Source organism: Neomonachus schauinslandi, chromosome 5 (genome assembly GCF_002201575.2).
Source record: "Neomonachus schauinslandi chromosome 5, ASM220157v2, whole genome shotgun sequence".
Classification (NCBI taxonomy): Eukaryota; Metazoa; Chordata; class Mammalia; order Carnivora; family Phocidae; genus Neomonachus; species Neomonachus schauinslandi.
Window position 1 is genome coordinate 83106745 of NC_058407.1, and position 62133 is coordinate 83168877.

The 62133-nt window shown below is 36.3% G+C and overlaps 1 protein-coding gene across 1 annotated transcript; it reads right to left on the reverse strand.

Annotated features, from left to right (window-relative positions):
• Positions 1–3277: 3277 nt before the first annotated feature.
• On the reverse strand, positions 3278–60587 carry ETNK1 (ethanolamine kinase 1). Its single transcript, XM_021690487.2, has 8 exons — positions 60417–60587; positions 43331–43590; positions 27081–27221; positions 23827–23969; positions 14724–14807; positions 12644–12804; positions 5142–5215; positions 3278–4808 (listed from the first exon to the last, which is right to left on the reverse strand). The coding sequence occupies exons 1-8, from the start codon at positions 60570–60572 to the stop codon at positions 4736–4738; spliced, it is 1092 nt and encodes a 363-aa protein (XP_021546162.2). The 5' UTR covers positions 60573–60587; the 3' UTR covers positions 3278–4735.
• Between the last annotated feature and the right edge of the window lie 1546 nt (positions 60588–62133).

Consider the following 62133-nt stretch of genomic DNA (forward strand, 5'->3'; position numbering starts at 1 on the left):
GGGTCTCAACCTATCTCTGAAAATTCCTTTATTAAAGAGTTTTGAAATTTAACTAATGAAACAATTCAAATCAGCCAGCTTCTTCTTACCCTTCACTAACTAGTTGAATACAACATGTAATGTTTTCAATTTTTATAAACATCTTGTGTTTTGTTAAAATGATTAATGGTATTTATACCATTAATGGGTAAGATGTAAACAAAAATATGCCTATATTTAGGGATTAAGAGTATTTTACAGAGCAATTTTTCATAACTAGAAAAGCTGAAAGATTCATAATGAACAGAGATTTTATTTTAACCTGCTGTTTGATAACATCTATAGCATAGTAAGTGCATTAAGTACAGGAGAAAAGAGAAAGCAGGTTTTAGGACAGAAACCTACAAAAAAGTTGAATTTGGGATGCCTGAAACACAAAAGGGTATTTTTCTATAAGCCTGTCATTTTTTCCCAAAGAGTTGAAACCTTCTATTTCAAATTATGATCCAGAAATGAAAGTTGTTTGTTTAAAAACTGTATTCAGAAAAATCTAATTCAAAAAAAAAAGAAAAATCTAATTCATTATGTAAAATACCTTACTAATTTCAGTTTTCAAGTATTCAAGTAATGCAAACCCCAGCATTTTCTTTTATATAAACACATTTATAGACTAAGCTTCAAAGATGGGGGGAAAAAATATCATTTAAAATAACTGATATGCTTTTCTGTCCAAAAACATCAAACCCAAGACATAACACTGTAATCACACAAGTGATATGTAACTGGGAATAAAAGGTGGTTCAATATAACTAACATCTTTAAAAAAAAAAAAAAAGAAAGAAAAGCCAAACAGATTGCTTTAATATGTAACTAAGTTTCCAGTCAAAGGACATTCTAAATCTAATGAACTAAGGAATAAAAATCAGAGCACATCAATTTTGAAATAAAGAGAAAGCTGCTTTACCACATACTTATAATTCATTTCCTTTGTGCATAATAATTACTTGTGTTTGCCTTTTGAGGAAAGTAGTGTAAGTTGCTGCCAATAACAAAACTCTCCTCCTAGCATAAAGCATTGGTAACTTTGTCTATCAACTGAATGACTGATTAATATTAGAAGCTTAAGTCTCTATCACTTTGGAATGCATCTAAAATGCTTATTAAAAGCAATTTAAAGCAGAAAATCAAACTGATAGTATTCTCATTCTTATTATGAAGGAATTAAAAATGATACAGAAATCTTTGTGTAATATAAAAAAGGAAAATCTATATAAAGTGAAGGTTTTTAATTTTTAATTGAGAGTGCTTGGGGGAATTTTTTTCTTTAAATCTGGAAGCTTAGTAACATATTTATAAGCTGAAATAAATATTTGTAGTTCAGCAAAGATGAAAATAGCAGTCATTAAAAGATTACTCATGACTTACGTCTTTTCTCTTACAATCCCCTAATGAACAACTTCATATTTAGAGAAGCCAAATGAGATATGCTTAAGTTGAACCAAGAGCTATTACTATATCTCATATGTATGGGATTTAGATTCACAGAGACATGTAAAATTTCAAGGTTTTTTCTTCTTTGTAGAAAAAAAGTTAACAACCTTGAAAATAGGAAAGGATAATACTTCAGTCTGCAATCATCACATTATGTTTTTAATTTGCTTTAGCTTAGAATCATGACTCAAAGAAAGGAGCTCTAGCAGTGTATTAATTTACTGCTTATAGGAACCTAATCTCACAAAAACTAATGGCCAACTAAAGAATGAAGAGAAGTCATATTAGGCACTGAGAGGCTAAATAAATAAGTACTGACATTAACAAAAACTGATAAACCCTATTTTTCCAGTTCCTCTTGTTATCCCACTGTGCAGCCGGAACTTTTGGCTATTTCCAGTCTAAAACCAAAGAGCTGAATCATTTGCTTACAAAAAAAAAAAAAAAACTACAAAAGAGAATGCAAAACAATACACAATCTCATATGCAAGATACAACTCACACTAATTTACAAATTTTTATTTACACCATTTTATATACATTCCAGGCAGACCTAGTTGAGTTTTGTGCTCATGTTGATCTCAAATGACCATGTGAACAGTATTATTTACTACCACATCTCTCTGATTTCCAGAAAATCAGGTGGTAGCATGGGGTCAAGAGGGAAAAAATATATATATATATATATATATATATATTACTGGTCAGGTAAGATCATACAAGTATGTAAGGAACAAAAGGAAAAAATGTGGAATTTTGCTTGTTAAAGCATCCAGGCCACTATGGTCTATTGACTAACAACAATGAGTATACATGAATGCCACTTCTCTAACAACCATTTTCGCTATTTACAAAATGAACTTACTACCAGCTGAGTTATTAGGTAAGGCATTCAAGTTCCTTAGCTTAACATAAAAAGGCAACAGACTATCTCAGCAAGCCAAAGGACAAATTTTAGAGGGATGTTTTTCCTTTAGAATCCTTTAAATGGTTAATAAAAAGGGAAGCAATTTTGAATCCTCTTAGTCTGCAGCATGATCCCAAAAACGTGTACAGGATGTGGGAGCATCATGACACCCAAAATCTAGCCAGAGTGGGGAAAATATCTTAAATGTCTCATTTTGTTTCCACGTCCACTGCATACTCCTAGGGCTGAAGTGAGAGCCTTTCTTCACCTTTACATTCAGTTCTATATGAACCTCTCTGAGTATCACAGCTAGCAGCTATGCACAATCTACCAGCAAAGGCTCAGTGAATCTCTACTCAAAGTAGTTGGAAGAATATGGAGTAAGGTAGAAAACTGATCTTCTCTCCTCCCATAGTTCTCCAAGATATATACTGTTGCACTTTAAGTAAAGTTACAAAGCAAAAAAAAAAAAAAAAAAAAATCAAGGCTATTACATATTATTCATTGTCCTAAGAAAATGTTCCAACCACAGATGAAAATTCCACCAAAAACAATTCTTCAAGCTCACTCTAACATTATGTAAAAAGCTATTAATTGTTTAATTGGTTCCATTCAGTCAATTAGGTAAAATTCTATTGATCCTAGAGTAATATGGTTTATAAAAACAGAAATGAACATTTGTAACATTGGGGAGGTAGAAAACAAATCTTAGTCTAACACTGTTACAGACACAAGCAGATTTTAAGATTCTATTTATGTAACTAGAATTTACCATTTAAAATGGCCTTTAAGTGTTTCTACTTACTTTATTAGCTTTAAACATCTTGAGATAATCCAAGTATTTTAAAGCACTTATCTGAGAATATAAGTCACTTGGAATAATACATCAAACTCCCCAGAAGATTTCTCAGAGGATATATTTGTAGTTGCATATTCTGAATATGCAGATTCATTAAGTCAACTTTGTACATGGGCACTTATGTGACCAAAGTGCAAAGCTTGTCAGACTAATTTTCTAAGTAAAGTTAACCATGACTGCTCAACTCCACAAAGCAGCAAGCAGTCTTCAAAACATGAAGCCTACTTATTGCAAAGATCTAACTTCCTTCAACTGCCACCCTTTCATTCCCAAACAAAATAAAAAATACACAAACAAAATCAAGAGAAACTAGAACAGAAGCCCCCCTACCATGAATATTTCTGTTTAATTCACATTTTCTTAGATTTTAAGTGTATCAGATCAATGTCCTAAATGTTCCTTATTTCTTTTAACTGCTTTTAATTTATTTCTCTGAACCTACATACATCATGTAATCATTTGCTATCACTCTAAAGACATGGAGCCAAACTAAAACATGAAACGAAGTCTTAAGGAATGAATCTTGAAAGGTAAAAAAGAATCTATCTAAATGCTATTTTCTTGTTCCCAAGTATGATAATCATTCTATCTTTGTTTCAAAAATTAGCATTTGTTCTACTAGCTAAACAGACAAAAACACAGAATATTTCAATAAGTAAAACAAAATTTTTGGTTTAAAAAAATGTGATATTATCAAATTTTAGAAACAAACTAGCAACTTAAATGACCATATTTAGTATGTGAAAACATTATTTAATGCAGACTTTGGTAACATAAAATTGTATATCTATTCCAGGATTATAGGTAAATATTAATATTTATACTGCCAGACTATGTATGGAAAGGAGAATTTAATTTTAAGATATATCCCCACCCCCGAGAAAAACACTTTCCAATATTCAATTCAAAAAGATGTACCACTAAATGTAGACAGTAAATGTAGTTTACCCTCATACACAGATACTTTTCTATGAACACCCTAAGCTATCTATACCAGTATCTGGCATTTCAAGAGTGAATGATTCATATTTCTTATAGTGTATCAAGATAAAAAGGTTACACTGAACACCTAGATTTTTTGCTAAAATTAATATTATTAAAGTAAAACTTTAAAAAAAATTTTCTCTGGAACATTTTCATTGCTTACACTCAACCAACAGATGAAACAGATGAAAGCAGTCACAGACTTATGTTAAATTTATAATAAATAATTCACATATAACAGATTAAATTATCAAAGAAAGGATTAAACTGACATATTTATACCTTTCTGCAGATTTAACAAACTTCTAATCCACCACATACTGATAGCAGTAAGGTATACTTCTTGACATCATTCAGTCTATTTAAAAAATAGATTGGTTGTTTAGAGGCATAATTTGTAAAGCAAGATAACCAAATTAAACAACAGAATTTTAACAAATATTGGCTTTTCAAAATTTCTTAAGAAAAGATACACAAGCATTGTTCAGCTACTTGAGAATAATCAAATCTCTTCTTTACTCAGGCACTTTTAATGCAGTAACTTCAGGCTTCATTTTAAAGTATTGGTTAAAACGAACAATTGCATACCTAGTGAGAAATGAATAACAGAATTAATAAAAAATGAAAAAATCCTTCCTTCATTTTCCACCCACCCTTCTAAACTTTTTTTTTTTTTAAGTTTTAGGATTTTTCAAAGGACCTATTTTTAGTTTATTGCACCACCTACTGGACACTTCCCTAATACAGTACTTAACAGATGATACCAGGATTTCCTTACAGACCAATTATTTAAATGTATGCAACCCTTATAACATTTGACTAAAAATAATAACTACAGTGTACCCTATGGGTTCTACGTGTACATCAAAAGAGAAAAAAAAGGAGGAACAAATGTATGCATTATAGTACAATTAAACTTACCCAAGGAAATCAAAATCAATAGTGGAGTATTTGGCTTGAATCAAAGCCCACAATCCCCAAAAGAAATGAGAAGCCTAAAAAGGAGAGAAGGAAAATCAAGAATTATGATAATATATTTCTCTATAAAACAACTGTCAAATAATAATATTTCCCCTTTTCATCAACTCCATGCAGAACTACTGTCTTGATGCTTTTTTTATATAAAATATTTAAAACACAGGTAATACTAAAGTGTGCAGTTACCTGGATGGCTACAGATCACTTCCGTCCACACCAAAAGAGGTTAGAATATATTATAACTGCTTAAAACATAAGAGCCCAATTCCTGTAACTGCTTTGTGGAGACAGAGTTCGGCATAAGCACTAATAGATGTTGGTTATAATTGCTAACAGGCTTTCCTATAAAATACATAATTACCAAAAGACTTTGTTTTTTGACATAAAAATATAAACAAAAAAGTAAGTCCAAATCTCAAAAACAAAAGATATATTTAAATATGAAAAATGTTCTAGACATAACATCTGAAAACAATTTTTATTGGCCCAACAATTCTGCATAACCAACCACGACATAAAGTAACATGATTTTACTTATGTCAGAGAAAAATGGGTCTTAAGACTTTAAGAGAAAAACAGATGAATGTGTAGGAACTGTAAAATAACTACTTGTGTGTGCTTTACAATCTATTTCCAGTTAAACACAAAAATATTTTAAGATTCTGATAATCATAAAACTTCACTTCCCACGAAGTAGTCTATTCCAACTAGAAATACTACGACTAGAAAAAAAAAAGTCTTAAAGATAAGGGTCTTATTTCAGCTAAATTCCCTATAGTAACAACAAAAGGTATCTAAAAAAATTACTCCACAACTGTGATCTTGGTATTAAAACAACCAAACAACCCAATTTGGTAGGTAAAACAACACGGTGTATGAGAAAGGATTCTTAATTTGAATTGAGAACTGTAAGGGTTCAAGTCCAGGTCCTGTCACTAACTCCTTTTGCAACCTTCAATAAGTCACAAATTTTTAATGTCCAAATCATCACTTAAAAGATGAGAAACTAGGTGCGCTAGGGTGGCTCAGTCTGTTAAGCATCTGCCTTCGGCTCAGGTCGTGATCTCAGGGTCCTGGGATCAAGCCCTGCATCGGGCTCCCTGCTCTGCGGGAAGCCTGCTTCTCCCTTTCCCACTCCCCCTCCTTGTGTTCCCTCTCTCATTGTGTCTCTGTCAAATAAATAAATAAAATCTTTAAAAAAAAAAAAGATGAGAATCTATTAGCCATTCTGTATTCCACACAGGATTGTTTTAAAGATTAATGGAAATTATACATATAAAAAAAAATTTTACCCTCTAAAGATCTCTTTAGAGTATGTTGCTATAAAAATATCTATTTAAAAATTACTACTGCATTTTGTTTTTAACTTCCTCAAAAAATCACTTATCAGAATATATAACTTCCTATCAAATACAGAAAGAATAAACAATGTTGTAAAGAGTAAACACCTAAAGTACATGTACATGAAACCTAATGGTTAACTTAGGGAAAAAAAAAGCTGAGCTCTGGAGTCAAACTGCAAAAATTACTAGCTGTATGGCTTTGAGCAATTTAATTAACCCATCTGTACCTTTGTTTCCCCATCTGTAAATTGAAGATGTGATATTCATCTCTTCCAAAAACACATGTGTGAAACAGAACTTTCTTTATATACTTTAACCAAACCAATATATTGCAACAGATGAAATGCAAAAGTAGATATAAGAATCTAGCTTTTATTAAGCCAGATATTACAGAGATTTGCAAAAGTTTAAATAATGCCATTCTTCTAATTGTTCTTGTTTTGGAAAATAGTTACCTCATTTATTTCAGCGGGGGGAACAAGCAAGAGGGGTAAAGAGAGAGGGCAGAGAGAATCTCAAGTAGATTCCATGCTGAGCACAGAGCCCAATGCAGGGCTCAATCCCACAACCCTGATATCACAACCTGAACCAAAACCAAGAGTCAAATGCTTAACGGACTGTGCCACCCAGGCACCCCTACAAGTTTATTATTTTAAAAAATATTTACTTAATATTTTGAATTTGTTTTAATTTTCAATATGATAAATCTTGACAATTAACCTAAACAAACAAAAGCTCATAGAGGTCTTAAAAAAAAATCTTGAAGGGCGCCTGGGTGGCTCAGTTGGTTAAACGACTGCCTTTGGCTCAGGTCATGATCCTGGAGTCCCTGGATCGAGTCCCGCATGGGGCTCCCTGCTTGGCAGGGAGCCTGCTTCTCCTTCTGACCCTCCCCCCTCTCATGTGCTTTCTGTCTCTCTCATTCTCTGTCTCAGATAAATAAATAAAATCTTTAAAAAAAAAAAAAAAATCTTGAAGTGTAAAGGGGGAATCCTGAAACCAAAAAGTTTGAGATCCACTAGTCTAAATCACCTAGGTATATTTTAAGTGATACAAAAATCATCTGTGGATGCTACTGTAATCTCTTCCTATTAGGCTAATTCTGTAAGTAGGAAAGACTGAAAATGGGAAATTCTACACCTAAAAATAACATCAAACCAGCTCTTCCCTCCACCTCAGGCAGCATTCATTCATATAAATAAATGATTCTACACTAGAGAACAATTATACATAAAACTTTACAAAAATCTCATTTTGGCAGGTAACACCTTTTACAGGGTGAAAAATGAAAAATTTATATGTAAAATTAGAGTCTTAAATGGATGAAAAGGAAATGCAGGAAAGAGTCCATTCATCATCTGTATTCCCCAAAATGGCAAAGAGAATATTTAAGTCCAAATAAAATAATGTAATGTTCTGTGTGATTTACCTATTTCTTTCAGATTTGGAATTTATAGATATGTAAGTCTATCAAAGGGCATTTTAATTTCTAGGCTACTTATCTCTGTTGCAAAGAAAAATTCAAGGCTTTATATGATGAACAAATAACTAAAATGTATCCTTTCTGAAAAACCCCTAAAAACTCTAAGATTTCACTTAGAAATAATCCAAAGTCTGAAAATAATGTGTCTGAAGACTGAACAGCTTTAAAAACCCATTATGTATACTCTAGTTGATTTTATACAAATACCTACTTTTGTTTACCATCTTAATATTAGTTACAGTAAACAATGACACGTGAAGTCTTTTAATATTTACAAGTCTGCTCATGCCCTCAGCAATAAACAAACATTTAACCAGCTATTTTCCAGGGCACCTGGGTGGCTAAGTCAGTTGAGCATCCCACTTGGCTCAGGTCATAATCTCAGGGTCAGGAATGGAGCCCTGCGTCAGTCAGGTTCCATGCTCACTAGTAGTGGAGTCTACCTGGGATTCTCTCCCTCTCCCTCTCCCCTTCTGCCCCTTTCCAAACTGCCTTAAAAAATCCTCTTTTCCCCACTTACCAAATCAGTTTTCAGTTTTATAATGTATATGCTCTCTTCGTGACAAGTGATCAAGGAAGGAAGAGTCCCAAAGGAGGAAACAGTATATATATATGTCCAAGTGGAACAAGAAGAACTTGTCAGAGGATGCAGGGAAAAGGGCAGTCTAAGTAGGAAGAAATAACTATAAAAAAGCATATAGGCTTCAAACATCATGGATTGTGCAGAAAACAAGATGACTCTGCTAGAGCAGAAATGGGAGGTGGAAAATGGGAAATAAGAATGTGAAGAATGTTATCATTTGGATTTCACTCTATAGGTCACAGGAAACCATAAAGTATGAATGTGATAAAATTAGATTCATGAATTAGATCTAGTTATTAAAAAGATAACTTTTTAAATGTAAAGGATGAAATACAGACAGAAAAAACCTGGAGGCAAAGAGATCGGCAAAGGCTAACAGAGGTGAGAGATTAAGAGCTCAGTCAAAGATCATACAATTAAGGAGAAAGGGTTAGAACTGAGAGAATCTTAGGAACTGGGAGTAACAGAACTTCAAAATAGAGAAAATGTGAGAATGAAGAGGAACTCAAGACATAAAAGAAAATTCCTTCTTTCCTGGTTTCAGAAAACAGAATTCAGATGATATTTTAATTAAACCAAGACAAAATAAAGAATAAATAATGGGACAGAGGACAGAGTGCATGAAATAAAATTCAAGTTTGAACATACTGTGCTCAATTACAAAAGGAACACCAGATAGAGACAGATACTAATCGGGAGATTGGCACAGGAAAAGCAATTCAACTTGGGATCATTAACAGAAAGGACAGTAAAAGTCATGGAATTAGGGGCACCTAGGTGGCTCAGTCAGTTAAGCATCTGCCTTCGACTCAGGTCATGATCTCAGGGTGCTGGGATCGAGCTCCAAGTTAGGCTCCCTGCTTAACGGGAAGTCTGCTTCTTCCTCTCCCAATGACCCTCCCCCTGCTCCTGCCCTCACTCGCTCTCTCTCAAATGAATAAAAAAAAATCTTAAAAAAAAAAAGTCTTGGAATTAGATCACCCAATGAAAGTATATAAAGTGAAAGGTGAGGGGAGAGCCCAAATTCAGGACACTAGGGAACACCAGTATTATAAAAGGATTGGGAAAAGAGGAAGAAAAAAAAGAGTCAAGGAAGGAAACTGAGTAGGAAAACACAAATGAGGAGAACCAAAGAAGAATGGTTATCACAAAAGGCAATGAAAGAGAAAATTCTAAAAATCAATGGTAAATACTGTTAAATGATATGGGCAGAGCAGCAAGTAAGATAAAGACAAAGTTTAAAAAAAAAAAAGATAAAGTCTAAACTGGACTTAGTAATTATGTCATTATTGGTAACCCTGACATGAACTTTTTTTTTTTAAATAGTGAGAGCAGAAGACAAGACTGCAGTGGTCTGAAGAGTGCATGAAAGATGATAAAGAAAAAAGATTGAGGGTTTGCTTTTATTTCCCCCTACCTTCCCAATTATTTATTCATTCAAACACTTGAGACTGTGACAGACATTTACTAAATGACTGTGTGATGAAATTAAGAGTTGGTAAGAGAATTACATAAAGTGGCTTAAAAAAAAAAACCTACAAAAACAATCTTGAAAAAGAAAGGCAGATACATCAAATCTCAGGAAAATTAGTAATCTCAGTAAGAGGGCTGAAGCCAAATATGAGCATTCATCTAAATTTTGCTATATTCTTTCTATTCTGAAGATAGCAAAAGAGGCCCTGATGCAAGAAAATAACCCACCTCAAAAGAGAGAGGATTCCAGCACAATTTTTTTTTTTTTTTTTTAAAGATTTTATTTACTTATTTGAGAGAGAGAGAATGAGAGACAGAGAGCACGAGAGGGAAGGGGATCAGAGGGAGAAGCAGACCCCCCGCTGAGCAGGGAGCCCGATGTGGGACTCGATCCTGGGACTCCAGGATCATGACCTGAGCTGAAGGCAATCGCTTAACCAACTGAGCCACCCAGGCGCCCTCCAGCACAATTTAAATAAGAGGAGGAATTCAAACGAAACTTGGCTTCATAACTGGTTCTCAATGGTTTCTTAATGGGGAAAAACTGGAAACTGGTATGAGAATCTCAGAGCATAAACTTACTGTGTAATGATTATATGAAAACTAAAGATTATGTAAATTGAAGACATGCTAAATGAGCACTATTAAAAAGGTACTGAAGTTTTTTGTCTCAACCATCCTCTAATTCTTTTTCTATAAGACCTTCTCCTGAACATGTGACATTTCATGAATATGTTTGCTGTACATTTCATATATTCTTTTTTAAAAAAATCAGGTTAAATACTGTTGTTTTTTAAATCAGGTTAAGTAAGTTTCCCTCCAATTCTAATTTGCTAAGAATTTTAAATAGGGATGGGCGTTAAATGTTACCCAAAAAGAAGTATTTTGTACACTATTATTTGCCCTTCCTAATTATAAGTACTTTGAAGAAATGCACTGTTTTATTCTTCTTTTAAGCCTCCAATCTACATGACCCAAAGTAATAATAATTACTAGATATCTGATTAACGGATATTTATAAACAACTTGATAATCAATCCAGAATTATTTTTTAATACCACGTATATATAATACAACCACAGTATCCAAATTTGTTGAATTTTTACCATCAAAAGTTTACAAGGAACCCAAGTTAGCTCTCTAATAGTAAATAGTGGTTCTGTTTGACTAAGAATTTATAAGGTACGTGGACTTTTTGTGGAAATTAATAAACTCAATGCATTAGGAATAATTTATGTTAATGGGTGCATAAAAAATATAAATTATAGCAACAATAATATTCCTCATGTTAATACAGAAACTGGCTAAACAGAAGTATTAGGGTGATTCTAAAGCTCATTAAGTGACCTTGTGAGAAAAAACCCTACATTCCCTACTTTAAGATCATGCTTAAATAGAATATATAGAAACAGCAGGCATCCTAGGACCAGCTGGAGAGCATGCCATTTAGTCAACAGTTCTACTGAAAATAGATACCAGAACAGAAGATGAGTCAAGTTTCAGCACACCCTCTTACTTGAGATGTATTCTGAATGGCTCTGGGAAAACGCTGCTCTTAAGACAATGGAAACAGTACACCCATGAGCCATCAACAGGGTCTATTTGTAAAGACAACACAGCAAATATTCCCCATGTCAACTGTACCAAATTATATTAAAACTAAAAATAAGTAGCTAAAATAACTTCAAACTAGTATTCAATTTAATTGTGTAACACCTTAGCTGAAAGCTCATTCTAATTCATCACATCATTCTCAAAAGGTAATTTAAATGAACTATTTTTTAAAAAACAAATGTGCTTAAGAGTACAGAGAAGTGGGTCTGGAAATAACTGCTTATCAAAAGAAGATCAAGACAAAATACTGGTTAAGTTATGAAAACATAATTCTACTGGTTCTTCCAATCTACTTTTAATATTTTAAGATGTGATGATTAAGCGTACTGTGGAAAACCTCATTTCCCATAAATCTGTTTTTATTATATGTTTTTTGTAACATAAAGAGAATAGATATAATGTAAAGAACTGTTTCACAATTAACCCTAACTCTAACTAGAATCCATTCATTAAATTATTCCTGGGCACTTATCATGTGGGTAGGCACTGTTTTTCTAGAGGTTAGGGATATGTAAGTGAATGAAATAAAATCTCTGTCCTCAAAAGAATTACAACAGAGGAATTGTAAACAACAGTGTTTTGTCCTTATTTTGAACAAAAATGCAAAAAATTCAAAATGGGAAACTGTTTCATAAGATGATGAAAATTTAAAAGCTTTTTAAAATTATATTAAGAATCAATGGGGCGTCTGGGTGGCTCAGTTGGTTAAGTAAGTAAAGTTGGTAAAGCCGACCTAAGTCAGCTCAGGTCATGATCCTGGAGTCCCAGGATCGAGTCCCACATCGGGCTCCCTGCTCAGCGGGGAGTCTGCTTCTCCCTCTGACCCTCTTTCCTCTCGTGCTCTCTGTCATTCTCTCTCTCTCAAATAAATAAAATCTTTAAAAAAAATAAAATTATATTAAGAATCTTACCAAAAAAAAAATCTTCCATTGTTTATATTTAAACTCACCAATGCAAACTGATTGACCTGAATGAAGAGTATTTCCACCTCCTTTTCAGTAACTTCAGTCCCAAAGCCCTTAAATTCTTTGTAGGCTTCAAGGTAAGAACGCAGCCACTGGCCCTGTAGTTGCCTGTCCGGATAGAGACTATAGTCTACATCACTCACACCTGAAATGGAAAAAAAAAGTACACTAAAGATTTTAGAAACACATTATCTTCTATGTATTTAATAATCCCTTGAGGACGGGGCGCCTGGGTGGCTCAGTTGTTAAGCGTCTGCCTTCAGCTCAGGTCATGGTCCCAGGGTCCTGGGATTGAGCCCCGCATCAGGCTCCCTGCTCCGCGGGAAGCCTGCTTCTCCCTCTCCCACTCTCCCTGCTTGTGTCCCCTCTCTCGCTGTGTCTCTCTGTCAAATAAATAAAATCTTAAAAAAAAAAAAAATCCCTATAGAAATCCTAAAATAACTAGATGTTAATAGCATTTATTAAAATAAACCAAAAAATCATAATGTATTCCAACTTAAATTCTAAAGCACAATACATTTCATCATCACAAAACATCAAAAGTGCTTTTAATAAGCACTTCAGGAAATTCTTATGCACACTAATATTTAGAGCATTTCCTAGAACTACAGCTCTAAAAACATTTTTGAACATTACTCACGGGGTAAGAAATACATTTTATATTGAAACTTGATATACTCTCCTAGTATTAAGTTCCACAAAACAATATGTACTCTAACTATACCTTCCAACTCTGATATTTTCTACTTTTCTTTTCCATTCCTTGCTTTAAAATAATTACCCTGCAAATTTGGTTTTAAGATGTGCAGTTTGAAAAATGCTAACCTAGAAAATAAAGTTCATACTATTTTGCCTAGCACTCAACATTCTGCATAAGTTGATCCAAACTTTACTTCCCTGGGCTTATAACCCAACCCCTAAATTCTCCTTCATCAGTTTTATATCCTACAAGCAGGTACACTCACCTTGACATTTTCTTCCTCCTTCCTGCAGTGCTTTCCTTCCGTTCTATCTGCACATCCCAAATTCTACCTAACTTGCAAGCTTTAGCTCAATTTTTTCCTACAGAAAATCATACTAGGATCACTGGAGTTTCCTCTTTCATATCGACAGCAGTGACTACCCATTATACTAACAAGGATATGGTGATATCTCATTATAATCACAGCTGTTTTCCCTCCCAAAGATATGTGAAAATATGTACAGCACATGTGTGGGGATATAGCATGTATATGAAAAGTTTGGTGTAGGAAAATAACTGAAAACATGTAAATTAAAATCCTCCCCAACTTTTTCCCAGTCTGATAACCTGAAGTATATGAAAATATAGAAATGCATGAATTTATACAAATATAAATTCAGCAATGAAAAGTTCCTACTAAGTATATGCCATCCAGGGGGAATTTCCAGGGGGAATCTTTAGATTTAGAACATTTTGTGTTTCTAAATATAGTCATAAAATGCATTTTAAATTAGTTCCTTTTAACATAAACCTAAAGCTTTTATACTTAACAGTGATAAAAGATTAATTTTCAGGGATAAAATGGATGCTTTTCAATTATTCATAGCCAAAGACAAAAAAAAAAACACCCAAATTATTGAGCTTCTTATTCCTAAAGCTCAAGTATACAATGGAAATAACAAAGGCTTTTAAATGATTAAAAAAAAAATTTTAAATCTTAGTTCTCTGTGTTTTACTGTGATCTTGGTAAGTTACTTTCTCCATTTGTAAACTGGGAATAACCTAAGTGACAGGATTCTTGTGGAGGAAAAAAAAGAGATGAGATTTATAAAGCACCTTGTACTACATCAGGTCTTACTCTAAGCTACAAGTATTATTTCTTTTCTTATTTTCCTTAAGGAATTAAGGAAAGGGTCATCTCTTCTCCTTCCTCCAGTAATAAAGAAAAACAAAGAACAAGGTCAGAAAAGGGTTAAAAAATGTTGTTCCTACTCCCAGGTGAACTTCTCTAGAGAAAAACTACAAACCAAAAAAAAAACAATTCTAAAAGTATCATTTCAAAGTTATATATGTTGTTCCATTAGTTAAGCCCTGGATTTTACCTGCAAATTCATTGAAATGATTTCCGATATCATATGCCAGGTAGTTGTATCCAGAATATTCATAATCAATGAACTGTACATCACCTATGTGAGACACAAAAACAAAGACATAAGAAATCATATATAAGATCAGAAAATCCCTATGCTATTTGTAATTAAATAGCTTCCAAAATTTTGTCTCATTGTATGTGCTTGGTTACATGCACTTCTGAGACAATACAGGGTAAGGCTGTGAATTTTATGGCAATGAGCTTTACAAAATTCAAATTACATATTGTCAACAGCTTCTTTGTGAACATTAATGTCCACTATATTAAAGTCAAAATAATCATTCTCCAAATTCAAACAAAAGCAAAATATCCCTTTCACCACAAGGGGGCATCAGTTACTTAAAAATTCAAGTTTAATTAGAAATGAATAGTTAATCTTTGGAAATTAATAACCTGTGCAATTTTAACAAAGTAGGATACTCCAAAAGTAAACTGACAAGCTATTTTACATATACAAATCAAATATAAACTTTAAAAGATGAATTCTGTGAACCCTGCAGTTATGCTATGATACTTGATCAACTTAATATCCCTAATTTAAGAAATTGCTTGCTATAAACTCGTATTTTCCTGCAATGTTACGTAAATAAGATTTCCAATAGCATACCTGAGCAGCATTAAGGTGGTTGTTTTATCTTTTAAAAAGAACAAAGGTAAAATTGCTTATTGTAAACTTTTTTTTAATTTGAGAAATTTTTACATAAGCTAGATTCCTATTCTAAATTAATGCTAAATATATATGCATATTTCATTCCTTTTTTTCCAAAGACAATCCTGTTCCACCTGCCCAAGGAACATACTCCTGCTCAGGAACATTCATTTTTGAGTACTAAGTATTATAGAGGGTTTGTCTCAACAAAGATATAGGTCTTTTAAAAGAGAGATAAGAGAAAAAGTTTAAGAGAGAGAGAAAGTTAGAGACGTTAAAAAAATAAAAATAAAAATGGGTCACTGTCAACACCAGGCATCACAAACTCAAAGGCTTACGGGGCCATACAGTTAAAATGGATACACAAACAGAGATGGCTGTAAGAACAGTTCCTAAGCAGCTTATATCTAGAAAATCCATAGCAAATGCCTAGTTACACTTTTAAACGTCAAACTGAAGTAACAAAACAAACTCCTGGTCTAAACACACTGGCATTTCCTAAATAAAAGAGCTTTTGATCCTGATACAGATATATATGTTTAATTTAGGAATATATGTTGATCATATCCAAATTCAGAAAAAGAGAATTACATGACACAAAAATATCATGGCAAATGGAATATTCTACATAAAAGCAAAAAAAATTTTAATGTAATTGCATTTAATATGTAATTCTAAACTTGTATAAATAAGTCTAGAGTAAATTAAGTAAGCATCTCCAGAGTATCAAAACCCAGTTATCAAAATCTACATGCATACTGACAAAATATATTTAAGGTTTTAAAATGCTGGTGAATACAATAAATCACTGCAATTGAACCACCACAAGTATCATAGTCTTGAATTCAAAAAACTATCCCACAATCTTAAAGTTAACCAAATCACTTTACTAAATTGCAGAATGGGAAGTGAGAACATGTTTTAGAGTTTGTTCTGGGAATAAAAGGGTGAAAACCACCATCATGATAAAATACTCTGCAGCCATGAAAAAAATTTTCATTTTCAAAAATTATTTGATGACCAGGAGAATTACAGATGTTATATGAAAAAAAGATATAAAATAGTAAACACAGTGATCCAAATTATTAAAATAGTATGCCTGGAGAGAGAGGAAATAACATATAATGCATAGGGGGAAAAAGATGAATGGAAATTAACCAAAACAATACGTTTCAACTGGTTTCATTACAGGTGATAGACAAGTGACCTTTTTTCCCTTGTATTTTAAATTATTTACAATAAACATTACTTTTAGGAGGGAAAAAAATGACAGTTTAAAAAGATTAAGATGAATTCTCTAAACAAAATTGTCAATAGATAAGAGACTAATAAACACAATAATTTGGGATATACCTATCCAACCGGCCTTATGAAATCAGGATTCAAGAAGATTCAACAGGTTGCACAACTGAGCCAACCAAAACAGTTTTAATACAGTTTTTTAAAATCGTAGCTGTTGATCACTTTAACTCTTTAAACACAAATTCTTGTAGAGCTCATATTAACTGTTACATGCCAATAAAAATACACAGCCCAGTCCTGAAGCTTACTTTTGCCACATAAACAAAAGCTTCAATTTCAATTTTCAAAATTATATTTAGAATTTGGCAAATACAGTTAAAATGGCAGGTAAAAATGCCTGCTTGTAAATACAATTTAAATAAAGCATAGATCATTTTACAAAAGTTAAAATCTGTTTCAGTATGAAAATTTTAGCAATGACTTTTTGTAGTAGCATTAATTCATTAAAACTAGCCTTTATTTTTAAATGCAATGTTGAGTTTATAAATAATGAAATTTAAAAAATAAGAAAATGAAGCTAACAAGATACAGATGAGGCTGTTACCAGGCTCCGTGCATGTGAACAAGTGATGCGATAAACCTCCAGTCAGTGCGTTTAAGAAGCACGGGGTGCGCCGCCACATGGCAGCAACAATGGCATACCTAATCTGTAGCAGATGAAGAAAATTTGGCAAACTCACATTTTACAAGACACAAAGCTTAAAAGGAAAATTTAAAAAAAAAAAATCTGCATTAACTATTCTTTTTTCAAACTATTGCAAACAAAGTGGAACTCAACCTTAAATTTAATCTTCTGCAACAAAATAAAATTAAAGAGTCCTACTTCACTTATTTTGGGTGCCAGAAAAATCAAATTACTGGAAAACGCTTTCCTACTAACAGAAAATACACTGAACTTTTTTCTTGTACAAATTTAAATTCTGATTTCTAAAATTTCCAATTGTTTAGAGGAACATCCACATCACTATTAAGAATTAATAGCTCAGATGGCACGACTATCTTGTTAATTCTTTAAGACATGAATTTTTAATTGAGGTTTCAAGGGTGGAAAAAAAATGATACTCCTTAAAATTTTTTACAAAATTTTATGTGTATGTTAATTTTCTGAGGACATTCTCAATTTTCCAGATTCTCAAGGGATCCCTGACCTCTAAAAGAGTAAAGCAGCACTGCTTTAAGGGCAAAGCCTATATATTATTTATCTTTATATAATTAGCACACTGACTACACATAATGGGTAAATCATAAGATTAATGAATAAAATTATAACCTGGATTTTTCAAAAGCTACATTTTTCTTTTCATTAATTTCCTGCAAAGCTTCACAGAAATGAAATCCACACATTATTGAGTTTAACTGTTCAAATCTCAGTGTAGTTGAAAACAGTCGGCCAATTTTTGAAGTACTTTAAAACCCAAAAAATTAGTTTATTTAACTAAGCCTATAAAATTCACATGCTACATTTGTTTGGATCCCCTGATTTTGTTAAGGAGAAAAGGATAAAAATAAAAAGCAAAATAACCAATATGAGAACTTGAAAACCTTTTCGAGTCACTCTACTTGCTCTGCAGCGTTAGGTAAGGCAGAAAGAGAACAAAGAGAAAAAATAACCACAATTACACTACTGTTAGCAAATTGTTTTTTCTCTTATACAGAGAAAGGGAATATTCTGCTCTGAGAAACTTTCCCTTCATCCCTCACTCTGGCGTCTAGTAGTACCTGTGTATACCTTCACCACAGCACTCATCATTCTGAATGTAAATATCTGTTTCATGATCTGACTCCTCCACTACATGTAATATGGCTTCCCGGAAGGACAATAGGTCCCTTTCATCTTTAATCATGCAATCCACAGAGTAATCTCTAGCACACAGTAAGTATTAAAATGCTTATCAATGGAGGTTTTTGCATAGAATGCTGAGACACAGTGATAACACACATTATTTAAATGGGTGGTAGGGAAGAAGGAATAAGCATTAAACACTAAAAACAAAGTATGGCATTTCTGACATTCTTATCCACGTATATGCTTGAACATATAGTGGGAATGAACATATGAGTAAATAAAGAAAAAACACTAAACTAGTAACTATTTTAGGCAGCTCTTCCTTAAGAGTTTAGTTAATAGTTTAGGCTTTTACAGTCCATTTAAGCTTTTAATAACCTGATTTAAGGATATTTTATTTGATGCTAAATAGTAATCTAGAATACAAGTTAAAACAAGGTTAAGACTATCCTTCATAAAATACAGGTCACCAAATACAAAAATAAATTTGTATTTAAACAAAACCAACAACAACAACAAAAAAAACTATGTCATTAAAATATCAATGGAACAACCAAACCACAATATCTTTGAATAATAACTAGAGTGGGTAAGATTTAGAGCCAACTGAGTGATTGAGAATGGTGCCTCACACATTTTCTATTTACAGTGTGTAAACTCTAAAGAAAACCCTGGTTTACACTGTAATTCCCATAAAAAGCTTCCTTTTTTCTTCCACTCATGTGTATTTCTTTAAATAGCTGTAAATCAGCATCTTGTATTTTACTGACAGGGAAAATAATCAATGACTGCCATTACCGAAATTTAAAGTTCTATATTAGATCTTTATATAAACTTTTAATGAAGAAATGGGGAGAGAAAAAGAAATTAAACAGCTACCAATAAACATTCAGACAGAGCACCAAGACATGAGAAAACATACTCAAAAGCTTTAGCAATTACTTCTAACATGGCAGCAGTTAAAGGGTTAGTTGAAATTATATTAGAATTGAAGTCAGCCTATAAGCAATATTACAATTTGTTCTACTTAATATAAATTCTTTTTTAAATTAATGATTAATTTAAAAGATGACTCACAGATCTGGAAGCAAGAACACTGCTTCCGGTTCTCTTATTATGTAATAAATTCTATCATCATATCATTAAGTATTCTTTCCTTACCTTTTTAAGATGTCATTTCACTGAAGGCAAGGAAATGGGGCTGCTGTTTACCAACCACCTAATTCCTGGCACTAACTTTTCAAAAATCTTGACAGCTACCACATTACCTTCAGAAAGGAAGCTCACTCTTCTCCCATATTCCTGTGTCCTGTCAACTGACATGGTGAGAACAGGCAGAGGCAGTGTTTCTTCCTGTGATGCCTACCATCTCCTGTAACATTCCCAGGTACAGAAGCCTATAAACTGCAGGTGCTCCCAGTCTTTGTGTATGTGTGTGTGTATAAATATGTACTTATATATTCATACACACATACATATATACATTTTTAAACTTTACTCACTCAAGTTATAGTTAAGATAAAATCTGTAAGCTGTACTTAAAGACAAACTGAATTGTCATCTCATACCTATGAGCCATAATTCCCCTAGCTATAAGACATAGTCAACCACTGGCTTATAGTAACTATTTTCACTTTTTCAGAATCAAGCACATTGTAAAATGCATCCTGCAAACATAATAAAGGGGTTGGCAAACTATATATGCTCAGGCCAAATCCAGCCCACTGTGTGGTTTTGTAAATAGTGTGGAACACAGTCACACACATTTATTAATGTATTATCTATGGCTGTTTTTGTGCTACAACAGAGTTGAACAGTTGCAACAGAGACTGTAATATTGTACACAAAGCCTAAAATATATACTATCTACACCTTACAGAAAAAGTTTGCCAACCCCTATTATAATAGCAGCAGCTGTGAGCTGCTAAGTACCTACTCCAATGCTATATACTTTATATACATGATCTAAAATTTTGTCAGCAACCATCTGAAGTAGATATTACCTCTAAGTTAGAAATAAAGCAAATTAAAAGTTCTGGATTATCAAAAAGTATAAGCACTGCATGGAAACATGTTAAACATGCAGATTCCTAAGCCCATTTACGGAAATTCTTGTTCAGTTAGTCTTAGATGGGACCCCAAAACCTATATTTTTTTCCAAGTACCCTGGGTGATTCTGGTGCAGAAAGTCAGGATCAAATATAAACACTTAATAAAGAGATAAAATGCAGATGCCTGGCTGGCTCAATCAGTGGGGCATGTGACTTTAGATCTCGCAGTTGTAAATTCAAGCCCCACGTTGAGTGTAAGAGATTACTTAACGATAAAATCTTTTAAAAAAAAAAAAAAGATAATTTATCTAGTATCACCTACTTCTGTATGTGATTAAGCAGGGATGTGAACCTAAGTGTGCCTGGTTCCAACATGTACATTCTTTCTAACTTCTCTTAGTTGTAACTAAGCTCTAATACATCTGCTTTTACGAGTTACTTAGGGAAAAAAAAAAAAGTGACTTAGAAATATTTAACCTGGTGACAATAAACAAAATCTAAGTTATTATGGTTGAAAATTACATACGGAGACTACAAGTTGATCCAGTATAAATTCATGAAGTTTAACTAAAATCTGCACTTCTGAGAAATGAAGGGTCTGAAACATACTACAGAGAGATACTAACCTTGATGATGTTAAAGCCAATCCCTTAGCTTTCATCTTATTATGTTTACATATTTTTAACTCAAATGGGTACAAATTAGTGAAGTCCTGAACTCAAGTCACACGAATGACTTAACAAGTGATAACAAATTAAACACATCTGTGAATATAATATGCAGCTTAATCACTTGTTCTATGTAGAAATTGTTTTAACCTCCAAAGACTTCACCCTTGGCTTTTAGATACTGTAACAAGGTAACCAGTTAAGGTAAAGAACTTTTGCAGTCCCTATTTCTAATTTTAATTATCCTCCTTGACATTGCAGCTGTAAGTACTAATGCTACAATCTTTTTGTTCATTAAATTTACTAAATTTATAGAGTTTACAATTTTTTAAGCACAAGGAATGGTATCTTCTCCTTATAACTAAAGGCAAATATGTCATAGTTATATTACTTCAAAACCATTAGCTCCTAATTTGAAAGTTAGATAATACACAGAACAAAGCTCTTGCCACACTCTCTTGAGTTTTAGATTCTTACATGAACATCCCAACCGTATTTTCTTAATGCTATGTATCAACTAATCACATAGCAATTGATTCTTTTTTTTAATGGATGCCATAAAGTCCAAACTTGCCTTCCTAAAAGACACTATAAAACCACTGGTAAGGAAAAATAACAGAACATATCCATAACACACAAATATAACCACAAAGACAAGAAGAAACAAATGGTACACAATAGACTTCTTGAAGAAAGGAAAACTCTAAAAAAAATATCAAAATAGTTACATTTATTGAACTGTGAAATTCATTTTTCTGTGTAGGGAAGAAAAATTAGACACAAAAATATGATTTAGGTAACTCTTGGTAAAATAAGCAAATGATAGTCTTGAAATCTTAAGAGTCAAACTGAAACAGAAAGATTTTGTTTGAAAATATGAGAACTTTTCATATCACTGATAAACAATTTAGATAGGCAACTGATTAAAAGTAAAAATGCATTTTTTTAATACCTAAGACAAAGTAATCTGATTTTTTTGGTCCCTTATATTTTAGTTTTATAAGTTTGCTCTGTGAAATGAATATGCAAAAGAAACTTATAAAATAAAAATATGAAAAGTTAAAATATATTCCAAAGGAAATAACAGATTCTCTTTGATTAACTTGCAGTTAAAAATAAAGCTGAGTGTCCACTTCAAACGTAAGATGAAGTCCCTCACTTGAAATTCCATTACATAGAATGTGTTATTTGGTCTTGTTCTGAATTTAAAAAAGCTAATACATCACTTTAATGTATAACTAATACTTCTGTCTCACAAATGGCATTGAGATTTGGTTACTAGTATATAAAGTAATATATACATAGCAATTAGAAAAGATAAATGGACAATAAATAATAAAGGACACTGTCAAGTACTCCATGGTTTAGGATACACCTTAAGTTTTTTTTTAAAAAATGCTTCCACACAAAGACTTCACAATATTCAAAATAAAGATGTCAGCTCAATGTATTTTTAAGAAATAGAATCTCTAATCCATACTAAAATATAAGATATAAAAGGTACTCAAACATGTTTTTACTAATATGTGCTTCAGTCTACCATCCTTGACAGTGCTCTTTGGTTGATTTTCTTCAAGTTAAAGTCAGTTACAAATATTAACAGCCTTTGCATTAGAACAGTCTCAACTTAAAATCTATTAAGAATGGTCATGATAGTAATTTCAGAGAATTATGACCATTAAATCAGAATTGTTTGGCTTTAGTATCTTCACAAAAACACAATCTTGATTGAAAATAATCTTCCAACTATAATGACTATACTCAAAACTGGTTTCCTTTAAAATACAAGTTTCATAGTTTCAAACTTTTTGAATAATCTTTCAACCAAAATTATATTTTCAAATTTCAATTTAGCATTGATTCGGGGCATCTATGTTTTAGCAACCAAACCTCAAACCACTTTATCCAATAATATAATACAACCAGTGTCTCTTAAATATGGAAACAGAGAATTTGAATACAGCAAGATATGATCACAGAAAACATTTCACCAAAATGTATCACTATCTATACCTCAAAAAATGTTAAAACTATTTACCAAAGCTTCTTGATTACTACTTTAATAGATATAAATTTCAACCAGTACAAGTAACATTTCCTCCACCTGTGGCTCTCTCCTTAGCATCAAAATATCGAACAAATCAGAATAAACAGGTAATAGAAAACCTGAAGACAAATTTGTTTCTAATACTGCTGTCCTTCCCAATACTGAGAAAATTCTATACTTATTAAGAGCAGTGCAATGTCAGTTGGTTTTTCAATAACCCCCATTATAAGCAGGTACATTTTCAAACCATGAATTACCAAATAGGTTTCACAGTTAAATTTAAAAACAAAGTCATTTTATCATTTTTCATTTAAAATTCTTAACAAGAACCAAACTTTCTAAGAAACATATTTTATACAAATATATAGAGAATATATATTCCTAATTTAGCACAGTTACCATGACTTTATAACACAAAAGAAAATCTTTAAAGACTTCATGAATGTTTTTAATCCTTATATCTGAATTAAATTTACTGATACAAAGATCAAAGGACCATTAAGAACATCAAAGAAATCAACTTTACTTACTGCTAAGGTCAGATACCTACCTTGTTTCTCATTGTAGATTATATTCTTACACAATAGGTCATTATGGCAAAGCACAACAGGTGAGCCCAGGTTGGAAAGCATCTCCTTCATCCAAGTCATTTCTTCCTGAAGAATCTGAGAGCTTGGGATATCACTTAAGAACCTTTTAGTTTAAAAAAAAAAAAAAAAACAGTTATATATTGTTTATATTAATGACTTTTTTCAAGTTTAAAGATTAAAATCTATTTTTAGTAAATTCTTTTCATTCAATTGCATAGACTCCTGAATTAAAACAAGCCAATTATTATAAAAGTCGGAATAAAGGAAAATCTTTACTTAATGAGCTGAATATGAATAAAATGAAACTAAGCAAGTTAAAATGCAGGACAGAAAAGCAAAAAATCTATTATTACAAAATTGGGGAAGGAAAGTCATATATATACTTAATAGCTAACATTTACTAAGCACTATTCTAAATGTTTTATCTCCAAGACACAAAGAGTTTAATAAAAAGAGGCTTAAGTATATTTAAGTTATAAAGACAGTTTATTAAAGAACTAAAACATCTATTTCAAGCTTTGAAGGGTGAATGCAGTACAAGTCAGCTAAATTTATCTATCGAAGTCAACAGACATGATCTACTATTGATAAACCTAATCAATTCTATGATAATCATCAGACATTATCTTTGACAATCATATCATAGAATACTCCATTATCTATTACAGAAATTGTCTCAGAGTAGTGAGACTGGGAAGTATGGTAGGTAGAGTGGCAAACAGGATTGGAGATCATGGCTTTTTAATTCTATACTCTTCTGTACTATTTAATACACTATATTTATATTCATTTGATAAAAATAAAATGAAACAAAATAGAGTGCTACCACTCATTCCTCAATAGCACCATCTGGCTTACAAAATTGCTGTTTATGCTTTCTCTTCCCTTAACACTTTAAGCCTAGCTTTCTTCATTCTTTCTCTACAGTCTCTCAAATCATAGCCTTACTTTTCCATTTTATAATATAATAAAGATTCTCTATCAATGAACTTAACTTTAATGAATTTGCCTATTCAGGTGGTTGCTGCCTGTATTTTCCCACTACTGTATGCTTCTCTACACAAAGCTACCAAAAGTAATCCTTATACACTCTTTTCAAGATGGTGTTATGGTTCAAAAGTCTATTTAAAAGATACAGAGCTGAATAGAAATGATAGAACTGAAAGGATTGAACATGGTAATTACAATCACATACAAACAAAAAGGAATAGAATATGAAACAGATTTTTAATATTTTTTTTTTAATTTTATTTATTTGACAGAGAGAGAGACAGTGAGAGAGGGAACACAAGCAGGGGGAGTGGGAGAGGGAGAAGCAGGCTTCCCGCTGAGCAGGGAGCCCGATGTGGGGCTCAATCCCAGGACCCTGGGACCACAACCTGAGCCGAAGGCAGATGCTTAACGACTGAGCCACCCAGGCGCGCCCAGATTTTTAATATTTTAATTGTTTTTAATGTTTTAGTTGTATATTATCTATTAGGGCAGGGTGCTTTTTGCACGCTGTTCTACATACTTTGTATATAATAACTCAACCCTCATAAAAAACTCTAAAAGGTAAATATACTACTCTTATTATTTCCATTTTACTTTGGCCCAAGGTTACACAGCAGAACTGTTAACTGGCAGAATTAAGGCTTCATCCTAGGCAGTCTGGCTCCAGAGTCTTGTACTCTTAACCCACACAATACAATACTGCCTCTGAACTCTGCATTATCTTAAAAAATCAAGAAAATCAGGGGTGCCTGGGTGGCTCAGTTGTTAAGCGTCTGCCTTCAGCTCAGGTCATGATCCCAGGGTCCTGGAATCGAGCCCCCACATCAGGCTCCTTGCTCGGCAGGAAGCCTGCTTCTACCTCTCCCACTCCCCCTGCTTGTGTCCCCTCTCTCACTGTGTCTCTCTGTCAAATAAACAAATAAAATCTTTAAAAAAAAAAAAAGTCAAGAAAATCATACATTAACTACTGCCATGTATTTCATTAAATTTTTCAATAAATTTTTTCAATAAAATAGTTATTTCAAAAGAGGATTTTGTGGTTTTTTGCTGTCATTTCTTGAGTATTTAGCACATTGGACACATTTACAGATGTTTGCCTATCCCAGTTAAAAGGGTATACTATCCCTATCAAATTCAAAGTTTGACAAAGTACCTGCAAATAAAAACACATACACTGAGTGAATCAAACTAATCTGTGAAATAATAACTCAACAGAACAATACAGCTATTTTTCTCTAATGAATTATAATAAGTAAAAAGAAACAAGAAAAACTCTATAGGTCCTGCCTGTCTCTACTGTTTTTAAAATGAAAAATTCCTGAATACGTGTTGGGAGTATGTTTTAGATATAAAGGAGAAAAGAGAATTCCTAATTTTTGTACTAGTAGTAATCACTATAAAAACATGTTCATATAATTTAGATTCTAAATGCTAAGTTACAATTTTTTTTTTTTTAAAGATTTTATTTATTTATTTGACAGAGAGAGACACAGCAAGAGAGGGAACAGCAGACTCCCCATGGAGCAGGGCGCCTGATGCGGGGCTCGATCCCAGGACCCTGGGATCATGACCTGAGCTGAAGGCAGACGCTTAACGACTGAGCCACCCAGGTGCCCCAGGTTACAATTTTTTTAATAAAAAATAATAAAATACCTTACTTGGAACCTGGGGAGTCAGTTTTACAAAAGCTGAGTAAGACTCCAGTAATTGAATTTTCAACCTCATTATCTAGGACTTGTATAGTCTCAGTAAACTAAGACAAGCCAACCTTTTTCACACTCTAATATTACTATACTGTCCCAATGCAAATCTCGAGGCCTATTTAAAACAGCTTGAAAAGAATTCTTTTAAAAAGGGTTCCATGGCCAACTCATCTGGTGCAAAAAGTACCATTCATAGCAATCATTATATTATGTTTACTTCCAAATAATTGTTATATATTTGTTTCTTGGCTGGTCACCTCTACCCACTCCTCACCCCTACCCCAGGCTTTTGCAGGGTGTTTTTTGTTGTTGTTGTTCTGTTTTGTTTTTGAGTTGGCTGGGGGAGAGAGACAGTTATATTAATGTAGTGCCACCTGAGAGTCAAATAAATCAGTGCTAATTTAATCAAATGCAGACAGCAACCAAACCAGATTATATACACAAAAACCTTGTAAGCTATCTCTGAAACTTTATAGCAAAACAAGGTAAAACGATTTCAAATGTAAAAGTAAATTTACCTTTTATTAAGGTCTTCATCTGCAAATCCTGTGGGAATGAGAGAGAAATATTTTCCCATCTTTAGCCATAGATTAGATTTGGGAATCCAGCCATTGTGTGCATGGATAGCATGGATTTTAGCAAGCTGACGTGCTATTAGCCTGTTTTAAAACAAAACAGCATAAAAAGAAAATGTTAAGCATCATAGGGTTCATGTCTACTCATGAGTAAACTAACTTGGTGTGCATTCATTTTATAACATGATTTCATTTTTACCTAATATAAGATTCAAAATAATTTGTCAAGTCAACTCTCACAAGGAGAGGCAAACAAATGTTTAAAGCATCAGTAGGAAGAAACACCTACAATTAATTCAGTGAATAAATACTGTGTCCAAGAGGTTGAGTGTCTGGAAGCAGCTGGTCTATTCTGATTACATAAACAATGGTTAGGACCAATACACAATTATAAATGATTTCAAGGCCCATATTAGACATTAATCAGAGATACATTTTGAATTTTGATCCTCTACAGTCACTGAGGTTAAAGGACAAAAGGGGACTAAAGTAAAAAGGTAACTGGGCAGATAAATGGGTTACAGAAGTTAATTTCTGTAACTGTGTTAAAGACAAATTTCCTGAACAAACATTAAGATTTTATGATGTCAGAATCCATCTTCTTGATTCAACAATAAAATAATTTGAAACTGTGTATACTTGTATCCATGCTATCTTTGTATCTGTAGAACCAAGAACAGCAAATGCTAACATAAGAATAAGCACACAAAACAGAAATGTTACCAAACAGCCTGTATAGACCAGTAGGTGAGAAAATGACTTAATAGTAATCTACAAATTAAAGAACTTAAAACTGGCTAATTTGGAAGATGCTCACAAGCTAATGTAATGCTCTTTAAAAAAAAAAAAAATTATTTATTTATTTGAGAGAGAGAGATCACGAGCAGGGGCGAAAGGTAGAGGGAGAAGCAGACTCCCCACTGAGCAGGGAGCCCGAAGCAGGGCTAGATCCTAGGACTCTGGGATCATGACCTGAGCCGAAGGCAGACACTTAACTCACTGAGTCACCCAGGCGCCCTAATGTAATGCTCTTTAAGTACAGTTCTAGGACCTATTAGCATTGCGCCACCTAGGAATGTCTGAGGCCCCACCTCAGATCTACTGAATCACAATCTTTGGGAGTGGGCCCCAGCACTCTGCATTCTAAACAAGATCTCCAGGTGATCTCAATCCACCGTAAAGTCTGAGAAACACTGATATAATGATACAATTCTGCAGCTTGGCTCTATACTGAAATCAAACTGGAAACTTAATAAAACAACCAGAGGCATAAGTACTACCCCTAGAAATTTTTATTTAATTGGTCTTGCGTACAGCCAAGGCATCAAGATATTTAAAAGCTACCTGGGCCACCTGGGTGGCTCAGTCAGTTAAGCATCCAACTCCTGGTTTCGGCTTAGGTCATGATCTCAGGATCGTGAGATCAAGCCCACAGCAACTCCACGATGGGCATGGAGCCTGCTTAAGATTCTCTCCTTCTTCCTCTGCCCCTCCCTCTACCCCCTTCTAAAAAAAAAAAAAAAAGTTTAAAAGTTTCTCAAAGGATTAAATATGCAAAAATATTTGAGAACTGCTCAATTAAGGCACACAGAGAATCTACCATTGCAGTATTGCGATTAAATACACATTTTTATACCACAGAGAATATTCTCTACCTGGTTTATAGTAACAAAAGAGTTCTGATTTTCCTTTGGAGAAACCTCCATCCCCTTTACTTTTACTTCATGTGGTTCATACAGAGCTGACCTCAATCCTAACTCTCTATCCTATCTGCAGCACTAATTTTAGGAGATAAGATGACACAGACTTGGCCCAGAGCATTCCATCCTTCTATATTTGTTCCACAGTGATTGGTTCTGAGCATGTTACCCAAACTAAGCCAAAAGGATTTGATCTCAGGACTGTGACTGATGCTACTCTAGTTGAAGCTATTAGAAAAACGCCCCTGCTCCCTACCCTCCTCCCACCATGACTAAACTGATCAGGTAAGCCTGCAACTGCAGATAATTATAATTGCCATCCTTTTTTTTTTTAAGGTTTTATTTTCAAGTAATCTCTAAACCCAATATGGGGCCCAAACCCACAACCCTGAGAGCAAGAGTCTCACATTCCACTGACCAAGCCAGCCAGACGCCCTTATAATTGCCACGCTTAAGGAAAATTACAGAAAAAAACAGAAGAGTAATACTCCCCTAATGACAATGTTAGAGTCCCTTGATCCACCCATGTTTAAACTTAGTATTCTCAGTTATATGTACCAATAAATGAATTTTTCAATTATCAAGAGGCCTAATACATTATCAAAATATCAAAATCTTCAATCTTTTTAGGAATAAGTGGCTTGGTTCATATCTCTCAAACAAATTAGCCAACATTGCTTTACATAAAATTTAATTATTGTTTGATTGACCTTCCACAAGACCACATATTCATGTCTACAAGAATATACACACAGGAGCACCTGGGTGGCTCAGTCGTTAAGCGTCTGCCTTCAGCTCAGGTCATGATCCCAGGGTCCTAGGATCGAGACCCGCATCGGGCTCCCTGCTCAGCGGGAAGTCCCTCTCCCACTCCCCCTGCTTGTGTTCCCTCTCTCACTGTGTCTCTGTCAAATAAATAAATAAAATCTTTAAAAAAAAAAAAAAATATACACACAAAAAATCTAGTTTTAGCCAATCTCATATATACATAGAAAGCTGGGCCCAAATGAACACCTGGTACTTTAACATCAAGAAACTTGAGGAGGGGCGCCTGGGTGGCTCAGTCAGTTAAGCATCTGCCTTCAGCTCAGGGCATGATCTCAGGGTCCTGGGAATGAGCCCTGCATCCTGCTCAGCAGGAAGCCTGCTTCTCCCTCTGCCTCTACCTGCCTCTCTGCTTATTTGTGCTCTGTCAAATAAGTAAATAAAATATTTAAAAAAAAAAGAAACTTGATGAAAAAGTAGTCAGAGGATAACAAAACCAAAACAAAGGAGTGTATATGTACAGGTGTGTGTGTATATACACACATATATACAGACATATACGTGTGTATGTATATGTTTTACAGATACAAGTGTGTATGTGACATATTTTAAGCCAGAAAGAACTGATTTTAAAACTTTGAAGAGGAAAGCTGGGACAAGAAAGAAAGGTGAAATCCATGCTACATAAAACTGAAGGGGCGGGGCGCCTGGGTGGCTCAGTAGGACTTAAAAAATTAAGTCCATTACAAGTTCCATACTCATCTAAAATTTTTGATAAATTGGGCCTCAACAAAACATGCAATTTGTGAAGAATGTCTTTGTTAAGAAAAATAGTTTTTACTAATAAATGAATTCAACAAAGTTGCAAAATACAAAAGTAACATGTAAAAATTAGCTGCAGTTCTACATTAACAATAACAATCCAAAAAGGAGATTAAGAGAACAATTTCATTTACAATAGCATCAAAAAGAATAAAATATTTAGGAACAAATTTAACCAGTGAGCGGCACATGGGTGGCTCAGTGGTTAAGGGTCTGCCTTCAGCTCAGGTCATGATCCCAGGGTCCTGGGATCAAGCCCCACATCAGGCTCCTTGCTCGGCAGGAAGCCTGCTTCTCCCTCTCCCAGTCCCCCTGCTTGAGTTCCCTCTTTCACTGTCTCTTTGTCAAATAAATAAATAAAATCTTTAAAAAAAACTTAACCAGGGAGGATGAAAGACTTGTATACTCCAAACTACAAAACACAGCCAAAAAAAATTAAATACACAAGTAAATGGAAAGACATCCCATGTTCATGGATTGGAAAACTTAATATTGTTAAGATGTCAATACTACCCAAAGTAATCTATAGATTCAGTGCAATTCCTACCAAAATCCCAGTGGAGCTTTTCGCATAAATAGAAAAACCCATCTTAAAATTCAAATGTAATTTTAAGAAACCCCCAGATGGCTAGAACAACCTTGAAAAAAAAAGAATAAAGCTGGAGGTCTCACACTTCCTTACTTCAAAACTTATTACAAAGCTACAGTTATCAAAACAGTGTGGTTCTGGCACAATGACATACATATAGACCAATGGAACAAACAGCCCAGAAATAAACCCTCAAGTTTATGGCAATGATTTTCGATAAGGGTACAAAGACCATCCAATGGGCAAAGGACAGTCTTTTCAACAGCTGCTGTTGGGAAAACTGGATATCGAAATGCCTTACATCATATATAAAAATTAACTCAATGAATCAAAATCTAAATATAAGAGCTACAGCTATAAAACTCTTGGGGCACCTGGGTGGCTCAGTCGGTTAGGCATCTATCTGTCTTCGGCTCAGGTCATGATCCCAGGGTCCTGGGATCTAGCCCTGCATCGGGTTCCCTGCTCAGTGGGGAGTCTGCTTCTCCCCTCCCCTCTGCCCCTTACCCACTCTCATGCTCACTCTCTTTTTCTATCTCCACTCACTCTCTCAAATAAATCTTTTAAAAAATTTTTTAAAAATAAATAAAGCTATAAAACTCTTAGAAGAAAAGGAAGAAAGCTTCATGACACTGGATTTGGCAATGATTTCTTGGATATGATATCAACAGTACAGGCAACAAAAGTAAAATTAAGTAAATTAAACTATATCAAAATTTAAAACTGCATCAAAGGACAAAATCAACAGAGTGAAAAGGCAGCCTACAGAATGAGAAAAAATATTTGCAAATCATATATGTGATAAGGCTTAATATCCAGAATATATAAAATACAACAGCTTTGGGCGCCCGGGTGGCTCAGGTGTTAAGCGTCTGCCTTCGGCTCAGGTCATGATCCCAAGGTACTGGGATCAAGTCCCACATTGGGCTCCCTGCTCGGCAGGAAGCCTGCTTCTCCCTCTCCCACTCTCCCTGCTTGTGTTCCCTCTCTCGCTGTCTTTCTCTCTGCTAAAAAATAAATAAAAAATCTTAAAAAAAAAAATACAACAGCTTGATAACAAAAAATAAACAATCCAATTAAAAAATGGGTAAACAGGGGCTCTTAGATGGCTCAGTCAGTAGATCCTGAGACTCTTAATCTCAGGGTTATGAGTTTGAGCCCCATGTTGGGTGTAGAGATTACTTAAGAATAAAATCTTTAAAAAAAGAAGAAAACGGGTAAATTAACATTTCCCCCAAGAAGCCAACAAGCATAAGATGGCCAACAAGCATAAGAAAAAATGCTAAATATGACTAATCACTAGGCAAATGAAAATCGAAACCTCAGTGATGTAACACCTCATAGCCATTAGGAAGACTACTATCAAAAAAGCAAAAAAGCAAAATAATAAGTATTGGCAAGGATACAGAGAAACTGCAGCCTTGTGCAATATTGGTGGGAATGTAAAATGGTGCAGTTGATATGGCAAACAGTATGGTGGTTCCTGAAAAAATTACAACCAGAATTACCATATGATCCAACAACTCCACTTCTGGTTATATATCCAAAAAAATTGAAATCAGGGTCTTGAAAAGATATTTGTACACCTGTGTTCATAACAATCTTATTCACAATAGCCAAAAAGGTGGAAGGAACCCATATGTCCATCCATGGATGAATGGATAAACAAATTACAGTATATATACATAAAATGGAGTATTAGCCTTAAAAAGGAAGGAAATTCTGACACACACTACAACATGGATGAACCTTGAAGACACCATGCTCAGTGAAATAAGCCAATCACAAAAAAACAAAAAGTGTGATTCCACTTTTATGAAATGCCTACAACAGTCAAATTCATACAGACAGAAAGTAGAATGATGGCTGCCCAGGCTGGAGGTAGGGGAGAATTGGAAAGTTGCAGTTTAAGCCATACAAAATTTTAGTTCTGGGGGTGCATGGGTGGCTCAGATGGTTAAGCGTCTGCCTTCGGCTCGGGTCATGGTCTCCAGGTCCTAGGATGGAGCCCCACATTGGGCTTCCAGCTCAGCAGGGAGTCTGCTTCTCCCTCTGCCTCTTCCCCCTGCTCGTGCTCTCTGTCTCTCTCTCAAATGAATAAATAAAATCTTTAAAAAAAAAACTGCCTTCAGCTCAGGTCCGAATGAAAGTAATTGTGGGACTAGGTTGCACAATAATGTGAATGTACTTAATAGTACTTAATGGTATACGTTAAAAACGATTAAGATGGTAAATTGTTACATTTATCTTACAGGTAAAAAGAAATTTTTAGTTCACTGCCCAGCACCTCCACCAAAAAAAATTTAATTAAATAAATTAATCAAATAGTTATAAAAAGAATATAGTTCTTAACAAGACTTGATTAGAGAAATTTTTCTCCCAACCCCCTCAGAGAAATTGTTTTCTATTAGTAAATTTATATAATTAAAAAAAAACTAAAAAAAAATCACTTCATTAATATAATTCTGCACTACTTAATAAACCATGAATCTTTATTTGTATATATCAGAAGGTAATTAAAAATTACTTAAAGATTTCTGATTTTCACTATCATAGATCGGTCCTTCTTCTACCTAGTCTCAATAAATAAGGCTTCATCCAAAGGTAAGGGAAACAATGGCAAAAATGAACTATAGGGACTTCATCAAGATAAAAAGCTTTTGTACAAAAAAAAAAAAAAGCTTTTGCACAGCAAAAGAAACAGTCAACAAAACAAAAAGACAACAGACAGAATGGGAGAAGGTATCTGCAAATGTCTTATCAGATAAAGGGCTAGTATCCAAAATCTATGAAGAACTTATCAAACTCAACACCCAAAGAACAAATAATCCTATCAAGAAATGGGCAGAAGACATGAACAGACATTTCTCCAAAGAAGACCTACAAATGGCCAACAGATACATGAAAAAATGCTCAACATCACTTGGCATCAGGGAAATAGAAATCAAAACCACAATGAGATACCACCTCACACCAGTCAGAATGGCTAAAATTAACCACTCAGGAAACGACAGATGTTGGCAAAGATGTGAACAAAGGGGAACCTCATACACTGATGGTAGGAATGCAAACTGGTGCAGCCACTCTGGAGAATAGTATGGAGGTTCCTCAAAAAGGTAAAAATAGAGCTACCCTATGACCCAGCAATTGCACTATTGGATATTTATTCCAAAGATACAAATGTAGTGATCCAAAGGGGCACCTGCAACCCAATGTTTATAGCAGCAAAGTCCACAATAGCCAAACTATGGAAAGAGCCCAGATGTCCATCGACAGATGAATGGATAAAGAAGATGTGGCATATATATACAATGGAATATTACCCAACCATCAAAAAAAATCTTGCCATTTACAACAACGTGAATGGAACTGGAAGGTATTATGCTAAGTGAAATAAGTCAATCAGAGAAAGACAATTATCATATGATCTCACTCATATGTGGAATTTAAAAAGCAAAAGAGAGGAGCATAGGGGAAGAGCAGAAAAAATAAAACAAGATGAAATCAGAGAGGGAGACAAACCATAAGAGACTCTTAATCATAGAAAACAAACTGAGGGTTGCAGGAGGGGAGAGGGTGAAGAGATGGGGTCACTGGGTGATGGGCATTAAGGAGGGCACGTGATGTAATGAGCACTGGGTATTATATAAGACTGACTGAATCACTGACCTCTACCTCTGAAATCAATAATACCTTATATGTTAATTAACTGAATTTAAATTTAAAAAAAAAATTGCCCCCCCCAACCCAAAAAATAGTAAGTAAGGCTTCACTGCACTAACATCAAGGCAAATGCTACCTTAAAATCCCATTCTCAGTAAAGCAAAACATTTGAAAATTTCAAGGCTTCAGAAAATTTTTAAATATCCACTAATACTAATTGTCCCCACTCTTGGAAGCTTTTAAAAAATTAAGAGCAAGGGGCGCCTGGGTGGTTCAGTTGGTTAAGCGACTGCCTTCGGCTCAGGTCACGAACCCAGGATCCTGGGATCAAGCCCCATGCCGGACTCCCTGCTCTCCCCCCGCCACTTGTGCTCTCTCTCAAATAAATAAAATCTTTAAAAAAAATTTAAGAGCATTATAATAATAGGAATTTTTTAATTGAAAAATAATCCCTAAGCCTACCACTCCAATAGTTTATTTCATTTTTACATACTCCCTTTGGATTTTCAGATAAGCCAATTATTGTGTAATTGCAGCCACAGTTCAGCTATTAAGCTGATTTTTTCCCTCTTAACCCTGCATCAGCCATTCTGCATATTTTAGACAGTATTCAAAATTATCATTTCAATAGTAGCATAGTATTCGTGCTGATGTGCCTTGGTTATATCTGAATATAAGAGCTGTCATGACATAAACATATAACTTTCTTTTATGAATTATTATATATTGTCCTATTAATTTCCAAGAGAACATTACCAGTATTACTTGCAACTCACAATGTACCAGTTCCACTACAATACATTCTAGCACTGGAAGTCAGTGTTTTCTACTTACGCTTTTTGATAAATGTGCAATAATTAATTTTAAACTGCATTTCCTCCTATTATGTCTGTTGCTGGGTGGTTTTTAATTAAACTGCAGGCAGGATTCCTAGCAAAAGGCAAGTTTCAGAGAAACATCTGATGAGAAAATTCCTAAACACCTGTGAATTTTTTTTTTTAAAGACTTTATTTATTTGACAGAGAGAGACACAGCGAGAGAGGGAACAGAAGCAGGGGGAGTGGAAGAGGGAGAAGCAGGCTGTCCCCCGAGCAGGGAGCCCGATGCGGGGCTCAATCCCAGGACCCTGGGATCATGATCTGAGCTGAAGGCAGACGCTTAACGACTGAGCCACCCAGGCACCCCCACCTGTGAATTTTTAAAAATATTCTGAATATCTCTGTAATACTTGATTGCCACAGAAAAGTTCAAATAAAACATCATGATAAATTTCCATAAGCTGAATTACTAGTTAAGCGTTAACCTGGTGCAACTCGTCTTTATCTATCATACCATTCCTTCACAGCCTCTTCCATATGCTCTGCCTCTTCCTTTAAAGTCCAGTTCTGGGGCGCCTGGGTGGCTCAGTTGGTTGGGCATCTGCCTTCGGCTCAGGTCATGATCCTGGGGTCCTGGGATCAAGCCCCACATCAGGCTCCCTGCTCAGTGGGGAGTCTGCTTCTCTCTCTGCACCTTCCCCCAGCTCATGCTCTCTCTCAAATAAATAAAATCTTTAAAAATAAATAAAGTCCAGTTCAAATGTGATCTCAGTGAAACACTGCCTAATTTCCCAAGTATATGACAATAAACGATCTGTACTTTTTTTTGAAAACCTTTTCTGTTCTTCTGTGTATACTATTTAGCATACTTTTTTCCAAGATTATTGTCTGTCACACACTGCAAATTACTTGGAAGGAGAGCAGAGACTGTCTGAATTCTTTTTCTTTCCCTAGACTAAACATAAATATATATCAGATTTTAAATATTCAAAGCAGATACTCTATAACAATCATAATACGGGCAAGTAGCTATGTCTGAATGAACCATAGCAAGAGAGCTCTGTGGACTTTGATCTAAGGTTCAATCAACACTTACTGTTGGCTGCAAATCAGTTTACCTAATAACAATGGCTCAAAATGTGATAACTAACTAATCCAAAATTAGTAATAAGCCCTATAAATTGATAAATCAAAGACCCTTTTTTATCATAAATATATGAAATTCATTTTTTAAAGGAGAAAAGCTAAATATATAAAGCACATTATCCTATATTTATTTCCCTAACTTCTTCTTGGGGCTCTAGAATTATCATTCATTCAATTGCTTACTTTATATTTTTTTAAAAAGTACTTCCCTGTACTTACTTGAAAACAATACAACATTCCTTTTTAAAATCATTTATACTTCAGCTATTTTATCAATATCCCCCCTTCTCTGTTAGCTCTTTCTGTATTTTCTGTTTTACAGTAATTAACAAAACCTTCTTAAATATCCCATGAGAGAATTACATTACCTGAAGTAAATTTAATTGCAAAATAAACTAAATAGCCAGTATTACTACTCACACTGTCAACTAACCATATCCTTACTGTCATCTTCTTTTCCTTCTTTTCTCAACCTCCATTCTGCTTCTTTTTTTCAAAATTGTGAGTCAACTCAGTGTTATCATTCATTGCAAGCCAAGTGTAACAGAACTTAATTGAAAGTATTGCTATTTGGTCTCTAACACCATTTTTTTTAATGAAATGTGCATATGCCTGCATTAGTATCATATATTCTAAATAAGGAGATCTAACTGAAAGTACAGTAAAAGGCTTCTTCTAGTAGACTTTTTTAGAGCAGTTTTAGGTTCACAGGAAAATTGAGGGGAAGGTTCAGAGATTTCCCAAATGTCCCCTACCCAACACAAGCATCACCTCCTCCATTATCAACATTCTCCACCAGAGCAGTGCATTTGTTGCAACTGAAAAACCCATACTGACACCCAAAGTCCATGGTTTACATCAGGGTACACACTTGGTGGTATACATTCTATGGGTTTGAACAAATTTATGACAGGTATCCACCATTAAAGTATCATACAGACATTTTCACTGCCCTAAAAATCCTGTTTCACCTATTCATCCCTCCTTCCCCACTAACCCTTAGCCCTTTTTTAGTGTCTCCACAGTTTGATCTTTTTCAGAATGTCATATAATTTAATGTAAAAAACACGTTTATGACATGTATCAAATACCAAAGTGAGCTTTGACAAACTTTTTTTTTTTTTAGGTTTTTTTTTTTAAGATTTTATTTATTTATTTGACAGAGAGACAGTGAGAGAAGGAACACAAGCAGGGGAAGTGTGAGAGGGAGAAGCAGGCTCCCTGCCGAGCAGGGACCCCAATGCGGGGCTTGATCCCAGGACCCTGGGATCATGACCGAGCCGAAGGCAGACGCTTAACCACTGAGCCACTCAGGTACCCCGAGTTTTGGCAAACTTCAGTGTTCTTGATCAAAAACTGTAATTGAATAATTAATTGAATAGGCGCCTGGGTGGCTCATTCGGTTAAGCATCTGACTCTTGATTTCAGCTCAGGTTATGATCTCAGGGCTGTGAAATCAAGCCTGTGTGGGGCTCCATGGCCAACGGCAAGTCTGCTTGAGATTCTATCTTTCCCTCTCCCTTTCCCTTCCCCATTTCACACTCTCTCACTCGCTCTCTTAAATAAACAGATCTTAAAAAAAAAAAAGTCGAAAAAGACTATAATCTACAATTATTCTCTTTCTACTTAAGATTACTTAAAATCAATTATGCAGGGGCGCCTGGGTGGCTCAGTCGCTAAGCGTCTGCCTTCGGCTCAGGTCATAATCCCAGGGTCCTGGGATCGAGCCCCACATCAGGCTCCCTGCTCCTCAGGAAGCCTTCTTCTCCCTTTCCCACTCCCCCTGCTTGTGTTCCTTCCCTCACTGTGTCTCTCTCTGTCAAATAAATAAATAAAATCTTTTAAAAAAAAATCAATTATGCAAAGCTTTCCTTTTAAAACAGAAATTCTATAGAAAACTTAACTGAGCCACCCAGGCGCCCCAACTTTTTTTTTTAAGACTTATTTATTTATTTGAGAGAGAACAAGCATGCGAGCTAGGGGGAGGGCAGAGGGAGAAAGTCTTCAAGCAGACTCCCCATTGATGTGGAGCCCAATGCAGGGCTCGATCCCACAACCCATGAGATCATGACCTGAGCTGAAACCAAGAGCTGGATGCTTAACCAACTGAGCCACCCAGGCACCCCTAAAATCTTGACTTTTTAATATAAAATGGTCTCTTAGAGGAAGTTAAAATAAAAACCAAAACAAGGGACTACTCCTGGGTAGTAATTACCTAAAATCACTTAGTTGAGAAAGACTCTGAAATCTCATCTATGTTCAGAAGTAAAGAGCTCCAAGACTGGTTAGTTTTGTCTGTCACAAACAAGAAGGAGGGTTTAGTGGTGGCAATAATTACTTGCTATGCCACATCTACATGCTGCTTGCGTACACTTTAAGGAATACTACATGTTATAATAAATAGTACATAAGAGCAAAAAAATCTATGAATTTTAGAATTCAGAAAATATGTTTCTAAAAGCACAATAACGGATGCCTGGGTGGCTCAGTGGGGTAAGCGTCTGCCTTCGGCTCAGGTCATGATCCCAGGTTCCTGGGATGGAGTCCCACATCAAACTCCCTGCTCACTAGGGAGTTTGCTTCTCCCTCTCCCCATGCTCATGCTCACACGCACTCTCTCTCTTGCTGGCTCAAAAAAATAAAATCTTTAAATAAATAATAAAATAAAGGCATAATAAAGTCAACTGATTTGTAATATCCATAGTTTGCCTAAACACTGTAATACTTTAATTAATGTCCAAGTTATCAGAAGATCTGCCTAAATCAGATAAAATGTGAGAAGTCTTGAGGAAAAAAAAAAAATTATAATAATTATAAAACCTAACAGTTACATAGTGTTTAACATATGCCAGGCACTGTTCTAAACTTTTTACGTATACTAACAACTCTAATCCTTACAACAACCCTAGAAGTAGGTACTATTATTCTCATTTTTTAGATAAGGAAACTCAGGCACAAAATGTTTCAGTACTATGGCCAAATTCACACAGCCCATAAATCTGAAGCAGTCTGGTTTCCACTGTGTATCCTGAGCGACAGAGATATAATGCCATATATAGAATTTCACATGGCTTTAGATTCCATAACTTTTCACAATCACTCAAAGAGGAAAAAAAAACTGCCCTAGGCATTCAGTTTCCATCATGAGACTATAGAGTAAATAGAAGGGAGAAATCTGAATATGAACTTCTGACCAGCAATAACCACTGCCAATTGTTCAACTGAAAGTTTAAATTCGGTGTGTTAAAGACAGTTTAGGAATATCAACGTCAAATGCATAAAAGTATGTGTTTTACAAAGGCAGTTAAGACTGCTACACCAGTAAAAGTGGTATTACCCTTAGGCAACTTTCTTTTTAAATCCTTTGGACCCTGACTCTTAAAACTAATATTTTTCTCCCTGCTTTAGTTATACTAGGAAGCTCATATGGCCCTTCTCTAAGAACCTTATGGAATATACTTTTTGTATCTGAATCTAACTCCAGCTTTTCCTTTGGCCTAATTTATGCATCTAATCACTTTTAATCCTGTTATATAGATGTATCTCAAACATGGTGAACAAGACAGGATTTACAGGGACACCTGGGTGTATCAGTCAGTTAAGTATCTGCCTTCCACTAAGGTTATGATCCCAGGATCCTGGGATCGGGCCCCATGTGGGGCTCCCTGCTCAGCAGGGGAGTCTGCTGTTCCCTCTCCCTCTGCCCCTGCTCATGGGCTCTCTCTCTCACTCTCTCTCTCTCAAATAAATAAAATTATTTAAAAAAAAAAGATTGAGGATTTATAAATAAATCTGATACACACACACACACACAAACCTAAAGACCACAAAAAATGTGACACAAAAGAAAAAACATATTATCTGTTAATTAGGGTCCTTCAATACATTCTAAACTGTACACTCACATAAGGGAAAAGACTATCTGGTTAAAAACTGGGGTTTAAGTAGATAGATTTCTATGCCAAAATATTTTTAAATATTATTTGAAACCAGTTTAAAATAGGTAAATACTAGGCCATTCCATTCTCACCCAGTGTTAATGAAGCAACTCTTAAAATATGGTCCAGGCTCTCCAATAAATAAATAAAATTTTTAAAAAAAGAAAAGAAAAAAGAAGGGGGACCTGGGTCCTGGGTGGCTCAGTCCGTTAAGCAACTGCCTTCGGCTCAGGTCATGATCCCGGGGTCCTGGGATGGACCCCTGCATCAGGCTCCCTGCTCAGTGGGAAGTCTGCTTCTCTCTTCCTAGCCCTCTGCCCCTCCCCCTGCTCATGCTCGCACTCACACTCACGTGCTCTCTCTCTCTCTCAAGTAAATAAATAAAATCTAAAAAAATATATATGATCCAGGATCCCTAGAGACTCAAACCCTTTCAGGTTTATGAAGTTAAAAACTACTCTCATAAGATGGTATATTTCCCTTTTTCACTCTCATTCTCTCATGAGTACACGGTGTAGTTTTCAAGAAGCTACATGAAGTGGTGTGATAACGTTATCACCCAGAGAGCTAACAATGTGTGCCTGATATTCTTGTATTCAAAAAGAGTTGTTTTAATTTCTGACATGGTAAATATTGATAGCTATAACTCACAAAAACTCTTTAGGTCCTCAATAACCTTTAAGAGTTCTAAAGGGGTCCTGAGAACAAAATGTTTGAGAACTTCTGGTTTAAACTATGAATGAATTTGCAGTTTTCAAATCAAGCTCATTCGCTAGTTTTTAAGAGCAGAAAAAGAACTGTAAAAGACAGTAATTTTGGAAAAATGATCTAGCATATGCAAGAAATTACTCTTACAGAAAACATACTGAATTAAATAAAGTTTAAAAAGTAACATAATACAGTGAATTAAATAAAAAGTTTAAAAAGTAACAGTGTTAACAGCATTAAAAAAGAGGGGTGCCTGGGTGCTCAGTCGTTAAGCGTCTGCCTTTGGCTCAGGTCATGATCCCAGGTCCTGGGATCAAGGCCCGCATCGGGCTCCCTGCTCAGCCAGGAGCCTGCTTCTTCCTCTTCCTCTGCCTACTGTGCCCCTGCTTGTGAGCTCTCTCTGTCAAATAAATAAAATCTTTAAAAAAAAAAGAATCTTAGTAAGCAAAAACTCTGAAAATATGAGCAACTGAATTACAAAAGTTAGTGATAAGAAATGTATAATGCTTTGGGGCCCCTGGGTGGCTCAGTCGGTTAAGCCTCTGCCTTCAGCTCAGGTCATGATCCCAGGGTCCTGAGACTGAGACCCGCATCGGGCTCCCTGCTCGGCGGGAAGCCTGCTTCTCCCACTCCCTCTCTCCCTGCTTATGTTCCTGCTCTCGCTCTCTCTGTCAAATAAATAAATAAAATCTTTTAAAAAAAAAAATGTAAAATGCTGTAATCCAAGCACTACTTTAAAAAAATTAAGGGGTCCACTTCACACCAGTCAGAATGGCTAAAATTAACAAGTCAGGAAACAACAAATGTTGGCGAGGATGCGGAGAAAGGGGAACTCTCTTACACTGCTGGTGGGAATCAAATTGGTGCAGCCACTCTGGAAAACAGTATGGAGGTTTCTCAAAAAGGTAAAAATAGAGCTACCCTACATCCTAGCAATTGCACTACTTGGTATTTATCCCAAAGATACGAATGTAGAGATCCGAAGGGATCTCTGCACTCCAATGTTTATAGTGGCAATGTCCACAATAGCCAAACTATGGAAAGAGCCAAGATGTCCATCGACAGATGAATGGATAAAGAAGATGTGGTGTATATATATATATACACACACACATATATATACACACACACACAATAGAATATTACTCAGCCATCAAAAATAAATAAATAAATAAATAAAGGGCGCCTGGGCGACTCAGTGGGTTGAGCAACTGCCTTTGGCTCAGGTCATGATCTCAGGGTCCTGGGATCGAGCCCCGCATCAGGCTCCTTGCTCAGTGGGGAGCCTGCTTCTCCCTCTGCCTCTCCCCCTGCTTGTGTTCTCTCTCTGTCAAATAAATAAATTAAAAATCTTAAAAAAAAAAATGAAATCTTGCCATTTCTAACAACGTGGATGGAACTAAAGGGTATTATGATAAGCAAAAAAAGCCAATCAGAGAAAGACAATTATCATATGATCTCATTCATATGTGGAATTTAAGAAACAAAACAGAGGAGCATAGGGGAAGGGAGGGAAAAATAAAACAAGACGAAATCAGAGAGGGAGACAAACCATAAGAGACAACTTAATAACAGGAAACAAACTGAGGGTTGCTGGAGGGGAGGCGGGTAGGGGATGGGGTCACTGGGTGATGGGCATTAGGAGGGCATATGATGTAATGAGTACTGGGTGTTATATACAACTGATGCATCACTGACCTCTACCTCTGAAACTAATAATACACTATATGTTAATTAATTGAATTTAAATTTTAAAAAATAAAATAAAGTAAAATAAATAAATAAAGTGAAGCCTTGATACTCTGCAGCAGACTAATCCAAAACCACATCTCACAGTCCTTTTTTTTGCAGAGTCAACAATGAGACGGCAGACAGAAAGGATTTTTTTCTTCAGCAAAAACAAAACAGAACCCTAACTAAAGAAAGTTTCTAAGGTAACCAAATAGTTGCTCAAAGAAAGAAAAGGCAGTTTTAAAAAATAATTTCCTTAGCGCACTTAATACTTATTTTTCAAAAAGAAAAATTATTAAAAAAAGAAATGTACCTGAAAATAGCAGGGTTGCAGACATGCTTTGGATCCAATGCTTCTCCCTGTATAAATTCATAGCACAGTCCATTATTGAAGGTACAGTAGAGTTGCGGTGCACAGCCATGAGCCTGCAACACTCGGAAACTCTTCACTTCCTCATCTCGATCAACTAACAACTCAGTCTTATTGCCATAAATTCGCACCAGGACTACATCCTCCATTGTATTACTCACATAACAGCCAATAAGTTTATTTGTGATTCCATCTGTGAAAAGCTGCCAAAAAAAAAAAAAAAAAAGGAAAGAAAAAATGAGGGAAAAAAGCGATTACATACATTTAACGAATGAAATAGCAGACAGCTTAAAATAATTAAATACTAATTAAAAGAAAATATCTACTTTTTAACATAAAAAAACTTTTAAATACAATTTTGCCTAACATGTCTATAATTTTAATTCCAGACTTAAACAAAAAGGAATGCTATAATTCCTATAACATTATGTCTTTCTTGATCCAGAAGTGTTAATTATTCAATCTCCAGTAATTCCACACAATGTTTAATACCTATTATATCTCAAAGTATGCTTGTCCTGCAATCATTGCAAATGTGTGTGTATACACACACACAATCTCTCCTATGTCTAATAAACTGTCTCTGAAGACAGAAACACTGCCCTCCTCCAGCAATGACATATAACATATAAAAGGTCTTTAATAATGTTCCCAAGTGTAATATACAAATATAAGGCTACCATAAGTTACACATTATGGTAAATATCCAACTTATAAAAATTAATTTTAAATGTTAATTTTAAAGGTTTCTTAACACAACATGCATTATAAATTGTTTAAAGCATTCAGGTTAGAATTCAAACTTGAATGCTATGGCTAAAAAAAGCACAACCTTAATTAGAGGAAGTGAGAGGTTAAGTAGAGATTTCTACAATATTTTCTAAAAGGGACTTTTGGGACTTTTCAAGAGCTTAAGTCAAGAATTTCAAGTTCTTTTTTATATCTGAGCACAAATGGTACATTTAAAAAGCAAACAGATGATTAGCAGTATTAGTTCAAATCCACTCAAAATTTGCAACTTTTGGGGCGCCTGAGTGGCTCAGTCGTTAAGCATCTGCCTTCAGCTCAGGTCATGGTCCCAGGGTCCTGGGATCAAGCCCCACATTGGGCTCTCTGCTCAGCGGGAAGCCTGCTTCTCCCTCTCCTACTCCCCCTGCTTGTGTTACCTCTCTCACTGTGTCTCTGTCAAATAAATAAACAAAATCTTAAAAAAAAAAAAAAGCACATGATAAAATTTAATACTCATGTATGATGAAAACATCTGCAAACTAAGAATAAAATGAAAACTTCCTTGGAGCCCCTAGCTGGCTCAGTCCATAGAGCGTGCGACTCTTGATCTCAGGGTTGTGAGTTCGAGCCCTACACTGGGTGTAAAGATCACTTGAAAATACATACATACGTAAATTTAAAAGCGGAACCTTCCTTAATCTGACAGAGTACCCAAAGAAAACCTATGGGGCACCTGGGTGGCTCAGTTAAGCGTCTGCCTTCGGCCCAGGTCATGATCCCAGGGTCCTGGGATCGAGCCCCGCATCAGGCTCCCTACTTGGTGGGAAGCCTGCTTCTCCCTCTCCAACTGCCTGCCGTTCCCCTGCTTGTGCTCTCTCTGTCAAACAATTAAAAACATTTAAAAAAACAAAGAAAACCTACACATAACATCATACCTCATAATAAACTATTGAAAGTGTTCTCCCTGAGATTGGGAACAAGATAAGGGTGCCCACTATCACCTATTTCAACATTGTGCTGGACGTCCTGGCCAGTGCAGGAAGGCAAAAATAAAAATTAAAATTAAAAATAATAATAATAATAAATAAAAGAATAGGAAAGGGAAAAACAAAACTATCATTATTTGCAGATAGAGAGAAAAGCAAAAAGCATACACATTAAACATTAGAATTAATGTTTGAAAAATTCAATATAGATCAATTGAATTTCTGTATACCAACAATCCATTTTTTTTAAGTGATACCTTTTATAATAATATCAAAAAAAATCAAATTCCTAGGGGGGAAAAAATCAAATGAAACATGCAAGATCACAACACTGAAAACTTCAAAAGTTTAAGAGAAGGGTTACCTGGCTGGCTCAGCCTGTAGGGCATGCAACTTTTTTTTTTTTTTTAAGATTTTATTTATTTATTTGTCAGAGAGAGAGAGACAGAGAGCACAAGCAGGGGGAGCAGCAGAGGGAGAGGGAGAAGCAGACTCCCCGCCGAGCAGGGAGCCCAATGCGGGACTTGATCCCAGGCCCCTGGGATCATAACCTGAGCCTAAGGCAGACACTTAACCAACTGAGCCACCCAGGCATCCCAGGGCATGCAACTCTTGATCTTGGGGCCATGAGTTCAAGCCCCCCCCATTGGGGGAAGAGTTTACTTTAAAAAAAAAGTTTGAGAGAAATAAAAGGACTAAATAAATGGGATATACCTTGTTTATGGATTTTAAGACAATATTATTATATGATTTTACTTCTCAAATATCTATAGATTCCACAAAGTATGAAACTCTCACCCAGTTTCTTCTGTAAAAATTGAAAAGCTAAGTCTGCAATTTATATGACAATTTAAAAAGTCAAGAACAGTCAAGGCAATTTTAAAGAACAAAGTCAGAATCCTATACCAAGAACTATAAAACTATATCACATACCAACACCCATAGCAATTCATCAGGTTCTACGCTTGATGATGTGTGCTTTTTTTTTTTTTTTAAAGATTTTATTTATTTATTTGAGAGAGAGAGAATGAGAGAGAGCACATGAGAGGGGGGAGGGTCAGAGGGAGAAGCAGACTCCCCGCTGAGCAGGGAGCCCGATGCGGGACTCGATCCAGGGACTCCAGGATCATGACCTGAGCCGAAGGCAGTCGCTTAACCAACTGAGCCACCCAGGCGCCCGATGATGTGTGCTTTTTATTATCACTTATCAACAAATAGATTTTTATTAAAAAGAGTTAATGTAATATTCAGATCAGGAAGAATGTACTTTCATGGAATCTTCTCATTACCTTCAACTCATGGTAATCTTAGAGAAAATTCCCCAAAGCTTTATGGTTTTTCAAACTGAAAAGAGGGGCGCCTGGGTGGCTCAGTTGGTTAAGCGACTGCCTTCGGCTCAGGTCATGATCCTGGAGTCCCTGGATCGAGTCCCGCATCGGGCTCCCTGCTTGGCAGAGAGCCTGCTTCTCCCTCTGACCCTCCCGACCCTCCCCCCTCTCATGTGCTCTTTCAGTCTCTCTCTCTCAAATAAATAAATAAAATCTTAAAAAAAAAAAACAAAAAACTGAAAAGAAATAAACAGGTCCTTCTAATTTCTACCTTAGTATTTTTTTTTTAATTTTTTTTAAAGATTTTATTTCTGAGAGAGAGAGCGCGCGCGCGCACATGCACATGAGTGGGGGGAGGGACAGAGGGAGAAGCAGACTCCCCACCAAGTGGGGAGCCTGATTTGGGACTCAATCCCAGAACCCTGGGATCATGACCTGAGTCAAAGGCAGACACTTAACCGAAAGAGCCACCCAGGCAGGCGCCTTCTACCTTAGTATTTTGAGGAGATACAGATATAAATAAAGATATAAAGATGGTCCCCAACTTACGATGGTCTGACTTACAATTTTCCAACTTTACAATGGTGTAAAAGCGATACACATTCAGTAGAAACCATACTTTGAGTATGAATTTAGGGCTGGCACTATGCAGTATGATCCTCTCTCTTGATGATAGGCAGCAACAGCTGCAGCTCTCAAGCAAACCATACCATCATGAGAGTAAACAACCGATACACTTAGAACCACTCTGTACCCATACAACCATTCTGTTTTTCACTTACAGTACAATATTCAATAAATTATGTAAAATATTCAACACTTTATTATAAAATACGCTTTGTGTTAGATGATTTTGCCCAACTGTAAGCAAGTATCAGTGGTCTTGGCATACTTAAGATAGGCTAGACTAAGCTAATGATGTGCAGTAGGTTATATGTGTAAAATGCATTTTCGATTTAGGATATTTTGACTTACAACAGATATTAGGATGTAACAACATCCTAAGTCAAAGGATACATATATATATATGAAATGAAATGAAATTTCTTAGCCTATTACATGCATTACATGCATACAGATATCACCACCAAAGAAGCAAAAAAAAAATCTTAGGTATTACAATAGTTTGTGGACCATCAAAACTCAACCGTACAAAATCCTATTCTTTGGTACATAATTTCTGTTAGGTAGAAATCAATAAAATTTTTAATTAATTTAAGCTTTCTGTTTAGAGAGTAATTATTAAAAGGGTTGAGAAACAACAGCCTAGAACATAGACATATCCAATAAATGTTTGCTTATGCATAGACTGATTGTAAAATACCCTGGAAATGATCAATTTGTAGAATGAGAACACTATGGCCTAGATAGTGTTCCCTTCCTTATCCAAAGTTACACAATGGCAGAACAGGTTAAAAAAGTGGTATCATGACTCTTAATCTGTTATCAGACCCACCCTCAAGTTCACTAGCATGATCCTAGACTCACTGTAATATTGCTAAAGCATTATTTGGGGAAAAAAATAAAGAAGGGGTTAGAGGATGATAAAACCCTGATGCTAGGTATATGCCAAATTACCTGGAGTATTAAACAGCAGGCATGTTGCCATCTGTTACAGGAGTTTGTAAAAATAAATGAAACTTAGCAATGACAGATCTAATCCCAGGAGTTTAGTCACTGAATCCACAATAAAATGCAAAATGAGAAACTGGCTAAATGTACAATTCCTGGCTATTGTTAGCATAGTACCTAGAACAGAAAGCTAAAGACACTTTTAGGGTGAACTGTGATGTTACACAGACCCAGATTCCAACTGACCCAATGCAATATCAAGCTGCTAACCTCAAAACCAACACAAAAGAGAAAAATCATGCTGAACAGTAGATTTACAGCTGCTTACCAAAATGATTCAGGTGGCAAGGAGAAAAAAAAATCAGGAAACTACTAAAACCAGGGGATATAGCGTAAAAGTTGTCTCATTTAGTGGCTCAAGCTAGCTCCCTAAAAAACCTGTATTAATATGGCCCATAAGAATGGTTAAGAAGCAGTCTATGGTTTGAAGACCATGACATGTTTGCATTAATGCAGGACCCACAGCTCACTACTGACAGTCCTTAATGGCAGTGACTAACCCAAACAAGAGTGCTAGCCTGGTACAATGAATGAAAGTGGCTAGAAAGTTTGTTTATCCTGAGGAGGGGAACTGTCCTGTCCTTTGCATGCAAAGTGAAGTAGCTGATATGCTATACATGCAGGCCACACTAGACTTGCTTTATAGTGACCAAGATAATTCAACCATTTAATATGTCCCAGCCCCAGGTCATGGTGAATACTGTGTGATAAAGATTACTCCTACTACATGAGTCCCCCCTGTAACTTTACTATTACCAACACAAGAAACTATTCAGAATATTGGATCAGATTTGCTGTCTCAAGCTCACCATCATGAGTCTTAGGAATAATACCAAGAAAATTAGAATGGTTCACTAGCAAGTGGAAAAGATAACGGAGATGGCAAATCTACTTGCCCCAATTGAATGGAAGTTTTTAGTGGTTATTGAAAAAGCAGATAAATAAAACAGATATTGATGAGGCTGAAGCAAAAGTTTTTAACATTATTATCAGAGATTTATCAGAGACCGACTGACAGGAACTGCCACCAGTCTCCCAGCACTGAAGGGCCCCTAACAAATCCACTCTATTTACTCTAGTTTGGGAGACCTTAAAAAAACAGAACATGAAGAGAATACAAAGATGATATTAAGAATGTGCCAGCAATGTGGGAATTAATCAAGACGAAAAATGACTGAAGGTAGGATCTTGACCCTCAGTAGCCAGGGACCCAAGACCAATGCAAATATGTGGGTAAAATGGCCTAGGGTTGGAGAGAAGAAACTTTTTTGAGATTCCTTGATATGGAAGCCCGATGCACTGAATCTAACACCTATGGCAGAGACTCTAAAAGGAGCAACAGGGCGCCTGGGTGGCTCAGTTGGTTAAGCGACCGCCTTCGGCTCAGGTCATGATCCCGGAGTCCCTGGATCGAGTCCCGCATCGGGCTCCCTGCTCGGCAGGGAGTCTGCTTCTCCCTCTGACCCTCCCCCCTCTCATGTGCTCTCTCTCTCATTCTCTCTCTCTCAAATAAATAAATAAATAATCTTTAAAAAAAAAAAATAAAATAAAAAAAATAAAAGGAGCAACAGTTAAAACTGGAGATATGGGGAGGCTACTGTTGATGGGAAAGTTTGGATGCAAATTAGAGTGCTGGAACAGATATTATATGAGGTGGTTTTGTCTCCTCGGCCAGAATGTACTACTGAACAGATTATGTTTTATAGGAACTGCCTCCCTTATGTACTATTGTAAAACAGAAGACACATAAATTTACCCTTCAGTGTGGACTTACTGACCATATCAATAAGGAACTTACAGAATTGCCCAAACCTGCCACAGATGCTATTTACAGCAATACAGAATACCTGGTGGGCAAAAAGAGTTTATAGCTTTAATGACACCTTAGAAGCTAAAGTGCCCCCCCCCCAAAACATTAATCCAATACCTTCTTTCAGTATGTGGCACTGTCCTGCAACTACAAACCCTGAGATGATAAAAATATTAAAATTTATTTAGCCACTATGAAATTTCTTTAGTCCTAAGGATGACTTAAGATACCAAGCAGGGAACCTGTTTTGACATGTATTTATGGTCTAGGATGATAATTACTGAATTTAAATGAATAAACTCTCTCTGGCCAATAAAATAGTAAAGACAAGCTTCAATTAAGATGATTACTAAACAAACTAAAAAGCCTAGAAAGGTGGAAATTAATACGTATCAGTTAACTATTTTGTAGAAGAAACCACTGGATTCCATCATCTTCCAAAATAACAAAATTAAAAGGAATATAATAAACAATACCATTTTCATGTATCCCACTGGCAGAAATGTTTAAATTTGGTATCAGGGATTGGACAGGTATAAGGAAAACGTACTCTCCAACACTGTGTTGAGGAGTATATATTAACACAACTTTCATGACAATTTAGCAATATTAAAGTGAGAAACAGCCTGATGTGTCAACTTGGATTGGCTATAATACCCAGTTACTCAATCAAACACTAATTTAGATGCAGCTGTGAAGTATTTTGTAGAAGCACTTAACATCTACAATCAGTTACATGGGTGGGTCTCATCCAATCTTTAAGGAATGTAAAAGTAAAACAAGTTTTAAGTGTCCCTGAAGAAATTCTGCCTTAAGACTACAGCATCGGGCGTCTGGGTGGTTCAGTCGATTAAGCATCTGACTCTTGGTTTTAGCTCAGGTCACAGTCTCATGGGTGGGGAGGTTGAGCCTCGCATTGGGACTCTACACTCAGCAGGGAGTCTGCTTGAAGATGCTCTCCATCTGCCCCTCCCCTAACTTGTACGCACACATGGGCACTCTCTCTCTCTCAAATAAATAAATCTTCAAACAACAACAACAAAAAAGACTACAGCATTGGGGCGCCTGAGTGGCTCAGTTGGTTAAGCGGCTGCCTTCGGCTCAGGTCATGATCCCAGGGTCCTGAGATCGAGTCCCATATTCTGAGGCTGAGCAGGGAGCCTGCTTCTCCCTCTCCCTCCATCTCCCGGCTTGTGCTCTCACTCTCTCTCTCTGTCAAATAAATAAATAAAATATTAAAAAAAAAAAGACTACAGCATCAACTCCAGCCTAAGTTTCTACTATTATCCTGCCCTACAATTCAGACTTAGCCTCGATAATTGGTATGAGCCAATTCTTTGAAATAAAGCCCAGACAGCATATATATGAAGTTCTGTTTCTCTGAACAACCCTAACTGGCACACAGTTTTTAACCTTTTAATTCCACTAATAAGGTTTAGGGGTGCCTGGAAGGTTCAGTCAGAGGAGCATGTGACTCTTTTTTTTTTTTTTAAAGATTTTTATTTTTTTATTCATGAGAGACAGAGAGAGAGAGAGGCAGAGGGAGAAGCAGGCTCCCAAGGAGCAGAGAGCCCAATGCGGGACTCGATCCCAGGACCCTGGGATCATGACCTGAGCCGAAGGCAGATGCTTAACCATCTGAGCCACCCAGGCGCCCGGAGCATGTGACTCTTGATCTCAGGACTGTGAGTTCAAGCCCCACATCAGGTGTAGAGATTACTTAAATAAATTTAAAAAAAAAATTTACTCTGAGAACATATTTAGAAAAGTTATCCAAAATATACATATAAAAGCAGTTCACGCAATACTGTTTTTAATATGCAAAAAATAAAAATAAAATAAATAAAAATAAAAACAATGTTGCTTAAAAAATATGGGCGGGGCACCCAGCTCAGGCAGTTGAGCCTCCAACTCTTGGTTTCCACTCAGGTCATGATCTCAGGGTTGTGAGGTCGAGCCCCACATCAGGCTCCATGCCCAGCAGGGAGTCTGCTTGAGATTCTCCCTCTCCCTCTGCCCTCCCCCACTTGTGCAAGCATGCATATGCTGCACACGCACGCTCGCTCTCTCTCTCAAATAAATAAATGCTAAAAAAATATGTGGGTAGGGGTGCCTGGGTGGCTCAGTCGGTTAAGCATCTGCCTTCAGCTCAGGTCATGCTCTCAGGGTCCTGGGATGGAGCCCCACGTGGGGCTTCCTACTCAGTGGGGAGTCTGCTTCTCCCTCTCCCTCTGCCCCTCCTCCCCACTCATGCTCTCTCTCTCTCTCTCTTCAAATAAATAAAATCTTAAAAAAAAAAATATGGGGCAGACTACATATACTTATGACACAGAAGGATGTCTAAGATCTATTATTTTAAAATTCAACATACAGAATGCATTGTTGTGTATACAAAAGGAATATATTTATATTTACTGATATTTATTTTTTTAAGATTTTATTTATTTGACAGAGAGAGAGAGCACAGCAGGGGGAGTGGCAGGCAGAGGCAGAGGGAGAAGTAAGCTCCCCAAAGAGCAGGGGGAACCCAATGTGGGACTCGATCCCAGGACCCCAGGATCATAACCTGAGCTGAAGGCAGTCGCTTAACCAACTGAGCCACCCAGGCACCCTATTTACTGATATTTATTAACAAAGGTAGATACGTGCCCTAACAAATCCATAATCTGCTAATTTTTTAGAAGTTCAACAACTGGGGCGCCTGGGTGGCTCAGTTGGTTAAGCGACTGCTTTCGGCTCAGGTCATGATCCTGGAGTCCCTGGATCGAGTCCCGCATCGGGCTCCCTGCTCGGCAGGGAGCCTGCTTCTCCCTCTGACCCCCCCCCATGTGCTCTCTCTCTCTCATTCTCTCTGTCTCAGATAAATAAATAAAATCTTTAAAAAAAAAAAAAGAAGTTCAAAAACTGCTCACCTAATTACTGTGGGGAGAATTAATGACTTGGAAGTTGAGGGAGTTAAACTTTTTACTTTTCATCTTACAGCCTTGTATCTGTTTTAAGTATTTTATTAAGAGCATATGTTATTTATGTTTTTTAAACAAAGTCAACAGGTTTAGATAGGATATGAGCCTTTCTAATTTTCTACTTTATACTCTTCAGAATTTTTTAAACTTCATTTTAATAATTAACTCATATGATGTTTAACATGACCAAATACTATGTTTACAGCTATCAAACATTAAAGTCAATAACATACCAACATGGGAAAGTGAAAGAAAGGCAGCATGAAAAAAAGGAATACAAAATTGTACATATGGTATGATATGTATGAAAGAAGTAGAATAAAAGATAGTTGATTTTTTAAATAAAATATGGATAGTGAATGGTTTTTCTTCCTAGTCAAAGTTTCAATATCGATATATCTTTTTAGTAAAACTAAATTTCATGTTCATGTCCCTTGTAAAAGGAAATTCATACACTTAATATATTATTTTCTCATAATACTGACTTGCAAAAAAATGACTAATTCAAAATAGTCTGTTTAAAAAAAAAAAAAAAAAACCGCTATTGTGACAACCACTAGAGGGAGGGAGAGATTAGGACCAGGAAGGAAAAACGGTGATATTCTGGGTTGCTGATATTTTCTTTCCCAGGATTTGGGTTACACAGTATTTGTTCTACAAAAAAATTTATGTTTCATGCATTTTCCTGTTTCTTTGTTGTATCTCACGATTTTTAAAAGGGTGATAAAAATGTATTTATGGCCCATCTGTTATATCAAAGAGCAACTCCTGAGAAGACAAAATCATGAGAAATAACCTGATTCCTTAAATATAGGTCTACCATTACTTCCCCATCTTTGTCACTCACAGAAAAAAAAAAAAAAAAACCCTTAAACTTCCCTTTTCCCTCACCTGCAAGCCATTAACTCCTGCATATTTATTTTCTGAAATGTCAAATCCGTGCTTTATTTTCATCTCCCAGGCCACTGTCCTAATTTGGGTGACAGCACCTCTTGTGTGAACTAACATTAACAGTCTCTCCTAGGTTAAGTCTTTCTCAAACATTTTTTATGTGATACTCAGACAAAAATATACATTTATCATCTAATTTAGTACATACTTTCATATGAAACTAAAACAAGCTTCACCAAGCAGTCCTTACCTCATTATCTGCAAGCCTCTCTGATCTATCCTATCACTTTTAACTCATCTTTTTAAACTGTAGTGGTTTCAACCCAGTACACTGATTTAACATCCAATTAGTGTGGGGTAACCACCAGTTTCAAAACCAATGTCCTGGGGCGCCTGGGTGGCTCAGTCGTGAGGCGTCTGCCTTCGGCTCAGGTCATGATTCCGGGGTCCTGGGATCGAGTCCCGCATTGGGCTCCCTGCTCCTTGGGAGCCTGCTTCTCCCTCTCCCACTCCCCCTGCTTGTGTTCCCCTCTCTCGCTGTGTCTTTCTCTGTCAAATAAATAAAATCTTTAAAAAAAAAAAAAAACCAATGTCCTAAGCCATCACTTATTCCCCAATTCAAAACATCTCATTCAACTACTGCTGTCTTCAATACAGCCTGCCACTGCTCTAAATAATACACAATATAACTCACCTGCTTAAAAATATTAACTGGCTTCCCATTATATCCTAGATAATAAAGTACCACCTCCTGCACAAAACCTTCACATCTAACAACTCCCTTTCTCAAAACTCAGTCCCACTTCTCTTCTGTTCACACTCCATTCTGCCCAAAATACTCATGGTCTAGCTGTGTTTCTTTTCCCTCATAGCATAGCTTTGTGAAAGTAGCTTTCATGCCCAGAAATGCTTCCCCATTCCATCTGACCATATCTTTCCTTCAAAGCTCAGTTCAGGTATCCCCTCCTCAATGAAGCCTCCCCTCCTATATTTTCCCATGCCTACCTTCTGTTATAGTTAATCGTACAAAAGAATGCTGCTTAAAATTAGCATCATGCCTGCTATAAAAAATATATACCAGGGGGCAGCGGGGTGGCTCAGTCGGTTAAGTATCAGGCTCTTGATTTTGGCGCAGGTCATGGTCTCAGGGTGTGACGTTGAGCCCTGCACTGGGCTCCTTGCTCATCGGGAGTCGGCTTCTCTCTCTCTCTCTCTCTCTCCTCTGCCCCCTCCTCACCTGCCCACGCTCTTGCTCTCCCTCTCTAAAATAAATAAATAAATCTTTTAAAATATATATATATATATATACACACACACACACACATATATATGTCAGAATTACTGAATTTTAGGAAATTACAATTGTTTCAGATCAATTATTCCACTTACAAATGGGGGGGGTTGCTGAGGGAGATGGAAGGGGAAGAGTTGGAGGCACATAGTATTAAAATATACTATGCATAACTTTTATGTATTTCATTTCTCAGGATATTCTACTATTAGTAGTAAAGTAGTAAAAATTGGTGCTGGTAGTAAAATTACTACTAGTAGTAAAGCAATATGAGAGTAATATTAGAGTAGTAAAATTCTATTTTCTGCTAGTCTTCTATTTTCCAAAGTAGATACTAATCTCATTTCACAGAGATTTAAAACTTGCCAAAGATTACAAATAGCTGGTATCAGGATTCAAAAGCCATCCTCTTTCCACCACATTATGCTGAGGCCCCAAAGAGAGGTCAAGTTGTTTGTTTAGTCCAAGTCACACAGCCATCAATATCTGAAAATGAACTAGCATATGAGGCTTCTGACTTCTTAGTCACATCTTTTTTTTGAAGATTTTATTTATTTAACAGAGAGAGAGATAGCAAGAGCAGGAACACAAGCAAGCGGAGTGGGAGAGGGAGAAGCAGGCTTCCCACAGAGCAGGGAGCCCGATGTTGGGCTTGATCCCAGGACTCTGGGATCATGACCTGAGCCGAAGGCAGACGGTTAACAACTGAGCCACCTTTTAGTCACATCTTAATAAAAGACATGGGAGCTTATTACATCTTTGGGGAGCCTAGCTGTTGGTAGAGTGTCAACTCTTGCTGTCAAAGTCATGAGTTCAAGCCCCACGTTGGGTATAGAGACTACTTAAAAATATATATTTATATATATGTATATATATACATCTTTGATAGGAGCTTATCAAACATCATACATCTCTCTTAGCTATATTCAACAAAGTCTCAGGTCCTACCACCCACCAAATACTTTATTATTATAAAACACTGAAATCAAAAAGAGGAGGAATAAGAAATGGAAAACTGGACCTAACTGCTGATATTAAAAGTTATGTTGAATAAAAAAGTATGACCTCTTAGATTTATCTACAGGATTCAAGATTCCTATAAATATCATGTCCTTCTGGCACACTTAATACATTACTTAAATCTACCTAAGACTTTTCAGAGACTTCTATCACTTAAAGAACAAACTCTGTTTTTTTTTTAAGATTTATTTATTGATTTGAGAGACTGTGGCACAAGCCGGTGGGGGGGGGGGGGGGCCTGGAAGGGGGGGGGGAGAAAAAAAATTTTAAGCAAACTCCACACCAAGTGTAGCCTGGAGCCGGAAATCATGACCCAAGCTGAAATTAAGAGTCAGATGCTCAACCTACTGAGCCACCCAGGCACCCCCAAACTCATCTTTTTAAACAGGAAAAAAAAAAAAAAACCCACCTGAAACTAAGGTAACAAATTTGTGTCAACTATACTTTTAAAAAAAGGGGGGATTATTAAGTTAGAACACTAAAGGAGACATAGTTTAATAGAACTATATATATTTTGGTTTTGATTCTTCATTTAAAATATTATTAAAGGTGGGACGCCTGGGTAGCTCAGTAGGTTAAGCATCTGCCTTCGGCTCAGGTCATGATCCCGGGGTCCTGCGATCAAGTCCCGCATCAGGTTCCCTGCTCGGCCGGTAGCCTGCTTCTCCTTCTACCTCCCTCTGCTACTCCCTCTGCTTGTGCGCTCTGACAAATAAATAAAATCTTAAAAAATAAAAATAAAACAATAGGAGCGCCTGGGTGGCTGAGTCATTAAGCGTCTGCCTCCGGCTCGGGTCATGATCCCGGGGTCCTGGGATCAAGCCCCACATCGGGCTCCCTGCTCTGCGGGAAGTCTACTTCTCCCTCTCCCACTCCCCCTGCTTGTGTTCCCTCTCACTGTGTTCTCTCTGTCAAATAAATAAAATCGTTAAAAAATAAAATAAAATAAAATATTATTAAAGGGGCGCCTGGGTGGCTCAGTTGGTTGAACCTCTGCCTTCGGCTCTGGTCATGATCTCAGGGTCCTGGGATCAAGCCCCGCACTGGGCTCCCTGCTCCTCGGGGAGCCTACTTCTCCCTCTCCCCCTGCTTGTGTGTGTGTGTGCTCGCTCTCTGTCAAATAAATAAATGAAATCTTTTTTAAAAAAATAAATATTATCAAATATGAAATATCAAAGATCAATATTAAAATAAGAGGGATTATAGGTTTTTTAATAGGATATTTTAATGACTATCTCCAACATAGCTACGTAAAGAGAAGGAAGGGGATATGAAAACTGCTATGTAGCTACACAACCAAACACAAATACTGGTTTCCAAGATAGTATATGTATGCTTAAAAAATAAATATCAAAACTATGCATCCAAAAACATGACAAACTTGTAGTACAGCAGAAAGAAAACCAGTATGCTTTTTAAATGTTCTTCTGTAGTCTTTGCACATGAATATGAATTTTCATTCCAAAAACACTATGTTGTGATTGTTTTATCTTCCCTATTAGACTGGGAATTTCAATAAAATATTATGAAATAAAAAGCACTGTGACTGGTACAGTAGTTGTTTCTGATCTACTCTGCCTACTCTAAGTAGGGTACACTCCAAAAAGCTTACCAGCCCTTTTATACTTTATTTTTTCAATCTTGTGTGAATAGGAAAACCAAAAAATTGACTTGTTAAAATCCCATGTAAAAAGAGATATAGCATTCCATGTGTCTATAAGTTTTGAGTAAAGGCTGGGCCCTGTATCATTTTGACTGCATCAAAGTCTTTTTTGCTTGCTTCTGGATTTACCAGTATGTTCCAAATAGTTCAGCTCAGACGTAGTAGCCAGATAAGTATTACTGGACTAAGCTTCTAAGGTATATTAGAAGCATATTTTAATTACATAAAAATTTTAGAAAAAAATTTCTTTGAAAAAAATGGGCTACATACCAGTATTAATCTGTTGAATATATGATACATACTTCCCCTTCTGAAGTGCTAAGTATGACTGTTTTCTTTATACTTCAAAGGAAATAAAAGCAAATCTCAAAAGAAATATTCCCATTGAGATTTACTAAAGAAACCATGAAGCATCATAAAGAAGAGTTTGGAATGACAGAATATGGGAGTCAGATTTTCTCAAGGTGAGAAACCACCAATGAATGACCACCAATTCAGAGTAACAGCTGTCTCAGCTTCTGGATCAAAAGCATTGTTTGCACAGGGAAGGATTATATTTCTAACTCATAATCATCCTTACAGCAAAATAAGTGGTAGTATTTACCTTCGCTGACAAATAAGTAATTAGTTTGGATTAGGAGTCCAAAGGCCTTAAAGTCAAAAGTTGCTGCATAGGAGGGGAAGAATGAAGGGGGGCAAATCGGAGGGGGAGACGAACCATGAGAGACTATGGATTCTGAGAAACAAACTGAGGGTTCTAGAGGGGAGGGGGGTGGGGGGATGGGTTAGCCTGGTGATGGGTATTAAAGAGGGCACGTATTGAATGGAGCACTGGGTGTTATACACAAACAATGAATCATGAAACACTGCATCAAAAACTAATGATGTAATGTATGGTGATTAACATAACATAATAATAAAAAAAAGCTGCTGCATAGATAAAAGGTAAGACTCAATCCCAAGTACTTTCTGACAATCAAAAAGTTTGATGTAACCACATTTGTCCCTTTTTTTACCTACACCTTGGCTTTATTTCACTGAGTTTCACCTTAAAAAAAAAAGTATCTACCTAATACAGTTATTTGTAGAATGAAATGATAAAATATATACATCATATATATACTCACAACCTGGCACATTGGTACCTAAGCATAGCTATTATTACTGTTCTACAGACAAATACATCATCAGTGGAAACACCAGTTTTCAAAGCTTCAAATTTTAAAGTCTCTACTTAAAAAGTAGCATAGTCTGCCAATACCAAAGTTTCCCAGGAAGCAGCACTGCCTTTAATTAATACCTGTTTAGTTTATAATTGACTACCAGAATATAAATCATTTTAATAAATATAAAACTCTTCTGTAATAAGAGATAATGAATAATAAACTAAAGAAGTTCACAGTTTCAATTTGGAAGTTTTGATTTTGGAAGTTTCAATTAATTTAACTTTCTTAGCATACTAATTTTTTTAAATTACACATGAAAATCATTCTGGATTGACTATGTCCTGTTTAGTTAGCTAACACTCCCTTAAAATTCCAAAATTTTTGTCTAACAATTTTCTATCCCAAAACATATGGCTCCTTTCAATATGCTCAAAACTCTTCTAGGCAGCAAGAACTGAAACTAACACTTCCGAAAGCTCAAGTGTCAGGAACTATTCTGAGCCCTAGAGCACCATTCATGTTTTATTCATCTTTGTATAGGTGACTACTTTAGAATCTGAGATACTGTTAAGTCAATAACACTGCTGAATAAATTAGTCAACAAAATAAAGCAGATAATTTAGCTACTTCTTACATTATTGCTCAGATTTGAAACAAACCCCAAATATCTCAGCCTTCAAAATTATTAACTATTTTGTGTATGCAAGGAAAATGGAGGTTCACTGTCGTATATCCTGAACCTCTAAAAGTTAAAATACTCAAAATAAATGTCATACTAAATCATAACTTATTAGAAATAAGTTTTTAGAAAACACCTAGATCCCTAAGGATTTTTTTCTCCCAATTTTTGTTCTATGAATACAATGGCACACTGATCGATCTAACATCAAATACGGTTAATTTTACTAATACGACTAAAAAAATTCAGAAATATCGATTCAAATAAAATATGTGTAGTGCTACCTAAGAAACCAATCGAGTAATGCATGACCATGGTTATTACTTTGAAATCGAGTACTCGCCAATCCGAGGATTTGAGAAGATAAAACGCAGGGTGAGACATCAATGGGAGTAAACCGCCGGGGAGGGGGAGGGGCGGGAAGGGAAAGGAAAAGATCAGAAGGATTAATTACCGCATCATCTGTGGAAGGAAAGAAGGTACCTAGGGACGACTGAAGAGGACCCCTTGCAAGGGGAATGGAAAAGGTTCCTTTTGCAGTTAGAAGGGACTGGGGAGTGGGAGGAGGGGCAACTATCAACAGGAATTTTCCGGGTGTGAATGGGTGCGTCACTTACGTAGCTGCTTCCAGAAAGAAAATTTGCCCTAAGGACAACCTCAATAAGCAATTATGAAGAAAGGGGGAGTGACCTTCGTAGGTTTGATGGAGGAAACACACGGTCACTTCCCAAAGGACTGAGGAACAAGACGTTCCCGTTGGTTCTCCCCGATCATCAGGGAACTGAAGAGATTGGAAGAAACACCCCCCCCCCCCCCGCCTTAAGGCCCAGTCTGAGCTGTGAGAGACCCCGTGCTGAGATGTGGGCGTTACCTGCAGGGTCACCTCCTGAGGGTCCCAGTGCGGCCGCAGGTGTTGCAGGAGGCTGAGGGCCCCCTCCCGGCAGCGCTGCTCCTCCTGATCCTGAACCGTGACGTCCAACTTGGGCACCTCCGGGGAGCCGTGCGGAACGTGGATGTAATTGGCCATGGCCCAGGCGACGGCAGAGACTACCACCACGACGACGGCGACGGCGACCACGAGAACGGCGGGCGCCGACAGGCTGGTGGATCCTTCCGTCCCGGGGCGCCCTCGCAGGAGGGCTAGGGGCGCTCAAACTGACGGGCGAGCGGTAGGAGAATGGCTGGACGCGGCACTTTAGCCGACCCGGGTCTGGACAGCAGCTGAACTGAGCAGAGGATGTTCACGGGAAAAATTCCGCTCGTCTGCGCTCCACCGCCAGCGACCGCGGAGCATGCCGGGACTGGCCTGACGCTGGCGTCATGCGCAGGGCGGGGCCTCCGTCTGCGTCAGAGGCTGAAGACGACTTTCTAACCTCAAGCTCAATGGGCCCGTTGCTGTGAGCTCGGTTTTTCGGTCATAAAACACTCGGCCCGGCTACTAGTCCGAAAACGCAGGCTCCTCCTCAGGCGTGAGCCTGATCTCTGACAAGACCCGAAAGGCTGTGAAGCCTTAGTCAGCTGATCAGGAGCGTTTGGGGGGCTGGGTTTGAGTTATGGCTGAGTTTTTCAGGGAAGCGAGGGGCATGCCCTGAAATAACCCCCGGAAAAGTCTTTGAATTTGGCCTGAGTATGGGCAAGGGGGATTAACTGGATCGCCCTGGTCGCGGAGCTGCTCTGTACTGTTGACCGCCCAGTTGGTTGGGCAACTAAATTCCCCATCAACTGTATACTCAGATCATGGTATTTGGGGCAAACTTGAGATATTTGTGTAAGACAACGACAGGACTTCAAGATTTATTTTTAAGGCCAAATGTTTGACCATACTGAGAATTTTTTTTTTTTTTTAAGATTCTATTTATTTCGCCGAGAGAGACACAGCAAGAGAGGGAACACAAGCAGGTGGAGTGGGAGAGGGAGAAGCAGGCTTCCCACTGAGCAGGGAGCCGGATGCGGGGCTGGAGCCCGATGCAGGGCTGGATCCTGGGACCGTGGGATCACTACCTGAGCAAAAGGCAGACGCCTAAAGACTGAGCCACCCAGACGCCCCGTACTGAGAATTATTGAGAGCCAGGAAAAACAGGTTGTAGCCTAGGATGAAGATGAAAGGGAAGGAAAGAAAAATAGTTTTGAGACTCAGCACTACAGTGGCTCCATGCCTATTTCAGGGTATTCCTGCATGGACCTTAAAATAGCTACCTTAAAAACTTTTAGCTTCCAAGTTTTATAGTAGCTGTTTCCCCTGTTAAGGTAATATTGGAAACTGGATAATCCAGAAGTAATTTACTGGGACCTCCTAATTTTCTTTATGATTTAGGAAAATGGTGTAAGATGTGACTTATTAATATCTGTCTTCCCTGAAATGCTTAGAACAGTGAATATGTTTATTAGTGGTAAATTAAATCACTACCTGGATTCAACTTTATTAACATTCAAGTGCTTAATTACCTCCTTAACATAAGTTTACATTCTGATTGTTCAGAATGAACCTACTTAGTTTTGTAAATCAAAATAAATAGCTCACTATCAATAGGGGTAACTCATAAACTAAAAAGAACAAGAGGGGTGACTGGGTGGCTCAGTTGGTTAAG

Coding starts and splice junctions, on each gene's coding strand:
- ETNK1 (XM_021690487.2), bottom strand. CDS start 60,572: ATGGCCAATTACATCCACGTTCCGCACGGCTCCCCGGAGGTGCCCAAG. Junction 27,222..43,330: donor TGCAACCCTGCTATTTTCAG/GTACATTTCTTT, acceptor GTTTTAAAACAG/GCTAATAGCACGTCAGCTTG. Junction 5,216..12,643: donor AGGTCAATCAGTTTGCATTG/GTGAGTTTAAAT, acceptor TCTCCTTTTTAG/GCTTCTCATTTCTTTTGGGG.